The sequence below is a fragment of the Pristis pectinata genome, chromosome 10, assembly GCF_009764475.1.
Source record: "Pristis pectinata isolate sPriPec2 chromosome 10, sPriPec2.1.pri, whole genome shotgun sequence".
NCBI lineage: Eukaryota > Metazoa > Chordata > Chondrichthyes > Rhinopristiformes > Pristidae > Pristis > Pristis pectinata.
This window is the reverse complement of record NC_067414.1, coordinates 79,998,444-80,053,444: the sequence shown is the minus strand read 5'-3', so window position 1 is coordinate 80,053,444 and position 55,001 is coordinate 79,998,444. Positions and strand designations below refer to the sequence as shown.

Here is a 55,001-nt window from a genome sequence, read left to right as displayed (position 1 = left end):
TCCCCCTGTTCTGCAACACTCCCCAGGGCCCTGCCATTCACTGTGACATTCCTACTTGGATTTGACTTTCCAAAATGAAATACCTCGCAATTATATGAACTAAACTTCAGTTGCCATTCCTTGGCCCACTTTCTCTGCTGATCAAGATCCCCCTGTAATTTTTAATAACCTTGTTGATTATCCACTATACCACCTATTTTCCTGTCAGCTGCAAACTTACTAACCATGCCTTGGAATTCTTATCCAAATCATTGATATAGATGACAAACCACAATGGGCCTAGCACCAACCCTCGAGGCTATCTCTAGTCATTGGCCTGCAGTCTGCTGGTGCCCAGGGTGCTGGTTTATTGCTGTTTTACTGTAATTTGTTTCTTTATGAATGATGTGTTTGTGATCAAGTTTAATGCCATTGCTAACTGCAGTTTTCATCGATTCTGCAACTGTAACAACGATGACAGGACAGTACAGCACAGGAATAAATTAATTTAAAATTAAACTGGTAAATTGGTTTTGTTGTTGTCACATGTGCCAGTACATGTACAGTGAAAATCTTGTCAATAACAGAATGCAGAATAAAGTGTTACAGTACAGAGAAAGTGCAGTGCAGGTAGACAGTAAGGTGCAAGTTCACAATGAGGTAGATTGTGAGGTCAAGAGTCCATCTTTTCATACTAGGGAACCATTCAATAGTCTTCAATAGTAAGGCGGGGGGAGGTGGGAGAGAAAATGTCCAGGGTGGGTGGGATCTTTGATTATGCTGGCTGCTTTACTGAGGCAATGAGAAGTGTATACAGAGTCCATGTAGGGGAGGCTGATTTCTGTGATGTGCTGAGCTGTGTCCACACAACTCTCTGCAGTTTCTTGCGTTCATGGGCAGAATAGTTGCCATACATCCAGATGTGATGCATCCGGATTGGATCGATAAAAATTGGTGAGGCTCAAAGGGGACATGCCAAATTTCTTTAGCCTCCTGAGGAAGTAGAGGCACCGGTGAGCTTTTTTGGCCGTGAGCTTATTTGGACCAGGACAGGCTATTAGTGATGTTCACTCCTAGGTACTTGAAACTCTCAACCCTCTCAACCTCAGCATTGAGCATATGCACCGCCCCCCTTCCTGAAGTCAATGACCAGCTCTTTTGTTTTGCTGACATTCAGGGAAATGTTGTTGTTATGACACCATGTTACTAGGCTCTCTGTCTCCTTCCTGTACTCCAACTCATCATTATTTGAGATATGGCCCACTACAGTAGTATCACTTGCAAACTTGTGGATGGAGTTAGAGCAGAATCTGGCCACTCAGTCGTGAGTATTTTCACTCTTTTTATAGCTCAAATACAGTTATAGAGTTGTAGAATCATATAGCATTGAAACGGGCACTTTAGCACAACTGGTCCATGCTGACCAAGATTTCCATCAAAGCTAGTTCTGTTTGCCCTCATTTGCCCATATCTCTCTAAACCTTTCCTACCTGTATACCTATCCAAGTACCTGTTAAATGTTGTTAACGTACCTGCTTCTGGCAGCTCATTCCATATACTGACCATCCTCCAGGTGAAAATGTTGCCCCTTAGGTTCCTATTAAACCTCTCAGATCTCACCTTAAACCAATGGCCTCTATTGGTATTAGTATTGGTTTATTATTGTAACTTGGACAGAGGTACAGTGAAAAACCTGCATACCAATCGTACAGATCAATTCATTACACAGTGCAGGTACATTGAGTTAGTACAGAGTGCATTGATGTAGTACAGGTAAAAATAATAACAGTACAGAGTAAAGTGTCACAGCTGCAGAGAAAGTGCAGTGCAATAGGTGCAAGGTCACTCGTCAGATTGGAGTCCATCTCATCGTATAAGGGAACCATTCAATAGTTATCAGAGTGGGATAGAAACTGTTCTTATGTCTGGTGGTGTATGCCCTCAGGGTCCTGTATCTTCTACCCAATGGAAGAGGAGAGAAGAGAGAATGACCCGGGTGGGTGGGGTCTTTGATTATGCTGGCCACTTCACCAAGGCAGCGAGAGGTAAAGACAGAGTCTAAGGAGGAGAAGCTGGTGTCTGTGACACGCTGGGCTGTGTCCTCAACACTCTGCAGTTTCTTGTGGTCCTGGGCAGAGTAGTTGCTGTACCAAGCCATGATGCATCCAGATAGGATGCTTTCAATGGTGCATCGATAAAAGTTGGTGTGTGTCAAAGGGGACATACCGAATTTCTTTAGCCTCCTGATGAAGTAGAGTCGCTGGTGAGCTTTCTTGGCCATGGCATCTACGTGATTTGAGCAGGACAGGCTATTGTTGATGTTCTCTCCCAGGAACTTGAAGCTCTCAACCCTCTTGACCTCAACACCGTTGATGTAGACAGGTGCATGTACACCTCCCCCTTTCCTGAAGTCAATGAACTGTTCTTTTGTTGACATTGAGGGAAAGGTTGTTGTCATGACACCATGCCACTAAGCTCTCTATCTCCTTCCTGTACTCCAACTCATTGCTATTTGAGATACGGCCTACAATGGTGGTATCATCTGCAGACTTGTAGATAGAGCAGAATCTAGCAACATGGTCATGAGTGCATAGGGAGTAGAGTAGAGGGCTGAGGACACAGCCTTGTGTGGCACCAGTGTTGAGAATAATCGTGCTGGAGATATCGCTGCCTATCCTCACTGATTGTTGGTTAGAAAGTCAAGGATCCAGTTACAGAGGGAGGTGTTGAGTCCTAAGTCTCGGAGTTTGGTGACAAGCTTGCTTGGGATTATTGTACTGAAGGCAGGATCTGTAGTCAATAAACAAAAGTCTAATGTATGTGTCTTTACTGTCCAGATGCTCCAGAGCTGAGTGTAAGGACAGGGAGATGGCATCCACTGTAGACCTGTCTTGGTGATAGGCGAATTGCAGTGGGTCCAGGTTGTCTGGGAGGCCGTAGTTGATGCATGCCATGACCAGCCTCTCAAAGCACTTTATTCCCCTCTATTTCTTTATTCCCCAACTCTGGAAAAATGACTGTGTGCTCTGTGCCTGTTATGATTTTATACACCTCTGTAAGTTCACCCCTCATTCTCCTAAGCTCAAATGAAAAAAGTAACAACCTGCCTGACCTCTCTCCATAACTCAGTCCCTCAAGTCCCAGCAATATCCTCGTAAATCTTCTCTGCACTTGTACAACTGCAACATTACATCCTAACTTCTATTCTCAATGCCCTGACTGTTGAAAGCCAGCATGCTGCAAGTCTTCTTCACAACCCATTCTATCTGCAATGGCAGTATCAGACATTTCAATCCTGAGAAAATGATACTGGCCTTCTACTCTATCTATACCTCTCATAATTTTATAAACATCTATCAGGCCTCTCCTCAGCCTCCACCACTCCAGAGAAAGCAACCCCGTTTGTCCAACATCTGCTCACAGCAAATGCACTCTAATTCTGGTAAACCTCTTCTGCACCTTCTCCAAAGCCTCCACATCCTTCTTATAATGAGGTGACCAGAACTGAATGCAATACTCCAGATGCGGCCTAACCAGAGTCTCATAAAGCTGCAATATAGCTTCCTGGCTCTTGAACTCAGTGCCTTGAATAATAAAGACAAGCATGCCATACACCTTCTTTACCACCCTATCAACCTGCTCAGCCACTTTCAGGGAGCTATGGACTTGGACCCCAAGATCCCACTGTACATCAGTGCTGTTAAGGGTCCTACCATTAACTGTGTACTTTCCCCTCACATTTGATCTCCTAAAATGCAACACCTTACGCTTGGCCGTATTAAACTCCATCTGCTACTTCTCTGCCCATATCAGCAAAAATGAAAGAGCTGATTGTTGACTTAAGGAAGGCAAAGGAGAGTGAAACATGCACCATTCTACATTGGGGGATCGGCGGTGAAGATAGTCAGCAGTTTTAAATTCCTGGGCGTTAACATATCGGATGACCTGTCCTAGACTCAACTCATAGATGCAATCATAAGGAAAGCACGCCAGCAGCTGTACTTTCTTCGGAGATTAAGGAGGATCGACTTGTCACCAAACACTCTAACAAACTTCTACATGTACTGTTGAAAGTATCCTGACTGGTTGCATCATGATCTGGTATGGCAATTCAAATGTGCAGGAATGTAAGAAGCTGCAGAGAGTGGTGGACTCTGACCAATATATCACGGGCACCTCCCTCCTCACCACTGGTAGTATCTATAGGAGGTGCTGCCTCAAGAAGGCAACATCTATCATCAAAGGTTCCCAACATCCAGGCCATGCCACCTTTTCACAGCTACCGTCGGGCAGGGGATACTGTAGTGTGAAAGGTCATGGCTGTCACGTGACACCATTGAGTACTGGTCGAAAGCGACACCACTGTGAATCAAGGTCTGGCTCCACCCACCCATTAGTGCACACTCTTGATCATTGGCTTCTGTACACACCTTTTGTACCTGGCCATGACCTATTGGACCTTTTGAATTACCTGGGCTGGCTTCTCCCAGCTCTCCAGCACTATAAAGAATGCCACATGTGCGTGGTTCGCTCTCTTTTGATTGCTGCAGGAATCGAAACCATGCCGAAGGGACCATTGGTAAGAGTGTGCACTTCTACAGGGATTAGGAGCGTCCTGAGTAGATTCCCAGTAGTGTAGAGCCGATGCTTGCACAGAGTCGGGGTGTCCAGGCATTGTATTGTTTTTTCCCTGATCATTTGTAACCAGTTCACTGTGTGTGTGTGTGTGTGTGTGTGCGCGCGTGCGCGCGCGCATGTGCACCTCACCCCCATTGCAATTTCCCCCACGTTTTGCGATCACCCGTGTGTGTGTGTGTGTGTGCATCCATTCCCATTCATTCTGTTCCCACGTTTGTCTTTGTGATTAAATCATTTTTTAAATTCCAAGGACTGTGTCCAGAGTCCTCTACCTTTGAGACCTCAAAGAACCTTTTCTCACAACAGGTACAGAAGCCTGAAGTCCCACATCACCAGGTTCAAGAACAGCTACTTAGCTACTTCCCTTCAACCATTCGGTTCTTGAACCAACCAGCAAAATCCTAATCACGACAGTTTAGCAACATTACGACCACCATAAACCACTTTGCACTAAAGTGGACTTTTTTTTGTTCTAATTATGTTTTCTTGTAAACTTTATAATTTATGTTTAATGTTTTTCTTGTGAATGCTGCTTATATGCTGCTATGTGCCTGTGATGCTGCCGCAAGTAAGTTTTTCATTGCACCTGCGCATACATGTACTTGTGCATATGACAATAGACTTTGACTTTGATATCTCGCTATATCCTTCGGCAATGTTTACACTAACCACAACACAAGCAAACTTTGTGTCATCTGCAAACTTACTAAACACCGATCCACGTTTCCATCCAAGTCATTTATATATGTATCACAAACAGTAGAAGTCCCAGTGCACAACTTGCCTCACCACTTGCTGCACCTGCATGCTATCTTTTTAGAATTCATGCATAAGAACACCTAGATCCCATTGTAGCTTGCTCATCTGCAATCTTTCTGCTTTTAGATTCCTCTTACCAAAGTGCATGACCTGCCTGTTAAACTCCATTTGCTAAGTTTTTGTGCATGTTCTCAACCTATCCATATCCTTTTGCAGGGTCTAAATATCCTCATCGTCAACATGCTCTCCCACCTATTTTCATGTGACTGACAAACTTGCATACTTTACACTGCCCCTTTCCAAGTTATTAATATAAATTTTAAACAGTTGAGGGCCAAGGACTGATCTTAGGGGCACTCCTCCAGATACTTTGTTCCAGAATGAAAAGGATTCATTCTGATTCTCCATCTTCTATGTGATAACCAATCTTAAATACATGTTAACACACATAGCCCAATACCTGTGCACCTGCCTCTTATGTGGCACTTTGTCAAATGCCTTCTGAGAACCCAGCTGAGTCCCAATTGAGCCCCTGTCTCAACCCTACTTATTATTTCAACGGTGCATTGTTGGCACTCCTATTATAACTCAGTGTGCTGCATTTATCATTTTGAACAATATAATAAACAGTGAGGTATTTTCATGGTGATTAGAAGATTGACATTAATGCATCTATTAATCAATTATCAGAATATTATTAATAAGAAATCAGCTTAGTTCTGGTGATGTTGCAGGCTCCAGAGGGGGCAAAAAACAGTCATAATTGGAATGTCTCAAACCTTGTATTTGAGACATTCCAATTTGCTGATCCTGGTCTCAGTATCCTCTTCCTCAGTATCTAAGGTCTAGGATCAACTTGTAAAATTATTTGAAGAAGGGTAAAAGGCACCAGCAGTAAGGAATAATTCATTATTCAAAGATGTGGGTGGCTATGGGATTTTGGGCAGGAGGGGGTGGGTTACAGGTCATAATGGAAGTAAATCTCACAAAAGTTACCTCTTTTTGCAGTTAATGGCAAATAAACGTGGTCATTTTTGCTTTTGCCCTGGACACAGATGTAGATATCACAAGCAAGAGAGAGCTTGCTACCATAATGGAAGAAAATTGAGGTTTACAATGGCATTTACTTCTTGAAAGCTGAACACATTTCAAAAATAAGAACAAATGATTTAATATTGGTCTCAGGGAGCAGAATAAAGTGTTCCTGCTACTGAAGATCTGTTTGCCAACCACTGAAACCACTATTTGACAAAATTTGATGGGTGCCTATGGCTTTGGAAATGATGATAGAAATACAGTCACAAGGAAGTGCTCACAATGTTAAGTTGTGCTGCTCATGATAGAGATTGTGAGCACTTCCTTGCATCTGCTCTGTGTTTGTCACTTAATATTGGGCAATTAGCAATTGGTTCTTTTTCTGAGGTCAGAGAGTAAGGGATTGTATTGGGAGTCAAGGGTGACACATCAAATGATGGACGGTTGGAACTGAAATCATCCTACGTGACAACACAAGTAATCCACTGCTATTATTTGCTTTCATCAGGTCATGATTGACATCAGACATATTAAAAATAAGGTAATCATGAATGATGAGTAAATGATTGGTATTGCTTCTGATGAACATAGTGAAAAATGCCTTTTTCATTGGCGGTAACAAAATATTGCAACAATTCTGTCCCATTTGCAGAACACATTTCAGATAACACTACTTGTGGGATTATCAGTAAGTGCCTGGATTTTCAGTACAGAATCCTTGTGCTTGTGATGCTTATTTTGAAGGAAACATTTTATTTCTAAATGACTAAATTGAGTGACCAAGATAGTGTAAATAGGAAGGAACTGGTTCTCTTAACAGGTTGGTCTAAAACCAGAGATGTGGATTTAAAGTAATTGTAAAAGGTTTAGAAGAGAGAGAAGGAAATTATTTTTCACCCAGAGGTGGATGGGATCTGGAACTCACTGCGTGAAAAGGTGACAGAGGCAGAATATCTCTTCTCCGTTAAAAAGTTATTGGATGTATACTTGAAGAGCCATAACCTGAAGGGCTATGGGCCTAATGTGGGATTCGGCAGGTTAGATCTATCTTGACTGGCAATGATGGGTTAAATGTCATAAGTTTTCATAATCTGTAATTCTATAACCTCCCAGAAAGTTATGTGTTTGACATCGCCTTGGTGACATCATATTCCTCTCATTTGTATAAACCAGAGGATCTATAGCAATTCTGATTTACGTTTGTGACGAGGTTGGGATTGATGCAAAGTAAATGGAGTGCTGTGTGTTTGGAGGGGGTTCTGGTGCAGGGTCTCCACCCAAAAAGTCGACCATCCTTTTGACTCCACAGATGTTGCTTAACCTGTTGAGGCTCTCCAGCAGTTTATTTGCTCCAGATTATAGAATCTGAAGTCTGTTGTGTCTTCAGATTTGCATTTATTTGCCTGCATGCTAAACCACCACAATGCCTTTATTTAATAGCACCGTGTATTTTTCTTTTCCCATAGCTTTTAATTTTAATTTTGCATGAAGATAATGTACTCTCTGTTGAAGAATAAATTGCAATTATTTCATCTTTCAACTCAGAAAATATAGTGACGCTGTGGGCATAAAATTGGTATTTCTGTTCCATGCTTATGCTAATATGCAGAATGGACACTGGGCACATGGAGCACTTGGAGCATGGTGTCCTAACTGGGCACATGGAAGGGTCTTGCCACTTGTTCCTGTTGCTTGTTAATGGACGGTTACACAGGATTACTAGCTTTGTTACCAGCCCTAATGTTAAGACAGTGATTTTGTTTTCACTTTGGTTAACCCTCAACATAGTCTTTTGGTACTCCATAATATAGCCCCTGAAAAACAAGAGAAGTCTGGATCCATTATCATTGCAAACCAGGTGTAGAGTTACGTATGTATATATACCATGGTCTGGTAGTGGACCGGCAGTGCTATTTGTATGCTCATATTAGCTGGTAGTACAGATCCAGTGGCAACATAGCAAACATATTTACAAATGACCTTGTGTTTTGGTGGTATGAATTTTGAGAAGTCCTATTCATATCTCAGAACAAAATACACAAAGCAAGGAAGAATCATTATACATACAGATGGACAATATCTACCAAATGGCATTCTGGCTAATAAAGATTAACTTTGGCATTAGGCAATGCAACTGAACTGTTCAATCGACTTCAATAAAAGAAACTTTTCTTTTTGTCAAAGTTTATTCCTTTGGTTGCTCAGGGGTGATTTGATTAACAAGAATTTCCATTAAACTTTGTTTCCATTAATTCAATAGAAATTATTGACTCAATAGGTTAATGTCAACCAATCAATATTTGACTCTTGGAAATGTTCGCTTTGCACAATGAATTGCTTTCAAAATATCTAAAAAGGTCCTTTTTTGCACAATAGGTTACCTGCTTGACGTAAAATGTGCGTCAGTAGCTGGTAAATAATCAATGATTGAATCGTTGGAAATTTCCATTTTTTTGCACAATGAATTGTATGTTACTATTGTTGAAATTTTTTTAAAACTGTCTTATTTTGTATAATTATCTCTTTTAACAGATACAGAAATCAAGGCTATATTTCTGTTAACTTTAGCCACCAATCTTACTGTATGTAATTTTTATCAAGGGACACCTGGATTAAGAGTGCTTTCTCAGGAGCTTCAGGAATATGATTTTGCCAAGCTGGAGCCTCAGTATATGTGAAATGCTGTGATCCAATTTGCACCATTCTAATCATGATTGGACTCATAAGTCTTTCATGTTATTGACAGTGTGTATATGCACACACACCCACAACATCATATTACACATTTTTAGATGATTATTGGGGTGACCCATGAATTACCAACCTATACTCCATCCATCATAAACCCCAGAGGAAAAGAAACATGAAAAGTGTAAACAGGAAAAATACCAGCTCATCCCAATGTACATGGCCATTTGTCGCCACCATATTCTACTACATCTGGACACTCAGAAAAAATTGAAAAAAGATGGTGCCATGTTGCTTCCCTAGATCCTGACTTGGGAATGCCATTGCTTTTGGATAATATGTTAAAATGAAGCCTTGCCTATTCAGGCAGACTTAAAAGATTCCATGGTACTATTTTATACTAGTGGGTATTTCCTAAACAGGTCTGAACACTGATCTGTGAATTAGCTCTGGTTACCCATGAGAAGTGCAAAAACCTACCTCAGAGTTCTGTCAGTTTGATTCCATATTGTATTTAATCCAAGATAAGAAAGATTGACAAACACTACAGTCCATAGTTTCAAAAACTTCTGAGTCAAAGTCAGAGCGTCAAAGAGATGAACTGCATGTTTGTTCAGTTTCCACCAGACTTTGCAGACTGTTTTATGTTCTCTCAAGTGATTCTGAGACAGCTCTCTTTGTCAAAATGCAGCCTCCATAATGGAAGGGAATAATGTTGAAGCACTGATAGTCATCAAACACAGTTCCTAAATTTAAAAAGAGATGGGTAGAAGTAATCAAAGTATTGAGGAAAAGGTTAGCTTAAAGTTAATGATGGAATAGATAATGGAATAGTCAAGGTATGAGAGACAAATTACTAAAAACTGAAAGTAGAAGAATCAATACACATTTCAGAGAGGAAGATTCAATGCATCACATTTAGATTCTCTGTGGATGCTTGATAAGGCATTTCTGACCAGAAATTAGATTTCACATTTTTTTTTGATGAGCTGAAGTGTAATGTTTCACACTAATGCCACCTTGACTCCCCTTCCAAAATATTATGAAATTGGTCAATAAGATGTATAAAATGGCATTAGAGTGCTTTGTGACCAAAATGAATCACTTTAGCAGGACCTGTGTGGTTGTCAATGGGACTAAGCTCAATTCAACATAACTACCAACACTTTGCTGCACAATCAGAAGAGGATGTTGGTCCTCACAGGTACACTATTCATGGCAGCCAGACTGCAGAAATGTGCATTGTGGTTTCCAGGGGGAGGCTGCAGGGAAAGGAAGAGGGGTTCACAATTGTCCACATTGAAGTCCTTGTAGTGAAGATTCCAGTAATGGGGAATCAAACAGAGCAGATAAGAGAATTAAAGATAGGAGAACATGTCAGCAATTTTGACCACAGTATAAAACATTCAAGGTAATAATAGCGAAGGAGATATGTATGATGAGAATCAGACTGATAGTTGGAGAACTGTTGATTTTAAGGGAGGGAAAATTCAATCTGGGAGGATAAAATGGACCACAATATTGCAAATGAATGATATAGAACAATAAGGGGAACATTTTAAATGGTGTTGTGAGAAAAATAAATTTTGTTAAAAGGAAAAAAAATCAAATTAAGCACCATGAGATTCAGTGGATAGATAAAGCCTTAATGATACTGTATTTACCAGGCAGATATAACAGGTGATGTTATGAGTAATGAGGTAAGCACATTTAAAGTAGAGGAATTTATTTGGAGTTTAATCTGAGCAAGTATGTGTTGTTGTACTTTGGGAGGTCTAGTGTAAGGGAAAGTATATTGGCAGGTCCCTTAACGGCATTGATGTATGATTGGGTTCAAGTTCATAGCTCACTGAAAGTGGCCACACAATTAGATAGGGTGGTAAAAAAATGTCATATAACATGCATGCCTTCATTAGTTGGGGCATTGAGTATATGAATAAGGAAGTCACATTTCAGCTATATAAAACTTTGATTAGGCCACACTTGGAGTATTGTGTGCAATTCTGGTCTCTCCATTACAGGAAGGATGTGGAGGCTTTGAAAAGGGTGCAGAAGAAGTTTACCAGGATGCTGCCTGGATGAGAAGGTATGAGGCTATAAGTGAGGTTGGACAAACTTGGGTTGTTTTCTCTGGAGCGTCAGAAGCTGATAGAAACTTATAAGAAACTTATAGAAATGTCAAGGCATTTAAAGTGAGGGGGAGAAGTTTAAAGGAGATATGCAGGGCAAGTTTTTTACATGGAGAGTGGTAGGTGCCTGGAGCAGGCTGCCGGGACGGTGGTGGAAGCAGAAACGATAGAGCTTATTAGATAGACACATGAATATACAGGGAATGGAGCGATGTGTATCATGTACAGGCAGATGAGATTTAGTTTAGTTCAGCATCATGTTTGGTGCAGACATTGTGGGCCGAAGGGTCTATTCTTGTACTGTACAGTTCTATGTTCTAATGTTCTAGAAAAGGGCTTTGTTAAATGAGCTATTCAAACTCAAAGAGGATTAAACCCTTGGTCTGGATGAATTGCATCCATACATTTTAAAAGAGTCTGGGGAAGAGAGAGCAGAAGTACTGTTACAACATTTTATTATCCATTAGATAAAGGTGTTGTGCCAGAGGACTGGTAGGTAGCTAACCTAATACCTATGTTTAAGGAAGGAGATGGAAGATTTCCCCAGAATTAATAGATCAGTCAGCTTAACACTGGCAATAAGAAAAATGAAGATATCCTAAAGAAAAGAATAACACATAGAAATCAAAAGTATAATAATAAATAGTCAGGATGCATTTCTAAAGGGAAGCTCTTGCTTGACCAACCTTACTGATTTTTTTAAGAACTAACAGAGGAGAGAATGGTCATGTAGCAGATGTAATTTACAAAACTTTACAAAAGATCTTCCCTAATAGACTAATTGAGGCCAGAGAATGCAGAGGCAGGGGAGGAGTAGCAGAATTCATTGCTAGCTCACTGCAGGACTGAAAGCAGAGAATGGGAGTAAAGGGTAGCTATTTGTAGTGGAAGAAGATAATGTTCCAAAAGGATCAGTGCTGGGACTACTGCTGTTTACAATTGACATTAATGGTTTAGACTTTGTAATCAAGAGCACAATTTCTAAATCTGTGAATGATTCCAAACCAGGAGTTGTAGGAGGACATTAATAAACTTGCAGAATGAGTAATTAATTGGAAAATAAAGTTCAACACAGATAAGTGTGACGCAATATATTTTAAAAGAATAAGGAAGTCACTGATTACCTGGAAGGTGCAAGTCTTGGTGGGGTTGAAGAACAAGGGGTCTTGGAGTACAAATGCAGCAGTCTGTGTTGCAGAGTTGGAAAACAGGGACATTGTGTTTCATCTGTACAGAGTTGTACTTAGGCCACACTTGGAGTACTGTGTATAGTTTCTATCACCATTTTGTAAAAAGGTTACAGAAGCAACGAAGAAAGTGCAGAGAAGATTTACAAGAATAATACCCAAAATATGACGGTGTACACATCAGGAAAGAATGAAAAAAGAATGCTGAGGCATGACTTAAATAATAAAAAACATTTGTCTTTAAAATAATGAAAGATTTTCAAAGAGACCATATAGAGAAAATATTCCCAGTTGTGGGGAAGGTCTTAACTAAATGTCATCAATATAAGTTAGTCACGAAGAAACCCATTAGAGAATGCAGGAGAAACTTCTTTAAGCAGAGAGTGGTGATAATATGGGGCTCACTACCACAGGAAATGATTGATATGAATTTAAGTGAAGCTCAACAACCATATGGGAGAGAAGGGAATAGAGGATTACACAAATAGATTTTGATGTGGAAAAACGGGGGAAACACTCAAGTGAAGCACATATGCTGCACAGACTGATTAGTGCTGCGGTTTCCTCCCACATTCCAAAGACGTACGGGTTAGGAAGTTGTGGGCATGCTATGTTGGCGCCGGAAGTGTGGTGACACTTGCGGGCTGCCCCCAAAACACTCGACGCAAAAGATGCATTTCACTGTGTGTTTTGATGTACATGTGACGAATAAAGATATCTTTTTCTATGCTGGTTTCCTGTACATAATACCGTACATCAGGAGGAATGAGCTGTTTGTGTAAATAAAGTGATAAAAGGCCCTGAGTAATCTTTTTATTTTCATCCCTTTATAGGCTTAATAACTGAGTGGGTAAAGGATGTCAACATTGGTGCAAGGGTGGTGTAAAGAAATGTGCAGTGTATGGGAGTTGTGTATGTGTTTTGTACACATGTGTACATGCACACACATACATGCATATCTGTCTGTGTATGTGTGCATGCGTACATGTGGCATGCATCTGAGTGTGAGTGTTGGTCCAGACTCATTCAATATAGGAGATGAAAAAGAGCATGGGAGAGTGAACTCCAGACTCTCACAAGAGTTTGAATGGAGACAGGAGACCATGACTTCAGCTCTGGAAGTCATGTGCATTTCTTTTCTAGGGATTGGTGACAGTTTCATCACAAAATGTTCATTGCTCCAATGACTGCCGGCATGGAGGTACAGACTGAGGCCACCAGACTTGGCTGCTCACACTGTTCCAATTAGGGATCTGGTTTCTGTCACATGTGACAGCTTGAAACCAAGCAAGAAAAGCAATATGCAACCAGGGAGCAAATTGATATCATCACTGCTCTCATTGGACACAAGAATACTGCATCCATGAGCAACCTGCAGTTCTCCAAGAGTAAAGGGATTTTCCTTGTCAGCAGCTAACTGTTGTCCACACTTTGCTTGCATCCCACCTCCAACCAAGTTTTCATAGCATGGAGATATCAAAGCAAAGCAACTGCACTGCAGGCTTAAGATCACCGTAACATCAATAGTCAGGCTAGTTTATGCTGTCATTTGTGAGAACATGGAGGCTGAACTCCAGGCTACTGATGACACATTCACTGAAGCATATGAGAAGATGGACCTTGCACTCAACGTTCAAAAATCAAAGGTCCTCTACTAACCTGCACCACACCACCCGCTGATTCTGCAGGTTCAATGCGAGACCCTGGAAAACATGGACAAATTCTTATATACAAGGAAATGCCTCTCAATGAAGACAGACATTGATGACGAATTTTACCACATCTTTTAATGTGCCAGCACATAGAGTCATACAGCATGGAAACAGACCCTTCGGCTACCCTTGTTCATGCTATCCAAAATGCCCATTTAAGCTAGTCCCATTTGCCCAGGTTTGGCCTATATCCCTCTAAACCTTTCCTATCCATGTACCTGTCCAACTGTCTTTTAAATGTTATTAATGTACCTGCCTCAACCACTTTTTCTGGTAGCTCATTCCATATGCTGACCACACCCGGGTGAAAAAGTTGCCCCTCAGGTTCTTCTAAATCTCTTCTCTCTCACCTTAAACCATTGCTCTCGAGTTCTGGAATCCCCAACCCTGGGAAAAAGACTGTGTGCATTCATCCTATCTATACACCTCATGACATTATACACTTCTATAAGATCACTCCTCATTCTCCTATGCTCTAATGAATAAAGTCCTAGCCTGCTCAACCTCTCTCAAGTCCTGGCAACATCCTTGTAAATCACCTCTGCCCTCTTTCCAGCTTTATGGCATCTTTCCTATGGCAAGCTGATCAAAACTGAACACAATATTCCAAATGCAGCCTCACCAACATCCTGTACAACTGCAACATAACATCCCAATTTCTATACTCAATGCCCTGACTGATAGCCACCATGCCAAAAGCCTTCTTCACCACCGTGTGTATCTGTGACATTACTTTCAAGGAACCATGCACTATTAATCCTAGGTCTATCTGTTCTACAGCATTCCCAGGGCCCTACCTTTCACTGTGAAAGGCTTACCCTCATTTGTCTTCCTAAAGAACATAGAAGATAGAACATTATAGCACAGTACAGGCCCTTCAGCCCCAAATGTTGTACCGACATTTTGTCCTGCTCCAAGATCTATCTAACCCTTCCCTCCCACGTAGCCCTCCATTTCTCTATCATTCATGTTTCTATCTAAGAGTCTCTTAAATGTCCCTAATGTAAGACCTTGCACTTATCTGAATTAAATTCCACTTGCCATTCCTTGGCCCACCTACCAGCTGACCAAGATCCTGCTGTAATTTCTCATAAGCATCTGCACTGTCTATGACGCCACTTATTTTAGTATCATCTGAGAACTTCGTAACAATACCTTGTATTGTGCTCATCCAAATCATTGATATAAATGACAAATAACAATGGGCCCAGCACCGACCCCTGAGGCATACCACTAGGAACAGGCCTCCAATCTGAAAAACAACCTTCCATCATCACACTGTGCATATCCAATCCAATTGTATATACCATTAGCCAGCTCTTGATGGATCCCATGAGATCTAACTTTCCATAACTGCCTACCATGCAGAATGTTATCAAAGACCTCACTGAGGTCCATATGGACCATGTCTACTGCCTGCCCTCATCAACTGTCTTGGTTAATTTAAAAAACCCAATCAAATTCGTGAGACATGACCTCCCATGCACAAAACCATGCTGACTATCCCGCATCAAACCCTGCCTTTCCAAATGTTTGTATGTCTTATCCCTCAGACTCCCCTCCAGTAAGGCTTACTGATGTAAGATGTTAGGCTTACTGATCTATGGTTCCCAGGTTTTTCTTCGCAGCTCTTCTTAAATAAATTTGCAATATTCGCTACTCTCCAGTCCTCTGGAACCTCACCCGCAGCTAATAATGATGCAAATATCTCAGCCAGGGCTCCCACAAATTCTTCTCTAGCTCCTCACAGTGTTCTTCGACCAGGCTCCTGAAATTTATCTAACTTCATTTGTTTTAAGATGTTCAGCACCTCCTCTGCTGTAATGCAGACTATCCTCAAGACATCCTCTTCAACTATCTCAAGTTCCAAAGTCTTCATGTCTTTCTCCAGGGTAAAAACAGAGGAGAAATATTCATAAAGGAGTTACCCATCTTCTGTGGCCCCACGCATAGATGTCCACTTTGGTCTTTCAGGGGTCCTAATTTCTCTCTAGTTATTTTGTCCCCTAATATACTTATAAAATCACTTTGGATTCTCATTAATCTTCTCTGACAAAGCTATCTTATGCCCTTCTGATTTCTTTCATAAGTATACTCCTGCATTCCTTTTATTCCACAAGGGATGCACTTGATTCCTGTTGCCTCTTTCTTTTTCCTGACCATAGCCACAATATTCCCCATCATCCAGGGTTCCTTACCCCTGCCAGCCTTGCCTTTCATTCAAACAGGAACATATAGAACTTGAACTTTCATTATCTCAGTTTTAAAAGACTCACACCTGCCAGACATCCCTCTGCCAGCAAACAACCTACTGAAATCCACTATTGCAAGCTCCTGTCTAATACCATCAAAATTTGCCTTGCCTCAATTTAGAACTTTAACTTGTGAACCAGCTCTGTCTGTTTCCATAATTAATTTAAAACCAATAGAACTATGGTCACTGGTCCCAAAGTACTCTCCAGCTGACACCTCACTCACTTGTCCTGCCCTATTTCCCAAGAGCAGGTCAAGCTGCTCTCTCCCTAGTAGGGCATTCTATATATTACCTGAAGAAACTTTCCTGAACACTCTTAACAAATTCAACCCCATCTAAGACCTGAGAACTGTGGCAGTCCCAGTCTACATTAGGAAAGCTAAAATCCCCCACTATGACAACCCTGTTATTCCTGCAACTTTCTGCAATCTCCCTGTTACTCCTCTGATACTCGTGACTATTAGGGGGCCTATAGTACAATCCCAACAAGGTGATCATCCCCTTCTTATTTCTCAGCTTCATCCATACAACTTCACTGGACGACCCCTTTGATTTATCCTTTGATTGATTGAGAAAAAGGGCATTTGAAGATCACAACTTCAGATCTGGATCAAAAATTATGGTCGAGTTTTCCCTGTACTCTTATATGCTGCTGAAACCCAGACTTCTACAGCAGGCACAACAAGGAAATGGAGAAACCACTAAAACTGTCTCTGCAAAATCCTCCAAATTTACTGGAAGGATAAGCAAACAGACATTAGTGTCATTTCCCAAGCCAATACCCCAGCTTGTGGGTTGGGTTATACTTAATTGGCCCTGTTGGGTAGGCCATGCCTTTTTCATGCCAGGTCTGTTTTAGGAGTCTAGTGCTGGGCTTTCACCCTTCTCCTCCCATCCAGAGCAAGAATAGGGTTCCTCTATTCATTTTTGCACTGCATCAAGCTTTGCATTCTATAGGTCATCCTGTGTAACCTCCTCCATCTTCAACGTGATTCCACCACCGGATACATCTTCCCATCCCCTTGCCTTTCAATATCCTGAAGGGGCTATTTACTTTATGATTCACTGTTTGCTCTTCTGACTCCACCATTGACTCCCTTCTCATAGTGCTTTCCTTTGAACCCACATCACCTGCTCTTTTAGCACTTCCCCATGATCCAGATATCCAAACAATCTTTCCAGGTGAAGCAGCAATTCACTAGCCCTTCTTCCAACCTTGTATTTGGCATTTAGTACTAAGCATTGGAGAAAACAAACATACGTTTGCAGTTTGCAGTTCTCAGTCTGCAAGGGAAATACTGAATTTCACTTTAATTCCTTATCCCACATCCATTCTGCCTTGTTTGTCTTCAGTCTTGTAGACAGTTCCAATGAAATAGAGTGTAAGCTCCAGAAACAACAAGAAACATCATTCTCTAGACTCAATTTTGAATTCAACTATTTCAGATAACCAGCCCTTCCTGTTTGCATCAGAATTAGCCAGTTGTGATATAAAGTCACTGATCTTAAGTTTTTATCTATTCACAAATGCTGCCATACTTGCTGGACATTGCCAGCTTTCTGTTTTGCTTCAGCAACTGTTGTGTTCTGCCTCTCACACTTCCGTTGTGTAAAGTATCAGGAGTCTGATGGATGACCTGCTGAGGAATTTGGAGTGGGAGGGGAAAGATCCAGTTGTCGTGGCCTTTATGGCTTCCAACAAGATGGGTAGGCAAGGAAAGAGGTTCTGCTGAGGGAATTTGAACATCTAGGGACTAAATTAAAAAGTAGAACCAAAAAGGTAATGATCTCTTGATTGCTACCTGAGCCACGTGAAAATTGGCACAGGGTCAATTGGATCAGAGAGTCAAATGCTCAAAGATTGGTGTGGGAGAAATGGGTTTGAATTCGTGGGACATTAGCACCAGTACTGGGGAAGGAGGGAGCTGTTCTGATGGGACAGGTTCCACCTAAACCATGCTGGGACCAGGGTCCTGGCAAATTGCAAATAAGGCTGTAGATCGGGCTTTAAACTAAATAGTAGGGGGTGGTTTCAACAGATTGGAAAAGTATAGATAAAATAAAAGGGAAGGAGAGTGCAGGAGAGGTTACTGAAGTCTCCAGAATAAATAAGACAGAAAGTTTAGAAAGGGATAAGAATTTAACTTCAGGCAATATGGAGACAAATTTGAGAAGAAGGGGGGTGAATACAGGACTGAACATGTGATATTTGAATGCACACGGTCTACAAAATAAGGTAAATGAGCTTATAGTGCTGTTAGAAATTGGCAGGTATGACGCTGTGGGCATCACAGAGTCATGGTTGAAAGAAGATCACAGCTGGGAGTTAAACATCCAAGGATACACATCCTATTGAAAAGAAAGGCAGGTGGGCAGAAGGGGGTTGTGGCTCTGTTGGTAAAAAATGAAGTCAAATACTTAGAAAGAAGTGACATAGGATCAGAAGATGTCGAATCCTTGTGGGCAGAGTTAAGAAACTGCAAGAGTAAAAATACCCTGTTCGGAGTTATATACAGGCCTCCACATAGTAGCCAGGATGTGGGGTACAAATTACAACAGGAGATAGAAAAGGCATGTAAAAGGGGCAACACTATGTCGGTCATGGGGGATTTCAATATGCAGGTAGATTGGGAAAATTAGGTTGGTGCTGAATTCCAAGAGAAGGAATTTGTAGAATGCCTATGAGATGGCTTTTTAGAGCAGTTTGTGGTCGAGCCCACTAGGGAAAAGGCAATTCTGGATTTGGTTTACAGAGCTTAAGGTAAAGGAACCCTTAGGAGGCAGTGATCATAATATGATAGAATTCACCCACAGTTTGAGAGTGAGACTCTAAAATCGGATATATTTGTATTACAGTTGAGTAAACTACAGAGGCATGAGAGAGGAACTGGCCAAAGTTGATTGGAAGGGGACACTAGCAGGGATGACAGGAGCTTCTGGGATTAATTCAGAAGATGCAGGATCAGTTCATCTGAAAGAAGAAGAAGCATTCTAAAGGGAGGATGAGACAACCATGGCTGACAAAGGAAGTCAAAGACAGCATAAAAGCAAAAGAGAGGGCATACAATATTGTAAAAATTAATGAGAATTTAGAAGATTGAGAAGCTTTTAAAAACCAACAGAAGGCAACGAATAAAGGAATAAGAGGAGAAAAGATGAAATATGAAGGTAAGCTAGCCAATAATATAAAAGAGGATGCCAAAAGATTTTTCCAATATATAAAGAGTAAAAGAGAGGCAAGAGTGGACATTGGACTGCTGGAAAATGACACTGGAGGGGTAGTAATGGGGAACAAAGAAATGGCGGATGAACTGAATAAGTACTTTGCATCAGCCTTCCCTGCAGAAGACACCAGCAACATGCCAGAAATTCGAGAAAGTCAAGGGGAAGAAGTGAATGTAGTCGCTATTACTAAAGAGAAGGTGCTTGGGAAGCTGAAACATCTGAAGGTGGATTCTGAAAGAGGTTGTGGAGGCATTTGTAGGGATCTTTCAAGAATCATTAGATTCAAGAGTGATTCCAGGAGACTGGAAAATCACAAATGTCACTCCATTCTTTAAGAACAGAGGGAGGCAAAAGACAGGCAATTATAGGCCAGTTAGCCTGACTTTAGTAGTTGATAAGATGTTAGAGTCCATTATTAATGATGAAGTTTCTGGGTACTTGGAAGCACATGACAAAATAGGCCAAAGTCAGCATGGTTTCCTTAAGGGGAGATCTTGCCTGACAAATCTGTTGGAATTCTTTGAGGAAGTAACAGGCAGGAGAGACAAAGGAGAGTCAGTGGATGTTGTTCATTTGAATTTTCAGAAGGCCTTTGACAAGATGTAGCACATGAGGCTGCTAAACAAGACAGGAGCCCATGGTATTACAGGGAAGGTACTAGTACGGATAGAAGATTGGCTGACTTGCGGAAGACAAAGAGTGGGAACAAAGGGGGCCTTTTCTGGTTGGCTGCTGGTGACTAATGGTGTTCCTCAGGCATCGGTTTTGGGTTTGCTACTTTTCACATTATATGTTAATGATCTGGATGATGGACTTGATGGCTTTGTTTCAAAGTCTGCAGATGATACAAAGATAGGTGGAGGGGCAGGTAGTGTTGAGGAAGCAGGGAGTCTGCAGAAGGATTTGGACAAGTTGGAAGAATGGGCAAAGAAGTGGCAGATGGAATACAGCACAGGGAAGTGTATTGTCATACACTTTGGTAGAAGGAATAAAGGCGTAGACTATTTTCTAAACGGGGAGTGAATTCAGAAATTGGAGGTGCAGAGGGACTTGGGAGTCCTAGTGCAGGCTTCCCTGAAGGTTAACTTACAGGTTAAGTCGGTAGTAAGGAAGGCAAATGCAATATTATTATTCATTTTGAAGGGACTAGAATATGAAAGCAAGGAGGTAATGCTGAGGCTTTATAAGACACTGGTCAGACCACATTTGGAATATTTGGAACAGTTTTGGGCCCAGTATATCTAAGGAAGGATGTGCTGGCATTGGAGAGGGTCCAGAGGAGGTTTACGAGAATGATCCTTGGGGTGATTGTGTTAACGTATGAGGAGCGTTTGATAGATCTGGGCCTGTACTCACCGGAGTTTAGAAGGATGAGGGGGGATCTCATTGAAACCTACCGAATATTGGAAGGCCTGAATAGAGTGGATATAGAGGGGATATTTCCAGTAGTGGGAGAGTAGGATCAGAGGGCACAGCCTCAGAATAGGAGGACATCCCTTTAGAACTGAGATGAGGAGGAATTTCTTTACCAAGAGGGTGGTGATTCTGTGGAATTCATTGCCACAGACAGCTATGGAGGACAAGACATTGGGTATATTTAAAGCGGAGGTTGATAGGTTCTTGATTAGTAAGAGCATCAAAAGCTACAGACAAAAGGCAGGAGAATGGGTTTGAGAGGGAAAAATAAATCAGCCATGATTGAATGGCAGAGCAGACTCAATTGGCTGAATGACCTAATTCTGCTCCTATATCTTAAGGTCTTATGGAATACTCTGTGACTCCAACAACTGTCAACAAGCTTGACACCATCCAGGACAAAGTAGCCTGCTACTGTAAATGTTTATTCCCTCACCAATGGCACAGTGTAGCTGTAATATGTAACATATGCCAAATTCACTGCAGTTTCCTGCCAAGAATACTCTGACAGCAATTCCCAATCTTGCAACTTCTACCTCCAAGAAGCATAAGAGCAGTTGGCATCTGGGAATTCCGACTTCTACTAGCTCCTGCTAAGTCCCATACAATCCTGACTTGGAAATATAAGACCATTCCTTCATTATCAAAGGATCTAACTTTGGAACTCACAAGCTTGCTACAGTCCTCATCATCAAAAGGACTACAGCAGTCCAGGAAGGCAGCTCAGCATCACCGTCAAGGTCAATTGGTCAATGGATGGTCAATAAGTGCATGCCTTGCCTTTAGAGAAGCGAGACATCTATATTTTACGACTTTTGTGAAAGTGCTTCTGGACACAATCCTTGAACTCAATAGAAATGAACAGTAGGAAATTTTCAAGGAAAAGTCTCAGATATGCCTGAATTAATACTGAATTATGATGAATGTGAAAAAACACTTTCCTTTGTCTCTGATAGTATCACATAGGGATAGGATGCACTCATTCTTAAGACCTTGAGTATAATAAACCTTATAACCTCTAGGCTAACATCTCAAGAATGGTAATGTGAGTAGTGTGTTGAAAGGCTGCAATGCAAGTGCTGCTGTGACAGGGAGAAGGCAGTACCTTCATCTGCCAGTTGATACCTTTGCAGTTTTTAAATAACAACAAAATTAAATCTTACAAATTAATAAAATTGTTCTATCTTTACTGAATTTGAAGTGGGCATTATTTTATTTTGCTATTTTAACATAGCACCCACTGTTAATTTGCAGAATTTCAAGCATGTCAACATGCCATGCCTAGGCTAGAAAGGGTCTCTTAATATCTGCAGACTTTGTGGATCTGCCCGGACCCATGAACTAGATCATGCTGTTGTCATATTACAAAGCCTCTATTGAAACCCAACATCCAATAGTGTTCATGGTTTCATTCGACCACACAAGTGAACTACTTGCTGTTCAGATGAGGAGCTGTTTGTTTGCTTAGTGTGAGGCTCAGAAAGGAGGAGATGCAACAGTGACCTTTCAAAATGTGTTTCAGGTGAGGAGCTGTTTGTTTTGTTACTGTGAGGCCTAGCAGTGAATAAAAGATCAAGCAGAGCAGCCGTTCAGGAGTGGCCATTTTGAGAAGATGGAAGTTCTGCTGTTGAGGTCAAAGTGCGAGCTTTGATGAACGCGGAGCTTAGTGAGAAGGGCAAGCAGCAACAAGGTAAAACAAGCCAAAATTTTTCTTTTTCATTTTCTTGATTTCACAGATTGTATCAGTGATGTAAGTCAGTGGAGTCTTGTGCTCCTCTTGTGAGATGAGGGAACGTTCAGGTGTCCCTGATGACTATGTCTGCAGGAAGTGTGTCCAACTGCAGCTCCTCTGAGACTGCACAGAATGATTGGAGCAGTAGTTGGACTCATTGAGGAGCATACAGAAGGCAGGAAATGTCAGATAGGAGTTTCAGGGAGGTGGTCACATTGCAGATTCAGCCAGGTAGATGGGTGACTGCCAGGAGGGGCAGGCAGGGATTGCAGGAATCTTCTGTGGCTGTTCCCCTCTCAAACAAGTATGCTATTTGGATATCACTGGGGGTGTAGCCTTCCAGTGGCAACACAACTGCTTCTGCTGTATCGCAGAACTAGATAGCAATAGGAGTAGTGGACTCTTTTGTTGGGAGCACAGATAGGCATTTCTGTGGCCACAAACAAGACTCCAGGATGGTGTGTTGCATCCCTGATGCCGAGGTCAAGGATGTCTCTGAGTGAGCACTGGATATTCTGAAAGGGGAAGGTGAGCAGCCAGAAATCGGGGTTCCTATTGGTGCCAATGACATGGACAGGAAGAAAGATGATATCTTGAAAAGAGAATTTAGGGAGTTAGGCATAAAGTCAAAAAGCAGGACCTCTTGGTTTGTAATCTCAGGGTTACTCCCTGTGTCACATGCCAGCAAGGCAAGAAATCGGAAGATAGTACAATTAAATGTGTGGCTAAGTAGCTGGTGCAGGAGGGCAGGCTTCAGGTACATGGATTATTGGGCTTTATTCCAGGGCAGGTGGGACCTGTAACAAGAAGGACGGATTGCATCTAAACTGGAGGGGAACCAATATCCTCGCTAGGATTTTTGCTAGCATTTTAGGAACAGTGATCATAACGACGTTTTCCGATAGTTATGGATAAGGATAAGACTGCACCTCGGGGCAAAGTACTAAATTGGGGAAAGTCTAACTGGGGAAAGGAGCTGGGGAGAGTAGGTTGGGAGCAGCTGTTATTGGGTAAGTCCACATCTGACATGTGGGAGTCATTTAAAGGCCAGCTGGTCAGAATTCAGGAACAACATGTTCATGTGGGGAACAAAGACAAAGATGGCAAGGTCCAAAGCTTGGATGACGAGATCTTGCAAAATTGCCAAAAAGGAAAAGGAAGTTTATGGAAGATTTAGGAAGCTGAAATCAGACAGGGCCTTTGAAGAAAAAGAGCAAACAGGAGAGAACTTTCACAGGAAATCAGGAAGGCTGAAAGAAGCCATGAAGTAGATTCTTAGAGTCATACAGCATAGAAGCAAGCCCTTTGGCCCAACTAGTCCATACCTGCATTTGGCCTGTATCCCTCTAAACCTTTCTTTTCTTTTTCAATCTTTTTATTAATTTTCAAATTAATACAGATTAATACATATAACATTGGTAATTATACACATAGGACAATCATGACATATATAGACATAAAGAATAAAAAAAGATATATTCTAAGCCCCACGGTTTCTTAGTAAACGAATATATTAAAAAAATCAAAACGAAAAAGAAAAAGATTTATTATATAAAAAAACACAAATTGAAAAAAAAATTAAAAGTAATGAAATGAAAAAAACTAGAAATAAATTTCAGAGGGAAAAAAACTGGACTGACATTTCTCTATAAACAAAGAACATTATTATGTCATCAACTCCGCTCCTCTAAGTTCAAAGATTATGAAAATATTGAATGAATGGACTCCAAACTTCCTCAAATTTAAGCGAAGAATCCACAGTGCCACTCCTAATTTTTTCTGTTTAAACATGATATAGTTTGAGAAAACCATTGAAAAGTAGTGGGAGGTATTGGATCCTTCCATTTAAACAAAATGGATCGCTTGGCCATTAATGTAACAAAGGCAATCATACGACAAGCAGCAGCAGATAAGTGGCCAGATTCCATCAGTGGTAGCCCAAAAATTGCAGTGATTGGGTGAGGTTGTAAATCAGTATTCAATACAGTTAAAATAATATTAAAAATATCTTTCCAATATTTTTCCAAAAGAGGACAGGACCAAAACATATGTGTCAGTGAAGCCACCTCCGAATTACATATAGGATTTATATGGTGATAAAAACAGGCTAACTTGTTGTTCGACATATGGGTCCTGTGAACCACCTTAAATTGTATCAAAGAGTGCCTGGCACACATTGAAGATGTATTAACCAATTGAAGAATTTTCTTCCATGTCTCTGTGGGTAAAAGTATCTGGAGTTCTCTTTCCCATTCATTCTTAATTTTATCAAGTGTCTCTGGATGTATTTTCATAATTAGATCATAAATTATTGCTATCAAGCCCTTCTGATAGGGATTAAAGCCTAAAATTTTTTCCATAAATTCAATTTTATATGGAGTCGGAAAAGAAGGCTTAGTAACTTTTAAAAAATTTCTAATCTGTAAGTATCGAAAAAAATGTGATCTAGGCAAATTGTATTTATTAGACAACTGTTTGAAAGATAAAAATCTGTTATCAATGAATTAATCACGGAAACATGTTATTCCCTTCATTCTCCATAAAGAAAAAGCTGAGTCGATTCTGGATGGTTGAAAGAAAAAATTAGATTGAATAAGGCTTGATAAGTTAAATTTATTCAATCCAAAGAATTTACGGAATTGAAACCATATTCGTATCATATGTTTAACTATTGGGTTAGTCAGATATTTACTCAATTTAGTAAGTGCAAAAGGGAGTGGGGCTCCTAAAATAGAAACTAATGAAAATCCTTGCACTGATTCATACTCAAGGTATACCCATTTGGGACATAGAATTACATCTAAATCTTGTGCCCAAAAAATTAAATATCTGATATTAATTGCCCAGTAATATAATCTAAGGTTAGGCAAAGCCATCCTTTTTTAATTTTTGTAAATATTTCTTACTTAACCTTGGGTTTTTATTCTGCCATATATATGAAAGAATTTTAGAATCAATAGTGTCAAAAAAGGATTTCGGGATGAAAGTTGGAATTGCCTGAAATAGATATAAAAATTTTGGTAAAATATTCATCTTAACTGCATTAATTTGGCCTATCAATAATAGAGATAATGGGGACCATTTCGTAAATAATTGTTTAACATGATCAATCTTGGTAATTTTAACACCCAAATACATAAAATGGTCTGTTCCTAATCTAAATGGTAATTGCCTATAAATTGGGGTTTGCATATTTAATGGAAAGAGTTCACTCTTATTAAGATTTAATCTATAACTAGAAAAAACACTAAACTGAGCAAGCAGTGATAATACTGCAGGGATGGATTCCTCCGGGTTAGAAATATAAAGTAACAAGTCATCTGCATATAGAGATACCTTATGAATCCCCTGTCCACAAGTGATACCAAATATGTTAACCTATAAATCTTTCCTATCTATGTACCTGTCTAAATTCCTTTTAAACCTTGCAATTGTTCCTGCCGCTACCACTTCCTCTGGCAGCTTGTTCTGCATCCTCACCACCCTCTGTGTGAAAAACTTGCTCCTCATGTCCCCTTTAAATTTTTTCCCTCTCATCTTAAATCTATGCCCTCTAGTTTTGGACTCCTCTTCCCTGGGAAAATGATTGTGGGCATTCACCCTATCTATGCCCCTCAAAATTTTATAAGGTCACTCCTTAGCCTCCTACACTCCAGAGATAAAAGCCCAACCTATCAGTCTCTCCTTATAATTCAAGCCCTCCAGTCTCAGTTATATCCTTGTGAATCTTTTCTGCACCCTTTCCAGCTTAACAACATCCCTCCTATAACTGAGTGACCAGAACTGCACACATTACTCCAAGTATGGTCTAACTAACATCCTGCACAGTTGTACTCAGGGCTCTGACCGATGAAGGCGAGCATGCTAAATGCCTTGTTACCACACTATCTACCTGTGTTGCCAATTTCAGAACACTGTGTACTTGTTCTCCTAGGTCTCTCTGTTCTACAACATTTCCAGAGCTCTAACGTTACTGTATCAGTCCTGCCCTGGTTTAACTTAAAGACCAACAGCTTGCACTTTTCTGGTTTATTTCCATTTGCCATTCTTTGGCCTACTTTCTCAGTTGTTCTAGATCCTGTTGTAATCTTAAATAACCTTCTTCACTGAAAACGTCATTTGCAAACTTACTATAAACATGGCAACTACATTTTCATCCAAATCGTTAATATAGATGGCAAACAACAATGGAACCAGCACCAATCCCTGCAGCACATCATACACGTGGTCAGGCCCTGGGAATTTATCCATCTTTATGTGCTTTAAGACCATCAGCACCTCCTCATTTATAATGTGGATAGGATTCAAGACATCGGTATTATCTTCCCTGAAATCTCCTTGGCAAGTAGGATTATAGACATTTTATGCATGCATTAAACACAAAATGGTAACAAGGAGAGGGTAGGACCACTCAAGGACATGGGGGGAATTTATGCCCTCTGCGAGAGGAACTCATTCCAGTAGGCAGAGTAGACATGGGTATACTAAGGCTAAATTGCATCTATTTTAATGTAAAGAATCTGACTTGTAAGGCAGGTGAATTTAGAGCATTGGACAGCATCTGGGAATATGATACTGTTGCTGTCACAGAGGCATGGCTGAAAATGGAGCACGACTGCCAACTCAACAATTCAGGACTTTAAGGCATGACATGTGGGCCTCTAAAAGAGGAGTTGGCTTTGGAAAATTGATTAAGGAATCCTGTACTGTGGAAATGAGGGAAGAAGCCTCAGAAGGCTCTTGAAATGAGGCCACATGGATTGAGCTTAGAAATAAGAATGGTGCATTCACTCTGCTGGGGGTATACTAGACCTTCTTGCAGTCAGTAGGAGACAGAGGAGCAAATATGTAGACCAATTGCAGAGAGATGGGATTTCAATTTCCCCAATATTTACTGGGAAAGATATGTGAAAGAAATAGAAGGGGTAGACTTTAAAGCGAGCACATACAGGAGAGTTCTTTCAGCTAGAATGTCGATAGTCCTACCAGAAGAGAAATGGCAGTCCTGGATCTAATCTTATGAAATGTATCTTGGCACTAGTTGAAGTGTCAGTGGGAGAGCATTTTGGAAGTGGGGACCATATCTTGCAGATTTCAAGGTAGTTATGGTAAGGAATAAGATTATGTGGAAATTAAGGTCCTGAGTTGGGGGAAGGCCAATTTAAATATCAAAAGACAGGATGTGACAAAAGTAGACTGGGAGCAGGTACTGGTAGTCAGGTACTTCATTATTCCAGTGGGAGTCATTCAAAAGTGCAATGACCAAAGTTCTGGGACAGTGTGTTATAATAAGAGGTGAAAGCTAATCTGGGGAACCCTGGATGTCAAGAAATATTTAGAGCTGGATAAAGAACCAACAAGGCAAGACACGGTAAGTAGAGAATTGAAAACAGGGGAGGCATCTCAGGATTATAGAATGTATAGGGGTTTAATTAGAAAAGAAATTAAGAGGGCAAAGAGGGGACATGAAATATTATAGAGTCGTACAACCACATCCATGTTGAATACATTAATCCCATTTGCTTGCATTAGGACTACATGAGATCATAGAGACATAACAGAAAGTGAAGTGTGACTGGCAACTCAACAATCCAGGCTGTAGAATTTTCAGGCATGACATGCAGGCCTCTAAGAGAAGTTGGCTTTGTAAAATTGAATAATGAATCCATTACTGTGGAAATGAGGAAGGCTCTTCAAATGAGGCCATATTAGAAATAAAAAGGGTGCATTCATTCCGTTGGGGGTATACCACGGACCTTCTTGCAGTCAATACCTTCTATACTTTGTTTGTTGAAGTGTCTGTCTAAATGCCTCTTAAACATAGTAATTGTATCTGATTCTACCATTTTCTCTGGCAGCACGTTCCATTTTTTGTGCAATAAAATGTACTCCTCAGACCTCCATTAAAACACCTTCCTTTCAACTTAAACCTGTGCGCTCTGGTTTTTAATATCCCTACCATAGGCAAAAAAGACAATCTATTCCACCTACGCCTCTCATAATTATATATTCTTCTATCATGTCACCTTTCAGCCTCTTTTGCTCCAAGGAAAATAAACCTGTGCAATCTCTCTCCATGAATAAAGCATTCCAATTTAGGCAACATCCTGGTGAACACAGACACCAGACACAGCAGATTCTGGAATCTGGAGCAAAGAACAAACTGCTGGAAAAATTCAGCAGACCAGCAGTATCTGTGGCAGCAAAGGATGGTCAACATTTCGGGTCAAGTCAAATCAATTGTCTCAAGTCAAGTCCTCATGTAAGGTCTTGACTTGACACCGATCATTCCTTTGCCTCCACTAATGCAACTTGACCTCCTGAGTTTTTCCAACAGTCTTTTTGTTTTGTTTAACATCCTAGTGAATCTCCTCTCCAGTGCAATTATATCTTTCCTATGGTATAGTGAGCAGAAGTGCGCAGAAGACTCCAACTGTGAGTTAACCAGTGTTTTAAAAAGTTTAATGTAACCTCGCTACTTTTATATTCTATGCCCCCACCAATGAAGGCAAACATGCCATATGCTTTCTTTTTCAGAGAACCATGGACTTGAATTTCAAGGTCCCTGCGTTCATCAACATTCCTTAGTGCTCTACCATTTACTGTGCATGTCCTATTCCTATGTTACTTCTCATCATGCATCACTTCACAATTGTCAGGATTAAATTGCATCAGCCAATGCTCAGATGAACTTTCTATTTGACCTTTATCTTACTATAGCCTTAGACAATCTTCCTTGCTGTCCAAAACACCAACTTTTGTGTCATCTGCAAACTTATTAATAATTCCTCCTATCTTCAGGTCCAAATATATCACAAACAAGGGTCCTAACACCAATCCCTGTGGTGCACCGTTAGTCACAGACTTCCAATCAGAAATGCAGCCTTCACAACCACCTCCTGCTTCCCATCATCAAGCTAATTTGGATCTTATTTGCCAGTTGGAATTGGAATTGGAATTAGTTTATCATTGTCACTTGTACTGAGGTACAGTGAAAAACTTGTCTTGCATGCCTTTCGTACAGATCAATTCATTGCACAGTGCACTGAGGTAGTACAAGGTAAAACAATACAAAATGCAAAATAAAGTGTTACAGCTACTAAGAAAGCACAGTGCAGGTAGGCAAGGTCATAACGAGGTAGATTGTGAGGTCAAGAGTCCATTTTATCATGCTAGGGAACTGTTCAATAATCTTTTAACAGCGAGATAGAAGCTGTCCTTGAGCCTGGTGGTACATGCTTTCTGGCTTTTATGTCTTCTGCCTGATGGGAGAGGGGAGAAGAGACAATGTCTAGGGTGGGTCGGGTCTTTGGTTATGCTGGCTGCTTTACTGAGGCAGCAAGGGGTATAGACAGAGTCCATGGAGAGGTGGCTGGTTTCAATGATGTGCTGAGCTGTGTCCACAACTCTCTGCAATTTCTTGCCATCAAGGACAGAGCAATTGCCATACCAAGCCGTGATGCATCCAGATAGGATACTTTCTATGATGCATTGATAAAAATAGGTAAGTGTCGACGGGGACATGCCAAATTTCTTTAGCCTCCTGAAGAAGTAGAGGCATTGGTGTGCTTTCTTGGCCTTAGCGTCTATGTGCTTGGACCAGGACAGGCTAATGGTGGTGTTTACTTCTGGGAACTTGAAGCTATCAACCCTCTCGATCTCCGCACCATTGATGTGGACAGGTGCATGTTCACCGCGCCCCCCCCCCCCCTACCTGAAGTTAATGACCAGCTCTTTTGCTTTGTTGATATTGAGGAAAAGGTTGTTGTCATAATACCATGTGACTAAGCTCTCTATCTCTTTCCTGTACTTAAACTCATCATTTTTTGAGATATGGCCTGCTACGGTGGTATCATCTACAAACTTGTAGATAGAGTTAGAGCAGAATCTGGCCACACAGTCGTGAGTGTATTGGGAGTAGATTGGACTGAGGACACAATCTTGTGGGGCACCAGTGTTAAGAATAATTGTGGTGGAGGTGTTGTTGCCTGTCTTTACTGATTGCGGTCTCTTGGTCAGGAAGTCAAGGATCCAGTTGCAAAGGGAGGTGTTGAGTCCCAGGTCTCAGAATTTGGTGATGATTTTGCTTGGAATTATAGTATTGAAGGTGGAGCTATCATCAATAAGCAATAAACAGAGGTGTCTTTACTGTCCAGGTGCTCCAGAGATGAGTGTTGGGCCAGGGAGATGGGGTTCACCATAGACCTGTTTTGGTAGTAGGCAAATTGCAGTGGGTCACGGTTGTCTGGGAGGCTGGAGTTAATGTGTACCATGACCAGCCTCTCGAAGCACTTCATGCCAGTAGATGTCAGAGCCACCGGTCGGTAGTCATTAAGGCACATTACCTTGTTTTTCTTAGGTACCTGGATGATAATGGTCTTCTTAAAGCAGGTGGGAACCTCAGATTGAAGCAGGGAGAGTTTAAAAATGTCTGCAAATACCCCCGCCAGCTGATCTGCACAGGATCTAAGGACATGGCCAGGGATACCATCCAGGGCAGATGCTTTCCACAAGTTCACTCTCCAGAAGACTGATCTTGCATCTGCAATGATGACTGTGGGTTCAGGGACATTGGAGGCTGTCGGGGTGGGTGGTGACATACCAATCCCCTTCTGTTCAAAATGTGCATAGAATGTGTTAAGCTCATCGGAAAGGGATGTGCTATTGTCAGTGATGCTGCCCAACTTTGTTTTGTAGCTCGTTATAACATGTAAACCTTGCCATAACTGACGGTTGGTCTGGGACTCAATTTTGGACTGATACAGTCTTTTTGCATCTCTGATAGCTTATGGAGGTTGTACCTCAATTTCTTGTATAAGTCAGGGCCACCTGATTTGAATGCTGCAGTCCTGGACTTCAGTAGGGAGTGGATCTTCTGGTTCATCTCTGGTTTCTGGTTTGGGAACACTCTGATAGTTCTCTTTGGTACACAGTCCTCAACACACTTGTTAATAAATTTCATGATGGTGGTGACATACTCAGCACCTTGTTCACCTTGCTCACTTAAGTTCACCTTGGATCCCATGTGCCTTAAATTTCTGGACCAGCCTACCCATACCTTCTATGCATTGGCGATTCAAGTGCTCATCTGTATAATGTCATGAGAGCATCTGTCTCAACGACCTACTAAGGCAGTACATTCCAGGCTTCAACTAAGTAATGGGTGAAAAAAATTGCTTCTGATCCTCTCTAAACATCCTACCCCTCACCTTAAAACTATAACCTCTAGCTTTAGACATATCTACTCTGAGGAAACATTTCCTGCTATCTATCCCACCTATTTCCCCCATAATTTTGTATACTTCTATCAGGTCACCCCTCAGCATCCTCCACTGCAAGGGAAACAAATCAAATCTATCCAGCTTTTTCTGACACACTCCATGCTAGGCAACACCCTGGTGAATGTCCTCTGCACTCTCTCCAGTGCAATTCCCATAGTGTGGCAATCAAAATTGTGCACAATGACCTAAACAAGCAGTCATAGAGGTTTAATGTGAGAAGAAGTAATTTTTATGGGAATCTTTTATACAGAGAGTGGTCAATAACTGAAACTGGCTACCATAGGAGGTGGTGGAATCAGATAGAATCAGATAGTTTAAGTGGCATTTAGACAAATGGGGCTCATGTAGATGGGCAAAAAGATTGGCATGGACGTGGTGGACCAAAGGGCCTGTTTCTGTGTTGTATGACTCCCATGACATATATCAAACTCATAAAGGAAAAGAGGCTGATGTGTGGAAGTATTGAGTTGCTTTAGTATGGCATTGACATGGAAATGATGGGCTGAATGGTCTTGTGTGCTGTACACCTTTTATGATTCTATATTTCAATGATTTTTATTAATATTAACTCGATTAATATTAACCTACTGACTCAATTTCTCAACTCTTCCCACATCAAGTTCTGTTGGGCTGCCTTCATTGTTGCAGATGATGACTGTATCTCATTAGTAATAATAACTGAGAATGGTGGCACTGCTGGCAGCCTTCATATTGTCTGCTCTCCACTGTGAATTGGTGCAATCCAATTTTTAGCCCACAATGTCCCATATTTTAAATCAGTAGAAAATCAGATAAAGCTGAGCCTCTTTCAGTTAATATATTGCAGACAGTCTTAGCCTATGGCCTTCTTGCTTAAGCTTTCTGGCAACACATAAGCACCCCAGATTCATAACACGTGACAACTCGTGCAATTTATCCAGTCTATCCTTACCTGAAGCTTGTATATAAAGAGCTCACAAAAACATTGGGTACTAGCGTTGTTATCTACTGCCTTGTCAAAAGCATCAAATTGAATTTCTAAAAAAGATTCCAGCGAAGATATAATTCACTTAATGCATCCATCTCTATACAGAATTACGGAAGAGATACTTGATTAACAATGCTTAATCCACTGCAAAGAATGATACCTGGATGTATCAGACTGTTGAAGGTGAGCATTAAGAAGTGACGTTTTGAGTGTGAGGAACTTATCTAAAGTTTAAGATAGTGTGAACAAAGAGTGTGCATTGTATTATACTTAGCCAGCTAGCCCAGGAAATTGCAATATTCAAAACACTGTAAAGGCGATAAAGGGTAATTATTCTCCCTGAGACCACTTTTGACAAGTCAACATTTACTTGGGAAATAGAGAAAGTGCTTACAATCACTTGAATTGTAAGTACAGAGCAGAACAGTAGCTTACTTAAATATAACAGTTCATTGTAGTTTGATAACCTAGTACTTAAAAAAGGTATTTCTGACACTATAAAGTGATTATGAAATATGAATATTCACACTATAGACATATCAAATCATAATCTGTGAAATTAAATGGGAAAATGTTTAAAATAGACACTACAAATATATAATGTAAACTTTCATTTTTAGATTTATGACTTAAGGTAACTTGTCACTCAAACTAATAAATTGTTAATTTATGCAGTAATGGCCCATTTTAAAGTAACCTAAAAATGAAATGTATTTTTCATCAGATATTGTGATTTTATTTTTCTTAACCCCTTCTGTCCTCACAAAAAGGAAAATTCATTTCATTGTAAATGATAAAGATTTGGGTTTTTTGAAAACTGTGAGAAAACTAACATAAAAACCTCAACATCTCTCATTGAAGTTATGTGTATCTTGGTGCCCTGCATCCTATAAGTTATTGCAGATTGCATTTAATAAGTCATAATTGTCACAGTATTGATAGAGCACTGGATATTATCCACCATTGATTCTGTTAGAGACTTTCTCATTTACAGTGACAAGGCAAACACAAAATTGTTACAGCTTTCAATATTGAAAATTAAATCACATAATATCCAATTGCTAAGTATGGTGCATTATAGCCATTCTCTTTAAATGCCACTAAATAATACATAAATACATATAAGTACTGGGAATCATCATTGCAAAATGTTTTTATATATTAATATTGCTGAGAAGTTCATTTGGGATTATTTTGTGATAGGTAGGAAATTAAGTTCATCCTTGTAAGCAGCATAAAGACAGCTTCCAAAGTTGCTGTTTAATTTGTAGCATTCAGGAATACAGGCTGCAATAAATCTACAATTCTAAATAATTCAAATGCATGTGGTTCCTTCACTTAAGCTGATTATTTTAATGTGCAATTGTTATTAATGCATAACTGCTGCTCAGTTGCATTAAAGAGAGGGATGAAAATATATTTAAATCAAGAATCTGAAATGTTTAAACACTCACAGCCAGAGTAAAATTAGAACCTAACAAGAAAAAGTGGAAGATTTGAAATAGGAATGGAAAGTGCTAAAAATGTACATCAGTCCAGTTTGCACTGAAAAACAAAATTGATGGATTTATATTTTACTGATGTCTTCTAATTGAATTGTAAATTAATACTCATTTGAAAAAGCTGCATTGGTTGTAGCAGTTTGTAAATCCCACTTTAACAAGTTACTAAAACATTTTGAAGTATGAATTTTCTACATTGGCTTTGAGATAAGGTAGAGTTGCCCCGGACTGTTTGGGAAAATGAATTATAATGACCCTTTTCAATATCAATTTATTGTTCATTAGATAGTGCATTTATTGTATAACTGAGAAATATCCCAAAGTACTTCATAAACTATAAATTATTTTTCTGTTGGCCATGCACAGCTGAGGTTTTGCACATAGCAAGATTTCACAAACAGGAATTTAGATTAATAATCAGTTCTTATGATCTTTTTGATGCTGGTTGAAAGAAAAATGGGAACCACAACCACAGAAGAGCTCACTGCTCTTCAAACGTAATACAGTCATTAGCATTAAAGTGAATGACAGGGAAAGGAAGAACAATTCATGCAATTAGTATTACGTTCCCCTTCTTCTAAACCATTCAATTTAATTTTCTATAAGAATGTTTAATCTGTGCACATCCAAGAAGAAGTACAATTATTGTCTGGAATCTAATATCTTAACACAAAAATGTTAAATACCACATAGTTGTATGGTATGTGATTATTAAGTGTGCGGACATTGTGGTGACATACGATTTATTTCACCACAATCTCTCCACATTTAGTAATCACATTTCCTCTCATGCGGAACATAGTGTAATCAGTTTTCTGCTCGAGACCAATGACAATTGACCATATTATTGATGATATTAACTATCAATATTTGATGTTGTCTTTTACGCCTTATACATCACTTTTTTATAGATGCACTGAACTCACCTTCTTTACCTGACATCTTCCACATTTCTCAGGACTATTGCCGCACCTGATAGGTTCTGCGGAAAGTACAAGAAGAAACCCCACACCAAAATTTCAGCTTTGTATAAGGCCCCGAGAACTATGATTTTTCATCACTGATTTTCTGTTGCTGAAGGTTATAGTAGTTCTATAGAGTGGTCCTTATGTTGGACTACTCACACCGTGTTTTGGGCACAGTTTACCACAGTTTGCTTAAATTGTTATTTAATCCTGACTGCCTGGGTCTTTCTCTCTTTAAAGCATTTCACAAGTGCCCAAAGTATCAGCACCAGGCAATAAATACAAACTCAATACTAGACTATGCTTTCAGTGACTTCTTAGGTCACCTGATCATGACTGATGAATTATACTCTCCAATCAATGCTCAAATCGTAAAGCAAATAGAGTGGATAGAATAAGGCAAACAAAAGGAGTGGTTACAGCATGATCTGGAATTTTTCAGATGGTCAGCAGTGACACCCTGACCTGTAAACTCTTCTGTGCTGAGAAATGCATGGGACATGTTACAGGCAAGAGCTTACTTTGTAAAATGTCTCAACAAAGGCATTGTGTACAGTAGAGCAGGCCATGCTCTTTAAGTGCTGTCCATTGACAAGTTAGCAAAGAAATACAGGAAGGTTAATAGTCCAGCATACGAGATGTAGCATGTGTGTTGTAGGGGAAGGTAATACAGGAGGAGGGAGGCTGTGTGTGCATGTGCATGTGCTTAAAGGTTGACCATAAGTCCAACTGAGGGCAGAATCAGGACCCTATGTCAGCGCATCCATGGTGGTCTTGTTTTGCTGCAGAAAGGTTTGGGTCATAATTGGGTTGACAGGGAAGTGTGCTGGAGGAAATGGTCTGTTTGGGGTTAGGATCAGGTGGGAGACATGAGGGAGGCAGCAAGGCAGTAAGGAATTAAGTTTTCAACATCGATGCACCTACTTGCAGTTGGATTTCATTTCTTAGACTCCACATCCAGGGACCTGCCCAGTATCTCTGTAGCAGATCTCCTATTTGTTGTGAAGGCCTTTATCTACACAAATGGACCATGTGATCCGTGGACCACGCATGCATGAATATATTTTGCTGAAGTGCCCTACCTACATATGTTGCACATGTCCATCATAGATTCAGAAAGAAAATTGTGAACTTCATGATTATGGGTAGTTGTTCATGTTCCACAATTAGTTTAGCAATGAAATTCTATTGGATCACACACATAAATGTTGTGTCAATAGAATTTCTTGTTCACTATGTCCATTCAACATATTGATTTCATTGAAAAACATACAATGCCATAATGGTAGCCTGAAAATATCTGGGCAAACTGTCCCAAAGATTTTGAATATTGTGTGAAATGTACTATTTCAGCATGACCATAATACATTTTGCTTGTCAACCAAACACATTTGCGCATATCCACAATGGTTACTTTGAGAGTTGTGGAACTACCATACTAACTTAGTTCCACAATTCTACACTGATGGTTAAGGGCTTGAAGATGGGTGGATTTGGAAGTGCAACATAGAAAACAACTGTTTCATGTCAGTGCAGTTCACTGAACAATGTTCCTGGAGTAATTGTCCAGAATGGTGCAATTCACTCTGGAAACTGTTATAATCGTTTTCCACTTCCAGTAACATTGATCTTCATACATGTAATACTAAATATGGGAGATCTGCTACAGTGATACTTGAAGGCTACCTAACTGAGCAGACCCAAACACTCAGAGTCCAGGATTGAGAACCAGCTGCATATAAGTGTGCTGAATATTACATACTTATTCCTTGCTGCCTCCTTCAGAGCTGACCTCTCTCAGAACTTTCTCTTTACCCATCAGAAATCAGGAGGCTTGGTCATTTAAAACATCGACCTTGATGTTTATCCCAAAATATGATGAGATTGGAGTAACTTCTGAATCTTCAGCATAGATTGATAGAGTTATACAGCATGGAAACAGGCCCTTTGGTCTAACATCCCTGCTGACCAAGAAGCCTTCCTAAGCTAATGCCATTTGCCTGTATTTGGTCTGTATCCTTCTAAACCTTTTCTATCCATGTACCTGCCCAATTATTTTTTTAATGTTTCCCCTCTCTCCTTAAACCTATGCCTTTTGGTTTTAGACTCCCCTATCCTGGGAAAAAGACTGGGACTAACTACCCTATGTATGCCTTTCATTCTGTTATAAACCTCGACAAGGTCACTCCTGCGCCTCCTTCATGCCAGAGAAAACAGTCCCAGTCAATCCAAACTCTCCTTAGAACTAAAGCCCTTCAGTCCAGGCAACATCATTGTGAGTCTTTTCTGCATCCTCCCTAGCTTCATCACAGCCTCCGGATAGTGTGGCGACCAGAACTGCACACAGTACTCCAAATGTAGTCTAACCAATCTTTTGTAAAACTGTTTCTTTTTAATTGAATGGATTGAAGCTGTAAGATTCTCCCCATTTCAATATGAGATGAGGTTCACCTTTTACAGTTATGCCTTTTATTATAGCACAAGCATTTGGCAGGCAGGGGCAAAATAGTGAAAATGTTTCCATGTTTGCCAGATAATAGTTGCTGTACCAAAATCACATTGTGAACATATTTGTGAATGGACGGGCTTGTTAGATTAACAAACATGCAAGACATGACAGTGATCAAAAAGCACTTAATCTTTGAAAAAGGAAGTTGTGCATTCAGAAACACCCAGTAGTTGTTCATTACCTCAAGTGTAAACAAACAATACAGAAAGCCCTGGTATGGTGCCTTGAAACCATGTCCACTGGAATATAAGGAAGCATAAGAAGAAAGCTTCTGTCATTAAAGATGGTAGGGGTTTATTTTATAATAAATAGTTTACACTCATCAATAAAAGGGAAAAGCTTTAGAAATGAAATCCATCATTACTAATCATGGTAAGTTTGACCTTATTGTTAACATAGATGATTTGCCTCTCAAGTAGGCTGCTTTGTCCAGGATAGTGTTGAACTTCTTTGTGTTATTGGAGCTGAGCTTATCCAGATGAGCCACGTCTAAATTCTGTGCCTGGGTCATCTGTTTCATCCTTTATCTGTTTTAATGTTGCTATGATACCACTGATAGGCTTGTAAGGTCATTTTAGAGGGCAGTTAAGAGTCAACTACATTGCTGTGGGTATGGAATGACATTTAAGCCAGATCAGAAAAGGTGCCAGAGCAGTTGTCTTCAACCAAAGGACATTAGTGAACCAGTTGGATTTTTACTACAACCCAAGAGTTTCATACTTATCATTACTAAAGAATATTTTTATTATTTTTGCAGTGTTTGCTGAATTCACAGTGGGATTTGACCACATTTCTCTGGATTGTAGTCCAGGCCTTTGGGTTACTAGCTTGGTAATTTAACCAGTGCACCACCATGGAACTATATATATTAATACATCTTTTTATATACAAGTAATAGAGTGGGTTCCTTTGGGGTTATCAAGTGTGTTTAGAATGCACATTTAAAAGCTGAGTTGTATTGAATCCAATAATTAAACAATATAATTTGTGTCTGAATTGAGCAACACAAGCCAAGTAAAATCACATTTACTTGCAATTTCAAAAAAAAAAACGTCAATGTAATAGGACAGATGCTTTCTCCAGCAGAGTCTTACTTTATTAAATGTAATCAGGGTGTCAGTCCAAAGAACCCTGCTCTGTTCCCTGGAATGATAGGTTGGCAAGAGTGGAACTTTTGGGCTTTGCACTATTCTAAACAAAAAAACTTACTTAGATCTGGTTACTTGCAATATAACTGAGCTTATTTTTATTGCATATATTCCAATCAAAATTTCTCAGTTTTTATGAGACTAAAGCAACGTATTTGTATTTTGCTTTTTAGGCTAAAGCTCCTGGAAAATTGCCTCCATGTAGGACAGACACACTGATGCAGCGATCAGCCCTATTTCTTGGCATGTTAGGCTTCAGCATGTCTTATTACAGCACATGGCAAATGCATCTCCAGCAGAAATCAGCCTGAAACTTTGAAGTCGACCCCTGACGAAGTCAACGCTGCCCATTCACAGTTGAACAATGAAGTTGACGTTGTGACGTTTGTCGTCCGACTGCATCCAGTATCGTGCACAATGGCTTGTTGCTTAAAATGCAGCAACACTATGAGAGCTGTTGCAATAATTTGTCCTTGCTAAAGGAATTGGTCTTGAGCCAATGCAGAGTGTTTGCATTCTGAAATTTTGTGCTGTTTGTAATTATTTATTTGAGATGGGAATTTCAGGTTAGCTGTTTTGGAGTTGGCTGTAGAAAAAGCAGTCAATGTGCCATGCAGTGCTGCTATCGTCTGCAATGCACACTGTTTGACCAGTCTGAAATCCATTCAAGTGATTCCACTGGACTCTCCTCAAAGGACTGCAGCAACTTAAAAAAATTAAATTACAAAATAAGATAACCAATTAATAAAAGTATCTTCCTTTGATGGATGAAAATGAGCATGAGGGAAGAAACAATGAGCTAAACGCACCAGAAAAATAAATGTTTCATTCCAAGGAATCATAACATTCACTTTTGTCAAGGCCTGATAATGTTGGATTAAATTGAGGCTATTGTCTCTTCATATTTGTCTTCTGTCAATGATCAACTGAATAGTTTAAAATGAACAAAAAAATAAAGAAATAATCCAGTGCATTATTATGTATTTGACAGTTATTTCAGGAATGGCCTTTGTTTAAGCCAGTTAACAATTACATGTCAAAAGCACTTTGGCAAGATAATGCAACCAAGAACCCCTGAGGAAATGAATTATCACTGCCATGGTTGCTGGGAGAATGTAATAAGCATTTGAATGAAGGACTTCAGGTGATACTGGTAACTGAAAGAAGCAAAGTAGGGAAGAACGTAGAACATAGACTGTACAGCACAGGAACTGACCGTTCGGCCCACAATGTTGTAGCGGACTCATTATTCTAGTAATTAAATGCCTAACAAAACTAATCCCATCTGCTTACAAAATGTCCACATCCCTCCATCCTGTGCACATTTATGTGCCTATCTAAGAGCCTCTGAAACATCTCCATCACATTTGCTTCCACCACCACCCCGGCAGCGCATTCCAGCCACCTACCACTCTCTGGGTGCTTGGAATGCACTGCCAGGGATGGTAGTGGAGGCAAAAAAACATACATCTCCTTAGAATTCACCTACTCTCACCTTAAATCCATGCCCTCTAGTATTAGACATTTTGACACTGGGAAAAAGATACTGGCTGCATACTTTATTTATGCCTTGCATAATCTTATAATCCTCTATCAGGTTTCCCATCAGCCTCCGCCTCTCCAGGCAGAAAAAAACAAGTTTGTCCAACCTCCCTTTATAGTACATGCTCTGTAATCCAGGCAGCATCCTGGTAAACCTCTTCTGCACCTTCTCCAAAGCCCCCACATCTTTCCAATACTGGGGTGACCAGTATTGAATGCAATATTCTAGATGAGGCCTAACTAGTGTTTTATAAAGCTGCAGCATGACTAATAGAGGCAAGCATGCCATATACCTTCCCTACCACCCTATCAGCCTGTGCAGCCATTTTCAGGGAGCTATGGACTTGGACCCCAAGATCCCTCTGTACATCAATATTGTTAAGTGTCTTGCCACTAACAGTATACTGCTCCTTTACATTTGATCTCCCAAAGTGCAATACCTCATATTTGGCCAAATTAAGTTCCATCTGACATTTCTCCACCTATATCTGCAACTGATCTACATCCTGCTGTATCCTTTGACAGCCTTCTACCCTAATCACAGCACCTCCGATCTTTGTTTTGTCTGAGAACTTACTAACCCACCCATCTACATTTTCATCCAGGTCATTTATATATATCACAAACAGCAGAGGTCCCAGTACAGATCCCTGCATAACACCACTAGCCACAGACCTCCAGCCAAAATAAGTCCCATTGACTACCCTCTACCTTCTATGGACAAGCCAATTCTGAATCCAAAAGGCCAGGTCACCGTAGATCCCATGCATCTTAATCTTCTGGATGAGCCTCCCATGAGGGAAGTTGTCAAATGCCTTACTAAATTCCATGTAGACAACATCCACAGCTCTACCTTCGTCAATCACCTTTGTCACCTCCTCGAAAAATTCAATCAAGTTAGTAAGACACGACTTGCACTGCACAAAGCCATGCTGACTGTCCCTAATTAGACCATGATTTTCCAAATGCTCATAAATCCTATTCCTAAGAATCCTCCTCAATAACTTCCCTACAACTGACATTAGCTACTCACCAGTCCTCTGGGACCCTGTCTGTGGCTAGAGAGGGCACATAAATCTTGGTCAAGGACCCAGCAATCTCATCTCTTGCCTCTGTCAATAACCTGGGGTATATCCTATCAGGCCATTATCCCCTGGGGTATATCCCATCAGGGGACTTATCCAACTTAATGTTTTTTAAGTGACCTAACACTACCTCCTTCTTTATCACAAAATGCCCTAGCATATTAGTATGCTCTACTTTGATCTCACAATCCTCCATGTCCTTTTCCTTGGTAAATACTGATGCAAAGTACTTAGTTAGGACTTCGCCCACATCCTCTGCCTCCAAGCACATGTTCTCTCTTTAATCCTTGAGTAGTCCTACCTGCTCCCAAGTTATGTTCTTGCTCTTGATGCCTTTGGATTTTCTTTAATCCTAATTGCCAAGGACTTTTCATGTCCCCTCCTGGCTCTCCTAATTCCCTTCTTGATTTCTTTTCTGGTTTCTTTATAGTCCTCAAGGGCTGCATTTGATTTCAGCTTCCTGAACCTTACGTATGATTCCTTTTTCTTCTTGACTAAGTTCACCACTTCTCTTGACATCCCAGGTTCCGTTACCTTGCCATCCTTGTCCTTCCTTCTTACTGGAACATACCTGTCCTGTCCTCTGTGCAGTTGGTCTTTAAACACCCTCCACATGTCAGATGTGGACTTGTCCAAAAACAGCTGTTCCCAAATAACTCTCCCTAGTTCCTGCCTAATGCTCCAATTTAGTACTCTCCTGCAAGGTCCATACTTATCTTTATCTATAGCTATCTTAAAACTTAAGGAGTTGTGATCACTATTCCCCAACTGATCTTCCACTAAAAGGTCAATCCAGGTGACCTGGACTGAGCTCATTACCCAACACCACGTCCAGTACGGCCCCTCCTCTCATTGGATATCTCCATACTCCATTAAGAAACCCCCCCTGGATGCACCTAACAAATTCTGTCCCATCTGAACCTTTTGCACTACAGAGGTTCTAGTCTATATTAGGGAAGTTGAAGTCACCCATGACAACAACCCTGTTGTTTATACACCTTTCCCTAATCTGCCTGCATATCTGTTCCTCAATTACCTTGTGGGTACTGGGGGGGGGGGGGGGGGGTTTGTGGTATAATCCCTTCAGACTGATTGCACCTTTCTTATTTTTGAGTGCTACCCATATAGACTCAGTGGATGAGCCCTCCCTTATGTCCCCTCTGAGTGCAGCTGTGATATTGTCCCTGATTAATAGCGCAATTCCTCCCCCCACCAACCCCCACCCCACCTTTTACCTCCTTCTCCATCTTTTCTGAAACATCAAAACTCTGGAACATGAAGCAGATTTCTCCACCTATATGTCCCTCTCTCAACCAAGTATCTGTAAGGACCACAACATCATAGTTCCCTGTACTGATCCATGCTCTAATTCATCACCCTTACCCCAAATATAGAAGAAACATAATGAAACATTATCCCACATGAAAAAAATCAGAAGTTCAATTTTGCCTAAGGGTTCCTTCTCGTGACACCTCATGATAAAAAGATGGCGTCAAAGATCACATTGAAATACTACAAGATCAGAGATTTTTAAAATTCATTTTTATCAGAGGTGAGTTACATTGGCAAGATCCTTGTTAAATTCCTTTTCCTATTTGCTCATCAGATGATGGTGGTGCACATCCTTATTTCACCTTTCCTGTCCTTTGAATAGAATTACACAGAAAAACAAGCCCTTCAGTCTGATTTATTCATGCCTACCAAGTTTTCTCCTTGAGCTAGTCCCATTTTCCCATGTTTGGGCCCATATCCCTCTTAACATTTCCTATCCATATACCTGTCTAAATATTGTATTTGTACCCACCTCCACCACTTTCTCTCACAGCTCATTCCATGTACCCACCATGCTCAGTGCGAAAAAGTTGCCTCTCAGATCCCTTTTAAATCTTTCCCCTCTCACCTTAAATCTATGCCCTCTAATTTTAGACTCCCCTACCCTGGGAAAAAGTCTATGACCATTCACCTCATGATTTTTTTAAACCTCTATAAGATCACCCTTCAGCCTCCCACGCTCCAGGGAAAAAAGTCACAGCTTATCCAGTCTCTTCTTAGCTCAATCCCTCCAGTCCTGGTAACATTCTTGTGAATCTTTTCTTTGCCTTTTTTTGGCTTAATGACATCCTTTCTCAACCCATGCAACCAGAACTGCACACAGTATTCAAAGAGTGGTCTCACAAACATCTTGTACAGCTGCATCATGTCATCCTAACTCTTGTTCTCAATGTCGTGAGTGCATGCCAAATGCCTTCTTCACCACTCTGTCTACCTTGTCTACATTGACCTGTCAAGGAACTATGTACCTGCATCCGTTGGTCCCTCTTTTGTACAACATGTTTTAAAGCCATAATGCAGAAGTCCTGTACTGGCTTAACTTACAGAAGTTCAACACCTTGCACTTATCTGAGTTAAATTCCATTGGCCATTCTCTGGCCCACTTCCCAAGTTAGTCTAGATCCCCTTGCAAACTTAGATAACATCCTTCACTGTCTACTATACCACCATTTTTGTTGACATCCGCAAACTTACTAACCATGCTAACAACAATGTCATCCAAATCATTAATACAGATGACAAACAACAGCAGACCTAGGAACTGTGGTCACAGTCATCCAATCTGAAAACAACCTTCCACTGCCACCCTCTGTCTCCTTTTACTAAGCCAATTTTGTATCCAATTTTCTAGCCCTCCATAGAGTTATAGTGTCATAGAGTTGTATAGTACAGTAACAGGCTCTTCTGCCCAACTTGATCATGCCAGCTGTGATGCCCCACTATACTAATCCCCTATTCATCTACTTCTTTCCTTTCCAAGTAGCTTTTCAATGTTGTAGTTGTATATGCCACTACCACTTCCTTCTTGCAGCTCATTCCATATAACCACCAACCCGTGTTAAAAACTTGCACCTCAGATCTCCTTTAAATTTTTCCCCTCTCACCTTAAACCTCTGCCCTCAAGTTCTAGACTCCCCTGCCCTGGGAAGAAGATTCTGACTACCTATTCTATCGATGTTTCTCATAATTTTATTAACTTCTATAAGGTCATCCCCTCAGCCTCCTTGGTTCCAGTCAGAATAAATCCAGTCTATCCAGTCTCTCCTTATATCTACATCCCTCTATTGCAGGCAACATCTTGGTAAATCTCTTCAGCACTCACTTTTGCTATTTACATTGTTTGACCATATGTCATAGTTTAGTAGCGAGGGATTTAGCTGAGTTTTCTTTCTCGCCAGGTATCTTAGTTATGCATTATATTGGTCGAGTGAGCAAATATTAAGTGAAGCTTTACATGATGGAGTAGAGCATATGAAGAATTAAAGGGTGGGAAATCAACTTAACGACAAGACAAGGTCCTAGCATAATTGTCATATTTTTGAGCATACAGTGGAGCAAAGGAGAAAGTTTCAAAGCAGAGAAAGTATAAAGAATTAAATGAAGGATATGGCACAGCCTATGACCAAACAAGAGACACAGGAAGTATATAGGATTGTTGGGTGACTCTGCACAGCACATTGCCTTTTGATATTAACACCATAGCCAATATTTAAGGTGACAAGGAAGAAGCTGTCCTTTGAATGTGGACCTGAAAAAGAATGGCGTTTTAAAACTGCTGAAGAAGCAACTGCCTTACTTTTAGCTTCAAAGTGCCTGACTCCCCTTTGGAGCTTCAAGTATCAGTGGAACAGAATTATAGCTACCTGGAGTCTGTGGCAAAATGTACTTGGGAAACAAGTATTTTGTAGGCCTTTGGACTAGGACATTGCCAGAGTCAGTAACTAGCTATACATGTTTTGAAAAACAGCTGTTAGATTGTTATTGGGGATTGGTGGAGTCAGAATATATGATGGAAGAGGAGCAGACAATACTACGCCAGGATGTTCCAGTCATGAATTAGATACTATCTGATAGTACCAATAATAAGATTGATCGAGATCAGCAAAGCTCAACAGTGAAATGGAAATGGTACATTGTTGATAGAGTGACGAAAAGTTGAGAGACTGTAGCAGACTACATGAAGAAGTAGCTTACTTGCCAGGCAGAAGCACAGAGAAAGGGGTGCCTGAAGAATTATTCCAATCTCCTGGCTATTGGAGAATGCCAATATGAACAACTAACTGTGGCGGAGCAGATGTTTTGTTTGCAAATGTACCTGTCAAATATGTTGGGGGCAGGAAGTGGGGGGAGCATGTGTGGAAGCTATGGTTTTTAACCCCATGTTATAGATTATTCCACTTGATACTGGAAATGGACAATGGTGAGTTGATGGCAATGGCATTGGTACTATGGCAAACTCCAAAGCAGAAAGATTCTGCAGCCAGAATATGCACAGATTCCTAAAGCAGAAGAATTTAAATATTTAGGTTTGTGGGCTCATGAAAAATCTGGACAACTAGGTGTGGAAGGGACTCATTTGTGAGTAGGGAGTCCTACTATAGTAGCTATCAGGAAAATTGTGCAGAAATGTACCTCATGTTCGACGCCATAGTCAAATATGGCAAGTGCATTATGTGGAATCCTTACCTTAACAAAGGGGCTATCAATACATATTGAAAATGGCTGACACTTAGTCTGGGTTTTTAATGAATGAAAAATCCTACTGTGAATCCAAATCAACAAAGTACTATCAAAGGTTTAGATCTATCGATGAAATTACCTGGTCTACTTATTGAAATAAATCTCATAATAGTTCACATTTCACAGAGCAAGGAGCACAATAATGGACTGTGGACAATGGTGTACAGTGGATTTTCTGCATTCCACATTACTCCCAAGCCTCTGGATGGATTGAATGGGTAAGTGGATTACTGAAACAACATGTAGCACATCCAGGGGTGGATAGCAGTTTTAAACCAGGCTGAGGTTAATCCCAAGAACAGAGTATACCAAAAGGTCACTTTTAAAAAGACGAGAATCCACAAATTGCAAGAGGCGTGCCAAGTAGTGATCATCAATGAACAGTTATTTCGTAAAGGGGGAAAGGTGTGGGTATATTACCTGGGGAACCCACCAATAAGAATGAAAATAGTTGCAGAAGGAGAAGGAAATACATATTAGGTATTATTCTCTAACTATGTTAAACCTTTATATATTAACAGTGGGAAACTGAAGAAATGAGAATGAAGAGGCAACCATATTTGGAAAGTGTAATTTTAATATTCTTCTTTCCCGTAATAGTCACTGATTTGACCAACAGGATGGATTGTGGAATAGCCTGAAGAGGATGGGAAATCTCATCAAAGTCGTCAGAAAGATATAAGACAAGATTATTGCTTAATTTGTTTAACTATCCAATGGAGATATTTTAATTATACTTGCCGTATTATTGGTAATAATCTTGTTTCTCTTCTGTAAAATAAGGGACTTTTATAAATGATGTGTTTTAGAATATGTAGTAAAGGGAACTATGGGTCCAGTAAGTAGAATGTAAACACCAAGGAGTGGAAGGTTGTATGATGAGGAAGATGCCAAGAACATTGCAATTGGTTTAGAATAGTGATATTGTACATTTTACTTAGATTATTTGAAGTCTTGTGAAGTCTAGTAACGACCACTATGCCAAGGGTGACAACTATGCCAGTCCTAATGCAGGGTCTTGACCCAAAATGTCAACTTTTCCTTTGCCTCCATAGATGCTGCTTGACCCACTGAGTTGTTCCGGCAGTTTATTTTTGCTCCAGATTCCAGCATCTGCAATCTATTGTGTTTCCAAAAGTGTGGTAAATACTTTGACAGCGCGATTAAAGGTGCTTACTATAGGGATTGAAATTGTTATAGAAAATAATTGCCACATGACAGGAAGTTGTTCATGGGTATCAAAGAATGGGATTTTCAACTGAATGCACTTCTTTAGTTTTTTGGGTAGGGTGTTGTTCAGAGGATCATAAGGAAGAGAAGAGATATGTTTGCATTTGATTTTTCTGGAGTTTGTTTGTAGCCAAAAGGTTATAAGAACACCATTTTCTCTTGTGATTTGTTTTCTGGATTAATTAAATAGACTTCTTTGAAGTGTGGGTGATGTCAAGGGCTAAAGTAAGCTATCACACTTGCTGTTGTTAGTGGTCTCTGACAGTAGAATGCTTCAATTGTGCCAACTGTTATTTTCCTTGTTATTAATTGTTTATGTGTCATTATTTAAACAAAATACTTTCTAAATGTGTTGATTGAACTTCAACCACATATCAAACAAATACTTTCTGACATAGGTTTGGGTTGATGGTTTGGGAATATTTGCCTTAAAGATTCTGCTTGGGGTTTGTGATGGACATGGGTGTACATTTAATTAGCAAAAAAAATTCCTTGAATTCAATCATTGTTAATCCAATGTGTAGTAAATAAATTATGATCTCTAGTTTGTCAGAATGGGGTAGTTATCCAGGATATTTTTAATAGCCCGTCTGCCCAATGTCTCTATTTGCGCACAACTATCCAATATTTACAGCAAATATATGGCAGAAAGCTATACATTCAAAGAGTTGACTTAAGGTGTGATGTTGTATGATTCATGATCATAACTAGCATAGCTCTGTGCCAGTGGGTTGAGATAGGTACTGAGCTATCCTAGAGAACTTAATACCCCAAACTGGGATGATGGTTTGCTAACGATTTTTAAAATATGTAGCTTTCCCTGGTTTGGGGCTCTTCCTTGCCCAAGTGTATTTCAATTGTTCCTAACTTCTGAATTGTTTCAAAATGTACTCAGTTTCCCTTTGTTTCTTTATGGAGCTTGGTGTGGTGTTCTGCTTTAATGCCTATTTGCTTCCAACAAGTGCTGTTGCAGGTGATGTGACTTTGCACTGAGCCACCTGGAGACTGGAGCTGTGGATTATTGGGCCTTTATTGAGCACAATCTGACATGAAGGGGCAACATAGAACAGTACAGCACAGGAATAAGCCCTTTGGCTCACAATATTGTGCCAAACTAATTAAACTAGTCATTAAATGCCGAAGGAAACTATTCCCTTCTGCCTACACAATATCCATATTCCTACATCCTCTGCACATCCATGTGCCTATCTAAGAGCCTCTATTGTATTTGCCTCCACTACCACCCCTGGCAGTACATTCTAGGCACCCACAACTGTGTTTAAAAAACAAATTGCCTCGCACATCTCCTTTGAACTTAACCCCTGTCACCTTAATTGCATGCCCTATATTTCGACCCTGTGGAAAAGATATTGTCTGTCTTCTCTATCTTTGCCTCTCATAATCTTAAACTTCTATCAGGTCTCCTCTCAGCATCTGCCACACCAGAGTAAACCACCTAAGTTTGCCCAACATCTTCTCATAGAACATATCCTCTAATCCAGGCAGCATCCTGGTAAACTTCTTCTGCACTCTCTCCAAAGCCTCCACATCTTTCCTATAATGTGGCACCAGAATTGAATGCAATACTCCAGATGGGTGTATAAAGCTGCAATATTACTTCCCGACTCTTGAACTCAATACTTCAACTAATAAAAGGCAAACATGCCATATGCCTTCTTTACCACCTTATCAACCTGTGCAGCCACTTTCAGGGAGCTATGGACTTGGACCCCAAGATCCCTCTGTACATCAACACTTAAGGGTCTTGCCATACTGTCCCTTTACATTTGATCTCCCAAAGTGCAACGCCTCACATTTGGCCTAATTAAACTCATCTGACATTTCTCTGCCCATATCTGCAGCTGATCTATATCTTGCTGTATCCTTTGGCAATCTTCTACCCTATCCACAACACCATCAATCTTTGTATCATCTGCGAACTTACTAACAATGCCATCTACATTTTCATGAAGGTCATTTATATATATCACAAACAGCAGAGGTCCCAGTACAGATCCCTGCAGAGCACCACTAGTCACGGACCTCCAGCCAGAATAAGTCCCATCAACCACTAACCTCCGTCTTCTATGGACAAGCTAATTCTGAATCCAAATGCCCAAGTCACCATGGATCACATGCATCTTAATCTTCTGGATGAGCCTACCATGAGAGAAGTTGTCAAACACCTCACTAAGATCCATGTAGGCAACAACCACAGCTCTAACTTCATCAATCACCTTCGTCACCTCCTCAAAAACTCAATCAAGTTAGTAAGATATGACTTGCCCCTCACAAAGCCATGCTGACTGTCCCTAATTAGACCATGGTTTTCCAAATGCTCATAAATCCTATCCCTAAGAATCTTCTCCATTATCTTCCCTACCACTGATGTGAGACTCACAAGACTATAGTTTCCAGGATTATTCCCATTTACTTTCTTGAATAACAGAACAACATTGCCTTCTAGCCAGTCCTCTGGGACCTCACCTGTGGTTAGAGAGGACAAAGCCCCGGCAATCTCATCTCCCAATAACCTGGGGACTTATCCAACTTAATGATCTTTAAGAGACCCAACACTATCTCTTTCTTTATCTCAAAATGCCACAGCATACTAGCACACTCCACACTAATCTCACAATCCTCCTTGGTAAATACTGATGCAGAGTACTCATTTACGACTTCACCCACATCCTCCACCTCCAAGCACATGCTTCCTCCTTTATCCTTATCATGGCCCTTCCTGGCTCTCCTAATTCCCCTCTTGAATTTTTTTCTAGTTTCTTTATAATCCTCAAGGGCTCCATTGATTTTAACTTACATACACTTGCTTTTACCTCTTGACTAAATTCACCACCTCTCAAAATCCAAGATTCCCTTACATTGCCATCTGTGTCCTTCCTTCTTACTGGAACATACCTGTCCTGTACTCTGTGCAGTTGGTCTTTAAACACCTTCCACATGCCCTAAAACAACTGTCCCCAGTTAACTATCCCTAGTTCCTGTCTAATACCCTTGTAAGTTGCCCTGCTCCAATTTAATACTCTCCCGCAAGGTCCATATTTATCCTTATCTATAGCCATCTTAAAACCTGAGGAGTTGTGGTCACTGTTCCATAAATTTTCTCCCACTGAAATGTTAGTCACCTGGCTGGGTTCATTTCCTAATACCAGGGAGCCCCTCCCCTCGTTGCACTAAGGAGATCCTAGTCTATAGTGGGGAGGTTGAAGTCACCCATGACAACAACCCTGTTGTTTTTACACTTTTCCCTAATCTGCCTGTACATCTGTTCCTCAAAGTCCCATGGCTATTGGGGGGTCTGTAGTATAATCCCTTCAGAGTGATCGCACCTTTCTTATTTTTGTGGAGCCCTCCATTATGTCCCCTCTGAGTGCAGCTGTGATATTGTTCCTGATTAAGGTAAAGGGGGTAAACCCCCTCCCCCCTTTACCTCCCTCTCTACTTTTTCTAAAATATTGAAACCCTGGACCATTAAGCATCCAGTCCTTTCCTCTATCAACAAAGTCTCTGTAATGGCCACAACATCATAGTTCCATGTACTGATCCATGCTCTAAATTCATCACCCTAATCCCTAATACTCCTAGCATTAAAATAAACACACTTCAACCCATCCGTCCTATTGTGTCTATTATTTTGCTCCTGCTTGTTCCCCCTTACAGATTTACTGGTCATGATATCTACCTTCATTTCAATCCCTCCACTCTCTGACTTGGTGCGCTGTTTCTCATTCCCCTTCCAACCTCATTCAAACACTCCCAAGAAGTATTAGTGAACCTCTTAGCCAGGATATTAGTTCCTCTCCATTTAAGGTGCAACCCGTCCCTCTTGTATAGATTGCCCCTGCCCCAGAAGAGGTTCTAATGATCCAAGAACCTGACCCCTGCCCCCTGCCCCCTGCACCAGCTCCTCAGCCACACATTCATCTGAGCTACCTTTCTATTCCTGCCCTGACTAACATGTGGCACCGGGAGTAATCCAGAGATTACTACCTTTGAGGTCCTGGTTTTCAGCCTCTTTCCTAACTCTCTGTGCTCTCTGCGTAGGACCTCTTCCTCCTTTCTATTGATGTTGTTGATGCCAATGTGCACCATGACCTCTGGCTGCTCACCCTCCACCTTGAGATATTCTGCAGCTGATCCAAGACATCCTTGACCCTAGCACCCGGGAGGCAACACACCATCCTGCTGTCTCTTTTGTGGCTACAGAAGCTCCTGTCTATCAAGTCTCTTTTTACTATTGCTCTGCCTGACTTTGTCCTTCCCTGCTGTGCTTCAGAGCCAGCCACAGTGCCACTGACCTGGCTGCTGCTTCTGTGCTCTGATTGGTCATACCCCCAGCAGTATCCAAATGAGTATACCTGTTTCTGAGAGGAATGGCCACAGGGGAATCCTGCACTGTCTGCCTGCTTGCTCAACCTTTCTTGGTGGTCTCCCAGCTATCTGCTGCCTGCACCTTAGGTATGACCACCTTACTAAAATTCTTGTCTATGATGCTCTCAGCATCCTGGATGACCCTAAGTACATCCAACTCCAGCTCCAGTTCCTTAATATGGTCCTGATGGGAGAATCTATTGATAGTATCTCTATATACTTAAAGTGCATCAAGTTTTTTGTTATTCAACTACAAATAAACTAGCAGTGATTCAATACAACTTCAGAAATAACAATTACATAGATTACTTCAATATTTTAAAAGCAGATAAATGGTTCAATTGAATTACATCTTTACAGTGGGAGTCCATCTTAACTGACAAGAAAAACTCTGAATATTCAAGTCTCTTTGGAAATATAGTCACCAAAAACTTCCTCCTTTACTTCAATCTTGTGAGGGGCAGCTCTCTAGATGCACAAGATGGCAAATGTTGATTGATACAACAATAGTGACGATGACTCCTGGACATTAGCATAGCCATGGACAGGGATAGGAGCAGATGATATGGGAAAGTTTTTAAAATGGGGAAGGGCTATTTACGCTGGCATTAGGCAGGAACTTGGGAGCGTAAATTGGGAACAGATGCTCTCAGCAAAACTCATGGTAGATGTGTCGTCCTGAAATTAATTTTCCCTTTCTGTCCGCTGTAAGTAACACAGTGCCACGAGGTTGATTCGAACAAATACCTTTATTGGCAGTGCACCACTAGGAGAATTCTCTTCAGCACTCACTAAGAGTCGCTTCCCGAGTTCTCTTCGCACAAAGGGCAGACAGACATTCGTACAGGAATTGTCATGCACATCCCATGCATACGGCGCCGCGAGTTTCGGTCAAGCTATAGAGATCCCGAGACAGCTGTCACACCTCTTATAATCAAGGCATTCAAAGGCAGGTATCACCCTTCATTGTTTAGACCAAGCCTCCACCTCGATGTTAATTACACTCAGTATCACCACAGTCTGACATAACTCGAAACAAAGGCAGTTAACATACTTAACATTCCAACCTAACTAGTGGGTCAGCAGCTTGCTAGTCCTTGCTAGAGAAATATAAATGCATATATATATATATTTTGTTTACCAGTTATAGGTATGGTTGCAATTCTTAACCCTTCACTTCGTCAGATGGAGGTTGTTTTGGGACCACTTACATGGGGTTCTGGATAGGTTTGTCCCACTGAGACAGGGAATGTATGGTAGGGTGAAGGGATCATGGTTGACGAGGAGTCGAACATTTTTTCAAGAGGAAGAAGGAAGCATGCTTGAGGTTTAGGAAGCAAAAAGTAGACAGAGGTCTTGAGAGTTATAAGGTAGCCAGGCACTTAAGAAGGCACTTAGGAGAGCTAGACGGGGACATGATAAGGCCTTGGCGTGTGGGATAAAGTCATTCTACACGTACGCTCAGGGATAAAGAGGGAAACATGCCTGGAGGTGGAGGAGGGAGGGGAGATCCTTAATGAATCCTTTGCTTCAATATTTACTGTTGAAAGGGACTTGGATGAATGTGAGGTCAGCATAGAATAGAATAGGATAAGATAGGGGACTCTATAGTTAGGTGGGCAGACAAGCGATTCTGTGGGTGCAGGAAAGAAACTCGGAAGGTAGTTTGCCTCCCAGGTGCCAGGGTCCTGGATGTTTCTGATCATGTCCAAGATATCCTGAAGGGGGAGGGAGAACAGCCAGAGGTCATGGTACATATTGGTACCAACGACATAGGTAGGGAACAGAATGAGGTCCTGAAAAGAAACTATAGAGAATTAGGAAGGAAGTTGGGAAGCAGGACCTCAAAGGTAGTAATTTCCGGATTACTGCCTGTGCTAAGTGACAGTGGATATAGGAACAGAATGAGGAAGAGGTTAAATACGTGGTTGAGGGATTGGAGTAAGGAGCAGGGATTCAGTTTTCTGGATCATTGGGGCCTCTTTTGGGGCAGGTATGACCTGTTCAAAGAGGACGGGTTGCACTTCAATCCGAGGGGGACCAACATACTGGCGGGGAGGTTTGCTAAGGCTACTGGGGAGAGTTTAAACTAGAATTGTTGGGCGGTGGGATCCGTACTGGAGAGACTGGGGAGGAGGTGTTTGGCTCTCGAGTGGAGGAGGCTAGGAGTGGGTGCCGTGGGCAGGTGATAAAGAAGGGACGTGTTCAGACAGGCTTGAGATGTGTCTATTTTAATGCAAGGAGTGTTGTGAACAAGGTGGATGAGTTTAGAGCTTGGATCGATACTTGGAGCTATGATGTGGTGGCAATTACGGACACTTGGATGGCTCTGGGCCTGGAATGGTTGATTCAAGTGCCGGGTTTTAGATGTTTTGGGAAGGACAGGGAGGGAGGCAAGAGAGGTGGGGGAGTGGCACTGTTGATCAGAGATAACGTCACGGCTGCGTAAAAGGTGGACGTTGTGAAGGGATTGTCTATGGAGTCTCTGTGGGTGGAGGTTAGGAACAGGAAGAGGTTGATAATGGTGCTGGGTGTTTTTTATAGGCTGCCCTATATTGAGGAGCAGATAGGGTTATTGAGGAGCAGATAGGGAAGCAGATCCTAGAAAGGTGTGAGAATAACAGAGTTGTTGTGATGGAGGATTTTAATTTCTCAAACATCGATTGGCATCTCCAGACAGTGAGGGGTTTAGAAGGGGTGGAGTTTGTTAGGTGTGTTCAGGAAGGGTTCTTGACACAGTATGTAGATAGACCTACAAGAGGAGAGGCTGTGCTTGATTTGATATTGGGTAATGAACCTGGTCAGGTGTCAGATCTCTCAGTGGGTGAACATTTTGGTGATAGTGATCATAATTCTATCTCCTTTACATTAGCACTGGAGAGGGATAGGAACAGACAGGCTAGAAAGGTGTTTACTTGGAGTAAAGAGAATTATGAGGCTCTCAGGCAGGAAATTGGAAGATTAGATTGGGAACAGATGTTCTCTGGGAAAAGTACGGAAGATATGTGGCAAATATTCAGGGGATATTTGTGTGGAGTTCTGTATTGACATGTTCCG

The 55,001-nt window shown here is 40.8% G+C and overlaps 2 long non-coding RNA genes across 2 annotated transcripts; one reads left to right on the top strand and one right to left on the bottom strand.

The window, feature by feature from the left end:
• Positions 1–8,631: 8,631 nt before the first annotated feature.
• On the bottom strand, positions 8,632–38,203 carry LOC127575464 (uncharacterized). The gene is made up of 3 exons (XR_007957068.1): positions 35,431–38,203; positions 14,075–14,118; positions 8,632–9,845 (listed from the first exon to the last, which is right to left on the bottom strand). It is a non-coding gene; the product is annotated as an uncharacterized LOC127575464 (long non-coding RNA).
• LOC127575463 (uncharacterized) lies at positions 32,823–40,099 on the top strand. Its single transcript, XR_007957067.1, has 2 exons — positions 32,823–33,185; positions 39,300–40,099. It is a non-coding gene; the product is annotated as an uncharacterized LOC127575463 (long non-coding RNA).
• Positions 40,100–55,001: the final 14,902 nt, after the last annotated feature.